The following is a 69,806-nucleotide window of genomic DNA, read 5'->3' on the forward strand; positions in this document are numbered from 1 at the left end:
GGAAAAGGTCTGCTCCACTGACCTGGCTCTGGGGTGGAGGAACTCACGTGGAGAGGAGCCTGGGAGTTGAGAGGGCAGGCTGGGCTGGAAGGGCAGGTGGAAGGGGTGGGGGTTGAGAGAAACAGTCCATTGGTTGGGAGAGGAAGGGGTATATTAGCATGCTCTTGGGGGAATCTTGGCTCTGAATGAAGTGGGTTTCTAGATGCCAGCACCCCAATAGGAAGAAAGATCTCCTTACTCATCCACCTTCCTCCTCTTCAGCCTTGGCTGCGCCCAGACAAAGAATCTGCCCCATGCCCCTCCCTGCAGCTGTGCCTTTTTCCTGCCAGGGGCTGGGGCTGAGGATGAGGCAGTGGGGTTCTTTCTGATCTCCACATGCCCCTTGTGGCCAACCCTTGGCACCCGGCACCCAGTGCTAGAATAGTGAACACAGTTGAGGGAGTGTGAGGCTCAAGGCGGCTGACCTGTCTGCAGGGCTTGGCTGGAAGACACCTAGAGATGGGGACTCTAAGGAGGAGGGATGAGGAAGTTTGAGCCTGAAGGAGAGGAAAAGGGAAGGGGAAAGTGACTGAGCTGGTAGAACAACCAGCCTGAGTCCACATCCTGAAATACAAATTCGGTCATTGGCACAGAGACATCACTGTCACTCAGCCTTCTTGTGTCCACTCCAGCCTCTGTTCCAGCTGTTTCAAGCTTGCTCCAGGCTTCACCTTGGCGATCAGGCAGCTTGCCTGGGCCCCCATAGTGTGGGCCATTGGCTTGGGGGGATGGATTTGCAGAGTGGACAGTCCCCCACCCCAGCCACAGCACCTAAGGAGAGTCTCCATTAGAATCTTCATTCCCCAAAATAAAGAGTTGAAGGCTCAGGGACCCAGGGGGCAAAGGGGTCTATTACTTCTCTGTTCAGAGTCCTAGACAGAAATCTGTTTACGCCAATAAGATTCTGGTTAAATAATCCCAAATTCCAGAGATACAAGTCTTCTGACTCAGCCAGGAGAGGGGGGAAAGGGGAGGGGAGGGGATCTTCTTGTCTTAAAAACCAGACCCCCAAAGACTGAAATATTTTTGAGGCCAGATTTCTCTTCCCCCACATCTCTAGGTCTATTTCTGTCTCTCTTTCTCTCTCTCTCTCTCTCTCTCTCTCTCTCTCTCTCTCTCTCTCTCTGTTGGTCAGTGATTTTCCCAGACCTAGGCCCAGGCCAACTCTTGTTTTATGTAATTTCATGGGGGTCCCAGTCTCTGACTCCCAGGCAAAGTGGTCCCGAGTGCAGGATTGGGTCAGGCTTCATTCATAGGGGACTCCTGCTGCCCGAGAAAGGCTGCGGGTTGGAAGCACTGGCTTCGGCTGCGGCTGCGGGCAGCTGGGGACAGCTTTGAGCAGGAGCTCAGGGTAAATCTACCCGAACTTGGGGTCCCCGCTGTGAGCTGCGACGCCAGGCAGGTAACCTCATTTGCTGTGGGAGACACCGGCTACCCGCCAGGGAGGCCTGAAAAGAGAACATTTCGCTCCAACCTCGGGCCTTCCCACCGGCGTGTCCTTAATACTCCGAGGGACCGCCGAGAACCGTTTCATTTTTAAATGTGGAATTATTATTGCTATTAATAAAAATATCTGGCCTCGTAGCCAAGCGGGATGAACCCAACATTAAGTGGCTCCGAAGGGCCTTCGCTGCTTTTCCCCCACACCAAATGTCCCATTCATCCCTGGACCCGTTCAGCAATGTCCGTGGCCCCAAGCCCGGCGCGTCGGAGGGCAGGGTGCGTCTGGCACCCGGCTTCGCTAGAGATGCCATGTATGGAGGGGGCCAGACCAAGGGAGCCCCAGCCGCCCCCTCATGCAGTACCCACTCTTCCGAGTCTCCTGCCCACCGCCTCTGTTTTCTCGTTTGGAAAGAAAAGGAGGTAAAAAACAATTTTATGGGAGAACGTAATTGCGAGCGGGATTCTCTCTCTTTAGAAACGCGTCCTCCCAAATGCTCCCGCCGTCCCATTACCGGAATGGGGGCCATTCCGCTGCTGCAGATAGGACTTTCTCCCATTCTTTACTTTTTTATTAGCCAATCAAAGTGGCTTCCGAAAGCTATTTGTGATTTGTGAAAAATAGTATCTTTCAAAATGCTGAGTTGAAGCATCTCGCTCATTGCGCCTTGAATTTATTATTCTAATCTCAACCATGGAGACGGGATATGCAGCTATTAAGTTGGGGGGCGAATTCGTTTCCCTGGATTTTTTTTTTTAATTCTCAGCTTTTTCTATCCCTCCCCACTCCCTCATTACTGAGGCTAAGCGAGATGCGGGCCTGTAAGAGATCTGAGTGGGGGGCGGGGGGGAGTGATTAGAGATGTTCTGAGCTCCTGAAGGGCTCCTTGGGGGACCCTTGGATGGGAGAATGGGTTGGTCTCCCCAGCCTCATCTTCCCCAGATGAGATGTCCTGCCAACTCCTTGCCGCCTGCTGCTGGGAAAGTTACCCCCGCCCCAATTAGAGAGAACTCAGGACAGGTTGTGCCACAGACTAGAAGTAAAATTTCCGGTGAGCTGCCCGCAGCGCTGTCCCATTCTCCCCGCTGCCCGTTGTGAAAAGCTGGGCCAGCGCTTCCTCGTCGTAATTTTTAACTACCTGTTATAAAATTTATGGGTGGGTTTGTAAAAGAAACGAGGTCCCTGCATCCGGCTGGGAGAACTGCTTTGCTTACTGTGCAGGAAGTTTGATGAGGGATCCCCTATGGGTTGGGTTGAGGGCACCCAGCTATTGAGGTTCCTATGCCAGCTGCATGCAGGACGAAGGGGAGAGCTGCCGGCCTTCAAATCTCAAGCCAGTGGGGAGAGTGACCAGGCTACAACACTGCCCCCACCCTCACCCCTGCAAATAATCTCTGTAGGAGAATTTATTCTGGGCTCCCTACATCTCCATAATTTGGAGTCTGGAGAAACAGGGTGCTCAGAATTGTAGCGCAGAAGGCGGAATTCAGGACAGTAAAAGGTTCTTTTTTCAGGGCCTAGGCAGCAAGTCTCAGCTACTCAGACACTGAACTAGGAAATTTTTCTGAAAAAGGTGGGTGTGGGTAACCTGACAAGATCCATCGAAAAGACTTCAAACTGCTTTGCACTGCAAATAAAAAGAAAGTGGGAACCAAGACCTTGGCCCTTAATTTCATATTTAATTCTAAAAAGATTTTGAGTAAGCCGCCATTTGAATCTAGGAAATTAGAGCTGATGCTAGGGTTAGTCTTGGGGGAAAATGTCATTCTGTCTGAGAAAGGGACCTGGGGGTGAGGGTCGCTTTGGGCGTCCTGGAGGCTGCCTGCCCCAATTTCTCATCCCTCCTGCTGCCGGCAGGATTGCTCCCGCCGGTCTAGCCCTTTAGGATCTTCAGACCACGGTCAGGTCATGCTTGGTTGGGAGGTTGCCAGCAGCCTGTGACTCCTGTTCCTGTCTGGGGTGCAGTGGGTGTTTTGGGGGGCACCCCAGTAGAGAGGATATTGTTCTTCTCCTAGAAAAAAAATGGTAGGGATAGGAAGGACATCCCTTTTCGGTCCCTTCACCTCGCCAGCCATCACTGCCCCCAAGGCCACAAATCTTTGCAAAGCTTTGATTCCCCCAGATCCAACCTTAATACCCCCATTTATTAAAGAAAATATTTAAAATTCGGCACAGCAAGGAGAAGCAGTCGCCTGAACCTTCCTTCTTTCCTCCCTGCGTCTGCCCTCTGCTTTTTCCACGCTCGCCTGGAGCAGCCCGGCCGTGGGGAGTGGGCGGTGGGTGGGGGTGGGGTGGGGGTCGGGGGATGCTCCCTCTCTGAGAGAATTGGGTAAACATGGCGACCGCGGCGCCCATTTGCACACGCTACACAAATGCATCGCATTCCCGGTTGTTTGCAGAAAATTTACAGCTGAGTAATAAAAGTTTACGATCGACTCACAAGTTGGATTGGCCACAAGAAGTCATGTGGATTCCATCCATGAACGTGAACTTTTTATTGTGGTTTGTCCGTTCGGAGCGCTCCGCAGAACAGTCCTCCCTGTAAGAGCCTAACCATTGCCAGGGAAACCTGCGCTGGGCGCTCCCTTCATTACCAGTATATATATATTTTTTTTTATTAATCTGATTAATAATTATTTTCCCCCCATTTAATTTTTTTCCTCTCAGGTGGAGTTGCCGAAGCTGGGGGCACTTGGGAAGGGTGGGGATGGGAGGGGAGAGGCAGGAGTTGAGGGCATCTCTCTCCCTTCCCGACCCTCTGGCCCCCAAGGGGCAGGAGGAATGCGGGAGCAGGAGTCGAGATAGGGAGCTGCAGATGCCTCCGCCCCTCCCCTCTCCCAGGCTCTCCCTCCTGCCCTCTTCTTGCAACTCTCCTTAATTTTGTTTTTTTATTATTAGGATTGTTCTTTTTTATTTTTGAATTTATATAAAGTATATATGTGTGTGGAGCTGAGACAGGCTCGGCAGCGGCACAGAATGAGGGAAGACGAGAAAGACAGAGAGTGGGAGAGAGAGAGGCAGAGAGAGAGGGAGAGAGGGAGAGTGACAGCAGCGCCCGGTAAGTGTTTCCTTATTGGTTCAAATATGTAACTAATGGTCCGTAGCTGGGTGGCGGTTTCGAGATAAGGACAGCAGCGGCTTGTCTTGGTTAGAGAGGAAAGGGGGCTGGCGAGAGGGTGGGCGCGTGGGTAATTATGGGGAGGAAAAGGGGAGGGAGAAAGGGGGTTAAACTGGAATACTGGTAACCGGTAGTGGGCGAGTGTGTTGTCCTGATGTCCCTGTGCGCCAAAGTTGGGAGTTGGCGGGGGAGGGGGAAGTCGGGGGGCAAGGGGACTATGCCTGTGGGCTGCAAGCCTGGGGTCTAGGACGCGGGCCCTCTGTCGGGTGCCCACTGTGTCAGTACCCGTTTATTACAGATCTCCGGCCTCTTGGCTAATGAGACTGGGACGGAGGGGGCCTGGAAGCTCAAAGTCCAGGGCAGGAGGGAGAACCTGTAGGCTGTGCCCATTGCTCCCTGGGCAAAGTCAGCCCCCCAAACCCCAGACAAACTTTCCAGCGCCCCCTCCCTGTCTGGCAGCCCCCTCCCTCCCAGAGAGCGCGACAGCCAGAGCTCAGACATGCGCAGTGTGGGCCCAGGGCCGGGCCGCCGAGCAGGAAGCCAGCGCAGCTAGGCCAACGGCTGGACCGTTAATTGGCAATTAGGGGGGAGGCTGGCGGCTGGTGCGCGTCAGTGGAGGGGAGAGCTTCTGCCCACCCCCTGCTCCCGCCCCCACCCGCGCGGATGGAAGGGTGGGAGGTGCCCTGCATTGGATGGAGGGTGGGGGTGGGGGATGTGGTGCTCAAAAGCCATCTTGGGCTCAGAGAAAAGACACCTATCCGCTTTCCCTTCCTGGGTCCAGCGGCCCCCACCCGCAACCGCGCCCATCCCACCCGGGATGTACACTGGACGGCTTCATCCGCCTCGCATGGCTGCTCTAGGCTAGGACCTGCCTTGTCTGGGGCGGAGGTGGGAAAGGGGGAGGCCCCAGGCTGGGCGGGGACAGGCCCAGGCCTGGCTGGCAGGGCCTTCTGGGTGCTGTGGAGGCAGTGAGGACTCAAGGGGCAGCTGGCTTATGGGGTAGGGGCTTCAGAAAGGGGCGGCCAGGAGGGTCCTGCGCGCTCGGGATCTTCCTAAAAATTGGTGCTAATGGTGTGTTGTATAGTCTTAACCCGACACATATGGTTTCATAACACAGTGGCTTAATTTCTTCCAAATGTACGTGGCCCTGAATGTGTTGCAGTTTGATGTATGACCCCGCCCTACTCCCCGGCCTGGGTCCCAGGCGTCACCTATATGTGTGAATTTCATAAAGGGCGACACACATTTAAACGCTCTGACACACAGGCAGACACACCCCACAGCTGGGGGGTGGTGCATATTGCTGGGGAGTTCCGAGAGTCTGGGGGCCAGACTCACCTTCAATCCAGCCAAGACGCCCCCCGCCCATCCTCTCCCAGAGGCGCGACCGGGATTCTGCGCCAAGCTTCAGTGGGGGAGGGGATCGCTCCAGGATTTCCTGTTTAAACCCTGACCCGTCGCCTGGAGGGGAGAGTATGAGGTGGGGGGAACTCGTCTTTTTATCACATTCTTAAAAATGCAGTTTGATTGTATTCAAATCAAACCCCCTGGGCCGGAGCTGATGGTGAATCTTCTCTCCCCTCCCCCTACAATCCTCTTCCCTTCCTCTCTTGCCCCCCCCAAAATTTCCCTTTCGCCGCGGACATAAAGGCCTGTGAGGTATTCTCCCGGGGGAAGAAATGGCATTTTCTCTCCCCCTCCCCCCCATAGGACTAGCGTGTCGGCAGAGGCGTCTGGCGAGGGGCTAATTTCGCGTTCCTTGTTTACGATCGAGAAAAGCGCTTGGCTCTCCCCAAATGGGCCCAGCCCGCCGCCTGCTCCGGCTGCCGCGCGCTCTCCTGCCGCTCAGGCAGGGCCCATAGGCTGACGCCCGGGTTATCCAGGTTGCGGCAGGCCGAGACCTGGAGTCTGTGGGACCTGAAAAGGGCAAGGGGAGTACGGTGGGACAGTGGAGGGGCCCGAGAGGCCCGAAAATAGGAGCCTTTTTCCTGGCGTAATGTGGGAACCGCCGACTGGTGAGGCCTCTATTTCTTTTCTTTCGCCTGTATTTTGTCCGCCTCCTCCTCCCCTTTGGATGGATACACTGATGGGGGTGAGGGAGCATAAGTCTCCTTTGTTTGCCCCCAAAGAAAACCTTTTCCAGAGAAGGCCATCCAGGCCGGTGGAGATTCACCTGGAATATTGGAGGGGTCCCCTCCCATCAGAGGGGCGGGCCCGGGCGAGGCTGGGGTATATCTCTAGGCCTACAGGGATCTAATTGGATGTGCTGACAGCGAGATTTTGGGGTGCTAGTGCTCGAGGTTGACCGCTTAACAGCACCAATCCTCAAGTGTCCCTCTATAAGATTTTTATCAATTTTTTGTCCCTTCCTAGCTAGAATCCTGAAGGCCCCCACCTTACCCTATGTCCTTCACCCCTAGACCGGTCCTCCTGAGTCAGAGGTAAGCAGAGAAAGCATAGCAGCGGTGACTGTCCCTGGTATTCCAGTCTGGCCAGGGGATAAACCAAACCCTAACCGATTGTCACCAGTCCTCAGCCTCCCAGTTACTTTCGCTTTTCTTTCCGTTCTTTCTCTGTCTCTCTGGCATTCAAACAGAAGCGTAAGAAGGGACACCAGCGGCAACCCTCAGCCTCCTTGCAGGCCAAATTCCCTGCAGACATGGTCCTTACTGCAGGAGAGCTCTTCTGTGATTATCTAATAATAGCCAGTGTGGCTGAGAATAGAATCTGGCTCAAAAACTATGCACACCCCAGGCTGAGGCTGGGCAGAGACATTGAATCTGTGGGTCAGGGCCTGGCAGCATTCCCTGGGCTCAGGGCCCCAGTCTTCCCCTCTGAGCCCATTCTTTGGGAACTCTCAGGCCTGCCCCTTAAGAGGGGTGCTTTGTCAGCCCTGCCATCCACTGTATTTCATGCGCCGATTCCTAGCTAAGGAGAAATGGGCAGAGCAAACCCTTTCTCTCCCTGGTCTGACAGTTGTGATCCCCACGGAAAATGCGACCTTGTTTGGATAAAGCAACCTTGTTGGGCTGGCTATTGTGTTCTGCAACCAGACTTGGTAGTGTTATGCATTTATTATATACAGGCTCAAATGTATAGACTCAGACTTATGCATGAATATATACAGACTCATATTTCTTTGGTGGTTCATTGTATATTACCATGCCTATATTCACTCAAACACCGTTTTATGTGCGTGCAAAATTTTGTTAGCCTTCACTAGATGAGAGTGGGCTCATAGAGGCACCGGGTGCACAGCAGAGGTCCTCTGTGCATGCTTTGCTGGAAATATGTGTGCGCTGGAATCGGAGTATGCGGGTTCCAGTAACCAACAGATGCCACAAAGGCTTTCTCAGACCTTATTGCTTTTGCTGTTCAAGCAGCTGGGCTGGGGAAATATTAAATCCCTTCTGCTTTCTCTCCATATCTCCCCACAAACTTTCCCAGCTTAAAGACTATTTTACAAGGGGAACCCAGTTGTCTTCAAAGTGAGTTCTGTGGGACTCGTTGCTTGGGTGTGGTGGGCCTGCGAGCAGTTCCAAGTAGTCAGCCCTGGTGCTGGAAGCCTCACTGGGGTGATGAAGGGATTGGAGTGGTTAATAAGGTGGCCTCTGGGCAGTGGTCTGGAGTGGCTGTTGGCCAGGGTGCTTGGAGAGGCTGGTGGAGAAGGCAAGCCAGAAGGATTTAGGTGTGTGGTGAATATCGGTCCCTATCCCTGCCTGCCCTGGCTGCTCACCCCCGCCTGCATCTGCGGAGGCAGATTAGGAGCTCTCTACGGTCAGCCCCCCAAATACCCAGATCTGGTTACTGGTAGAACAGCATTTTATTCCTGTCTGCTACCTGATCCAGGGCAAGGCTGGGCCAGGGAGAAGGCTGGCCTGGGTGATGCGGGAGAGGAAGCTGGGCCTGGAGCACGGAGTATGGGCTGCCGAGGCTGGGAATTAATGGGCCTCCTTTCCCAGGTTTTCTCCCTTCCAGAGCCACGAAAAGACAGAGTGGAGGGGAAATATAAATGTCAGCGGAAAACCCCATAAAAGAAAGTAAGAGCAGGAACTGGGCTGGAGGGGTTTTCTGCTGCTCCCTAGACTATCAGGTTCCTCCCAAGACTGTCCTGTCCAGACATGCTGTGCCCCAAGGTGTGCAGCTTTCTTCTACCTTCCTTCCGCCCTTCACCGAGCCTGGCCTCAGGCTTTTTGGGCCTCGGCCACCCTGAGTGCTGGGGTGACATTACCCCAGGACTGTGCCTCTCACCCAGCCTACGTCCTCTGCCACCGCGCCACAGCCGCTCCTGTTTATTGTGTCTGTGAGTTGTTTACTTGTTTTGTCTGCTGCCACCCTGCGTCAGAAACCCGCCAAACCAGCAAACTCGCCCAGGAGAACAAAGTGCAGCGATATCCCCAACTCCCTCCCCTTTCCAGCAACCCCCTCCCACCCTAACATGCTCCTTCATTCTCCCTTTCCGAAAGGAGGAAGCAGAAATCCTCTTAAAATAGGGCAGCTGTTTATAGGGTCAGGGGAATTATGGGGACACCATAAACCTCCAGGTGTCCCTGTGGTGGAGAGACTTACGAGCAGCCCTCCCCTTGCCTCCAGCTTTTCTTCCTTCCCTCTGGTAACCACTTGGTTAAGGGGGCCACAGTCACTGAGAAAGTTGAGCCCACCCCCCCCTCACCCCCTCCTCTACTCCCTTGTGCAGGAGTTTCCCTGAGACACAGGTTGTTGGGTTTTAAATCAGGGTAATGTTGGTGGATTCGTAAAACTAGATAAAGCATGTTGCTCTGCCCCCATCCTTCCCTCTCCTCAGCTCCCCAAAATAGCAGTGAATTTAAGCAAATCCTACAAAATTAAATTAGTTCTTTGCTAAAGATCCTATAAATCTCCAATCCCACCAGGTGTAGAGTCAGAGAGGCCACTGTTAGCCTTTAATTTTGCTTCTGGCTATCAAATTTAAAAGACTATCATTGAAGTAAGTAATATTCTCATTTCTGAAATTAATTTCCCCCTCCCCATCTCTCTGCCTCTTTTTGCCAACACAAATTAAATGGTTCTTTCAGAACTGCAAACAATAAAGGATAAAATTATTTATAGGGAAATGAAGAGGATGTTTTATTGTTGGCTTATTGTTCCAGAACATAATAACATTATATTTTCAAGCGGGAGAAGTTAGACCAGGGGAAAAATAAGGGGGAAAGGAAAAAAGAGTGAGGGAAGGCCAGGCACCCACACACAAAACTCCTGCCTTATATAACTTCTGTGATAATCCACTGTGATGTCATAAATGCCGAGTTCTTGAATTTTACAGTTCTCATGAACCTCCAAAATGGGTCCAAGCAATGCTTGATGTAGAGGAGCATAAGCGAAGCCAGCAAGTTAGGGATCCTTTGGCCTAATGCAAAGTAGCATATTTTGCTATTGCCGCTTCTCCCTCATCTGACACCATTTTGAAGCCCTCTCCTGGGGGCTGAAATTATTCTGGATTTTAATTTTCTCTCCTGGGCCAAGCAGGGCCACTTGCCTTACACCCCCCCCCAAATGTCCCTGTGCATCTGAGCTACCTCCCCATTCCCAGTGGAGATGAGATGCGGTGTCCCCAGCGCCCTCCTCAGCCGATACTCAGCTGCTTCCGATAGAGTGGGAGGGTTGGGGGCCAGGCCCCAAAAAGCCAGAAATGATTTTTTCCAGATGGAGCCAGAAGGGGCTCAGGTCTGAGTGTGATGGGACAGAGATGCTTGCGACCTATTTTATTTATTAACCTTAAGCCAGAGAAGTAATTGAGAAGCCAAACAAATGCCAAATGGCAATACCATAAGAGAGTTTGTATCTGCTGATGGTGGCAGCGGTAGGTGGAGTGCCAGTAAGGAAAGGTCAGGAAGAAATCTGGAAAGAAAAAGGAGGCGAGGAAATATGACATGAGTTAGCAGAGCCCCTCTGTATACCTTTCTTCTCTGTTTAATTGCAATAAAGCAAAAGCAGCTCCGGCAGCCTCTCAACCTCTTCTTAGCTCAAAAGAGCCACTAGTGCAGGCCTCCGAGGTGTTTGGGGCAGTTCTCAGCAGCTTGACATGCCCCATCTGGCCTCTTTCTCCTTCCCTCCTCCCTGCTGACCCCCAACTCCCTTCAGCTGGCCAGCCTGGGCCCTGTCCCCAGAATATCAGAACCCCCAAATGGGATCCATTTCCGGGTTGGGTGTGTCAAATTTCACTTTTCTCCATGCCTGAACTTTGAAAGGAGAAGGCAGGCATGCTCCTTTTTGGAATGCAGTGTGTATATGGAGGGGGGGAACATGTGCTCAGACAACTTGCCCCACCCTATCTATGAGAAAGTGGGAGCCCCTTAGGTGAGCCTTGCTTTGGTGTTCCCAAGCAGACCCAGTTCCCTGCGTTCAGGTTCTCTGGCAGAGCTGGAGGCTCTCCTTGCAATCCTTTTTACTAGGAGTTCCACGGAGATCAAAGGAGCTTATACACACAACAGGCATTTGGAGTAGGATTTATTTTATAATTTTTAAATTAAAAAATCTAATCATAAGCCAGTCGGGCCATCTGAGCAGTTACTCTAGAGCAGCAAAGCCTTAACCAAATAGTGCGATTGTGAGGTGAGCTGAGCAATTATTGAAAGGCGGCTTTCTCTGTAAGAGGGATTTTAGTCCTCGCCCAGTGGCACAAAAGGGGCCGGCGGGGCAACCTCTTCTCCCGCTCCGGAAAGTGAGAATTGGGGGTGGGGGGGCACGGTTGGGCAGCTGCAGTCGCTTCCAGGCAGCCAAGCGCCCAGGCCGAGCGCTGAGTGCTGACTCCTGCAGCTCCAGTGTTCGGGTCCCTGAACGGCCTCCTCCGGAGGCTTGGAGCTGTAGTTGGCGGCGAGGCAGCCAGGAATGGAGTGTGTGTTTGTGTGCAAGGGTGGGTGAGTCACAAACATCTGCGCAGTTTGGAGGTTCTGGGCAAAAAGAGGAGACCGGCAGAACACAAACTAAGCATGACCTCTGGAAAAGACTGTCTTCAAATAAAAATTCCAGATCTTATCCCATTCACTTCAAATATCCCCTCCCTCCAAAATTAATATATTTCCAAGAGCAGGGTGGAAAGCAAAGGACAGCAAGGTGAGGCCTGCTCATGAACCTCTGAACCTCTTCAGGGCCGGGGTCCAGTCCCACCCGCTCTCTCCAGTTCAGTGCCACACAGGCCCCCAGCCTTTCCCTGGCCTGGAGCAGGGGAAGGCCGGAGTTGAGTGCTTAACTCGCCCTGGGAATCCATCAAGTACCCAGCCTCCAATAGGACCCTTAGCCTTGGGGACTCCAGGCCAGTGACTGCACCCCACCCAGGGGTCCTAGGCACAGGCAGTGAATTTCTCTCCTATAATTAGAGCTCTCTAAAATCATGTGTTTTGAATTGTGAGGACTGGAGCAGCAAATGGTAACTTTCCCCCTTTATTCCTTTTTGGTGTTTTTCCGAATCCTGTTTTTGAATTCACTTATTAAAGCTTTGGAAACCAAAATCTGCTCTTGACACCAAGCCCCATCCAAATGCCTGATTCGGGAGACCAGGGAGCCAGGGCAGCAGCACAGAGACCTGCGGGCCTGATGGGGAAGGTTTTCTGATTTCTCTAGGCTTGTTTTATAGAAACAAAGAATAAGTTCTCTCCTTTCCTTCCCAAGACTTGTGCATATTTACAGAGCTCAACTGCAGTTTTAATAAAACATCTGTTCTTGCTTCTGCTGATGAGTTTCCATAATTGTTTTCAGACAAATTTAACAGGAAAATATAAATATATTTAGAAAAATCCAAGTCCCAATTTTCCCCCAAAGCCCTTCTTTTGCCAAAAAAATAAAATTAACATGAAACGGGAAAAGGAAAATATAATCCAAAGGAGGAAAGATCGGGCTCATCTGACCAGCTCTTCCCCCTTGGATCGAATCCTTCCAGCAAATTTCAGCTGCATAATTAAAGATCTAACTGAAAGAAGAAGGCTTCTTTCCTCAGGAATGAAGGAAGGTGATGGGAGAGAGTGTGGTGGAAATTAATTTTGCTGCAATTCTTTAAGCAGTGAGGGAATTTATTTGTATTTCTGCTTCCCCTTCTCTCCCCCTTCCAACATTTCTGCCTTTTTCACCCAGCAGCTGGTTTCTGTTCATTATAAATCGGCGAGACCTTTCAGTCTCTGCCCTCTGTTTAGGGACGTAATAAAACACTTAACTTTCCGGGCCTGAGACTTACATTCTGCTCCTTAGGTCGCCCACCCCCCTAAGCCCACCGCCTTTAGGCCCCGAAAGAGAATCTCCCTAACTTTGGGGCCCCTTTCCTCTCCAGACTTGGTTGAAGAGGGTTAAGGAAACCCTGCCATCCTTGCTGGGGGACCGTAGCACATGCTTCCCCAGAAGCACCTTCTTTCTTCCAAGGTCCCTCCCTCCCCTACCCACCCATAAAAGAGATTTTAAGATACATAGAAAATCAACACTCATTGAAAGTGAAACCTCATTAAGACATCCTATCTTCCATCATTCAATTTGTTGTACATTGCAACAATTTAATATCTTGAAGGAAATATCACTGACGTGATTTATCCCTCTAGCAATCTCTCTCTGAAGTGGGGGGGAAATTTACTGTCTCTTTTCTGGCCCCTTCTACTTGTTACGCCACTACCCTCAGGGCAGAAAGGAGGCTGGGAACTTTGAGAGAGGTTACTTCTGTCCAGGGGTGCACTGACTTGTTCCCTAGCTCAGCCCCCAAGGAACTCTCCCCTTGTTCTCTCTCCCCCCTACCTCTTGCCCTCCAGGGGGCCTGGAGCGCAAACCAGCTGTTGGAAAGCTCTGCCCAGGCATGCCATGAAACTGAAGACAGCTGGATTCTAGAGCGAAAAGCAACTCATGTTGGCTTCTATGTTTGTGTACCTGCCATGTCACCCCAAAATAAGATAACTCATCTCAAATTTCTTTCTTAATTTAAAAACCCTCCTCTACCCTTTCACCTTCATCTCCTTGGGGAGAAGAAAGTGTGGTTCAAGAGGAGGAACTTTTACAATTATAGGGGTCTTTCCCCTACTTTTCCAAATACCAACAAATTTCACTCCTTTCTGAAGGATTAGGGCTGTATTTTTAAAAGCCAACACAAATTGTCTGGCAGGAAGACTCTTCAACCCCTTAACGAGGTTCATGTATTAACTAACATGTTGTCTCTACACACTGTCTGCTTTTGGGTTCGAAAACTTTATTTTTCCCCCCTAGCGACACTCCAGGGAAACCTTAACGTTACAGAAGATGAATAAACGAGTTTTTTCCCAGCGTAGTCCCGTTTATGGCTTTATTGCTACCCATTGATTACTCTGCTTTGTTACACAGAAGGAAAAGATCATAAAATCCGGCGACATCCGGGTTCTTGTTATAGCCAGTCCCCCCCCCCCAAATGGTGAGAGGAAAATATGAGCTTTCACTGCTCCCTGCGCACTCCCCACTGCCCCCTCTTTGTCAACTCAAAGCATTTTCAGCCTATGTCACGATATCAAATTAAGTTTGGATTAATCAGGAGAAAAAAACCCATCTGTACACCTTCCCCTGTTTCAGTTCGCCCACTGCGGCTCCCTCGGAAGCCTCGGACTCAGCTCCCTTTTCCTAACCATCTCTTCCTTTTGCTCAGTCTCAACGTGGAAAAAATTGGGGGTAGAGGCGCGGAGAGGCCCAGCCCCACCAGGGATGACTGGCACTTGGGAAGAGCTCCCCAGGAGCTCTTTACTGAAGTCTCCAAGCCCCAGAGCTCAGGTCCAGGGACGCCTCTCCTGGCAGGGCTGTGAGTCCGGAGGGGGCAGGGGGCTCTGACCTGTGCAGACGCTTGAGCCTGCAAGAAGCCAACTGTCCATCAGAGCCCCACTAGCCTTCTCTTTCTGGCTGGATCCAATGTGAATTGCCCCACCGGTCCTCGCTGGCTCCAAATCATAAATTCTCACCAACATAAACAGGAGTTGATGTCCCTAGAAAGACTCTCAGAGTTTTCTTTCGTCTTCCTTTCTTCTCTTCTTTCTCTTTCTCATCTTTTACTTCTTCTTCTCTTTATTCTTTGCATTTTTATGCATTTTCCCTTTTAGGCAAAAATGCTGCGAGAGTCTTCCCCAAAAGGGGGTCCCGAGCAGGCAGATGGGGGCAAGCAGGCAAAGGAAAGCAAATGCATGGCCCCTTTGCCCACTTCAGCTCTGCCAGTGTTTCCCAAAGTCTCACCCTTGACCCTTTAGACCTAGTTGCTCCCCACATCCCTCCTATACCCAAGACTCTCAGCCACACTCTCCTTCTTCTGGGCACCATGTTTTATGAAATTTCTTTCTACTGATTTTTTTTAATTATTGGGAAAAAATACCGGTTTAGTGATGGGGACTTACTCCATGGAGTGTCAAAACCAGGATTTCCTGTAAGATTTCTGGGGACTCCCCTGAGCTGGGAGGGAGCTCCTCCCATGAAGAAATCAGGATGTAATTTTAGAAGGGGGCAGATATAAAAGATGAAATCAGATTGAAAATACAGGGATTCCTTCAGCCCTGGCTCTGGCCACAGAACAGCAAAGTTAGCTGGGGCTGAGAGATTTCCTGGGAGTGTAGCTCTCCTTCTCTGGGCCCCAAGGCCCTGCTCACGAAGGTGCACCCCTCTTTCACCCCCAGACCAGTTCTCTTACATATATATTTTTAAAGGAAACCCAAGTCTTACTTTCAAAGCACACAGTCTCAACTAGGGAATCAACAGAAGCAGAAGCGATTTTTTTCCCCCTTCTTGACATCTGGCTTACGATTGGCTGGAAGGGGGTCAGCTGACTTTGTCATTTTGTCTGTCCTGGATTGGAGCCGTCCCTATAACCATCTAGTTCCGAGTACAAACTGGAGACAGAAATAAATATTAAAGAAATCATAGCCCGACCAGGTAAAGGCAAAGGGATGAATTCCTACTTCACTAACCCTTCCTTATCCTGCCACCTCGCCGGGGGCCAGGACGTCCTCCCCAACGTCGCCCTCAATTCCACCGCCTATGATCCAGTGAGGCATTTCTCGACCTATGGAGCGGCCGTTGCCCAGAACCGGATCTACTCGACTCCCTTTTATTCGCCACAGGAGAATGTCGTGTTCAGTTCCAGCCGGGGGCCGTATGACTATGGATCTAATTCCTTTTACCAGGAGAAAGACATGCTCTCAAACTGCAGACAAAACACCTTAGGACATAACACACAGACCTCAATCGCTCAGGATTTTAGTTCTGAGCAGGGCAGGACTGCGCCCCAGGACCAGAAAGCCAGTATCCAGATTTACCCCTGGATGCAGCGAATGAATTCGCACAGTGGTGAGTTTTACAGCTCCGAGATATAAATTAAATAAACTGAACTGGCTTTATGACCGGCTTCCCTAGAAGAACGGGCGGAGAGAGTTTTTTATGGCCCCATAAAAACAATCACGCTCGTCTCCTCGCCGAGACAGGGCCCCCTCTTCTGCCCCTTCAGCTCGCCTCCCGCTCGCTCACAGGGGCCTGGCCCCCTTGGCCCCTGACGGATTGGAGGGCTTCAAGGCGAGCTGAGGGGGCAGGAACAGGGCAGGGGATGAGGGGAGGGAGCAGAGGATGAGGGAGCCCCCCAAAGTCGAGTCAGGCTGAGGAGAAGGGAGGGGGAGAGGGGAGGGCAGAGAAGTGGGGATAAGTTTCCAAGGAGCTAGAGTGCTTGGGGAGATGGGGAAGCCCAGTCCTTGAGAAATGGGGCCCTCATCCCCAGCATTTGGGATTTTTAAAAAATCAGCTTTTAGACTTGCAGCTTTCTGCTTGATTTTGCCCCGCCCCCCAACACCTTTCTTGGGGACACACACCTCCCACCCTATGGGAGGTCTGAATGAAGTTGGGTTCTGGCTGTACCCCCAGTGGGGGGGGCAGGGCAAAAGGGAGAAGACTGGAGCCCAAGGGGGCTGTGAGCTACTGGCCAAGTTGGGAGCGTCAGGACTTTGCTAGGCGAAATCATCTGCGGAGGACGTCTTGCTGATTGTTTTTAGTGTGTTTTGTGCCCGGATCTCTAGGGGTCGGCTACGGAGCGGACCGCAGGCGCGGCCGCCAGATCTACTCGCGGTACCAGACCCTGGAACTGGAGAAGGAATTTCACTTCAACCGCTACCTAACGCGGCGCCGGCGCATCGAGATCGCCAACGCTCTCTGCCTGACCGAGCGACAGATCAAAATCTGGTTCCAGAACCGCCGAATGAAGTGGAAAAAAGAGTCTAATCTCACGTCCACGCTCTCGGGGGGCGGCGGAGGGGCCAATGCCGACAGCCTGGGCGGAAAAGAGGAAAAGCGGGAAGAGACAGAAGAGGAGAAGCAGAAAGAGTGACCAGGACTGTCCCTGCCACCCCTCTCTCCCTATCTCCCTCGCTGCCCCAGCTCTCCTTCAATCACACACTCTGTATTTATCACTGGCACAATTGATGTGTTTTGGCTCCCTAAAACGAAATTAGGGAGTTAAGTGTGGACCTGAAAGTCAGCTCCGGACCCCTCCCTCACCGCACAACTCTCTTTCACCATGCGCCTCTTCCTCCTTGCTCCCTCACTAGCTCCTCGGCTTGTCAGCAGGCCTCTTCCCCCGCCCAGGCCTTGGGGGCTCCGGTCCCTGAACTCAGATTCCATAGATTTCCCTTCAAATGAGGACTTGGCTCCCCCGACTCCCTCGGTGCCCCCGCCCCTGCCAGCCGGCTCCGGGCCCTGGGGCCTCTGCTTCGGGCCTCAGGGCCGGCCTGGCAGCAGGGGAGGGCTGAAGGCCCAAGGAGGGTGTGCCTTGGCCCCACACTAACCCCCAGGACTTCCCCGAAGTCCCTGCCCGGCCCCTCTGCCCCAGCAAATGCCCAACCCTGGCAAATTGTATTTAAAGAATCCTGGGGAGGGGGGTCATTATGGCATTTTACAAACTGTGACTGTTTCTGTGTGAATATTTTTAGCTGTATTTGTGGTCTCTGTATTTATATTTATGTTTAGCACCGTCAGTGTTCCTATCCCATTTTAAAAAGGAAAAAAAAAAGAGGGAAAATCACAAAAAGAGAGAAAAAAAGTGAATGACGTTTGTTTAGCCAGTAGGAGAAGATAAATGAATAAATAAATAAATAAATCTCCTCGTGTTACCCTCCTGTATAAATCCGACCTCTGGACCCATTCTCGAATATTTAATAAAACTGATATTATTTTTAAAAGTTTATATCGGGATTTCTGTTAATTCGCTCGCCCGTCGGCCCTTGAGGTCAAAGTTGGAGCAGGCTCCAAGCGCTCCTGCGTCTGGCCGCCGCTTGCAAGCCCTCTGCACTCGTCTTTCCCGGAGCCAGGCGCGGAGCCCTGGCCTTCCGCTTCTCCTCGTGATCGCGCTGGGGGGCTGGGAGGCCTCTCTGGGCTCCCTGTGCGGAGCAACTCATACCCTGCTACAGAGGTCGCATAGGATTTTGTTGGGGTGGGGGCTGGGTTAGTCGGATGGAGCACCATCCCCACGCAGGCCTTTCTTCCTGCCTGTGGTACCCTCGGGTCCTCGCTTCTGAGCCCAAAGCCCCGAAAGGGCAGAAAAGAAGCACTACTCAGGCACTAGGGTCGCCTCCTCCCACTTCCCGGAATTGGAGGCGGGGGACGCCGCGTGAGCAAGACCCTGGCCCGCGCCAGGCCGGCTGTTGCGAACCGTGCCGGAGGCAGAAAAACGGAGGGGAGAGAGAAGACCGCGCGGGATCGGAGCCCTTCAGCAGGGATTGAGCGATTCAAGGACATCTCGAAAGAGAAAGCCTGGAAACTGAGCCCTTGCCTGCTCTAGGACTCTTGACGTGGCCGGGACAAAATTCCTTCATTGCAGTCCCAGTCCGTCTGGTTCCTTATTCTTTTCTCCTCAAACCCGGCGGGTGAGGAGCGAAGCCGGACCCTAACCATTTATCAGGTCTGGCCTTCTCTCGCCAAGCCCAGCCAGAGAAACCTGAGTGGGCCCAGGAGGAGAGGTGGTAAGGGGGGTCTCCCGGAGGGAAAAAATCTGCCAGAGTTTTCCAGATCCTCCAGATCCCCGCCAGCTTCCCCTCCAGTACCTCCTTCAGCGGGAGGGGGGGGGCGGCGGGGAGGGGGCTTCTCCTGGCGGGGGCGGAGATTTCCTGGGAAGAAGCAGGCAGGAAAGAATAACACTTGGGGCTAGGGGATGTGGGAAGGGCCTAATGGCTGCAGAGACCCTGCGAAGCTTGCCCAGGCGCCTGCCTTGCCCACCCTCTACCCAGGTCCTCTCCATGTCTCCAAATAGCTCAGGAATTACTCTCCCGCGGACCTTCTGAATTCAGGTCTCTGGAAAGCCTAGTCCAGACACCTTTTCCCCAAAGGGCACAAGACAGGCCTTTCCCTCTGCCTTATTCATATAATATTGTGGAGGCTTGAATCTTGCTTCTCCATGTGCTCGATTAACATCTATTTTCTATCTAAAATATCTAGCATAGGTACCACAAGAATGCAGGAATGCAGGGAAGCAGTCCTCCAGCCCATTGTGTCAGGTTCTTTACACACACACACACACACACACACACACACACTTGAAAAAATTGCCTTGCTGCCATTCTGGGGTAGCTGGTATGGTGAGCTCTACCCAACTCCACCTGGCTCCTCAGCTCCAGGCCCATCCTAGAGAGTACCCAGGACTCAGCCACAGGATGACCCCCCCATCTTGTTCAGCCCACCTAGGACCCCTCCTCTTGAGCATCCTGTCTTCTTCTCCAGAGGCCAAGTCCACTTTCCCATGCGGATAGGCACCCTCTCAGCAGTAGCTAGGGTGCCTTGGGGGCTTTTCAGGCCAGGGAACTTGACCTTTGGTTTAGGGTACCTGAGATAACCTCCCTTGGTTCTCCAACCTGGGCAGGAGAACTTAACTAAATCCCCTTTCCTCAGCCATTTTTGAATATTGGAAGGCCCTTGAGATTGAGAGAACAGGATTATCCATTACAAAAAAACACTGTGCGCATCCTAAGTGGGGCCTAGTCTTCTCTCAAATTTAAATAGAATTTAAAAGGCTAGCTCAAGGGTTTGTTGCAGTAACAACCAGCTTCTCCACAGGGTAGAAAATCCCACTGCCTGAAGGCGTGTTGGAGCTCGAGGATGCAATTTCTCCAAGTAGGCACCAGGTGTCGCTGTGGGCTCGTTGTCCCGGCTACCCCCCAATTCCAAGAACCATTTTTTTCCTCCCCCTTCCCTCTCTTTCTCTCTCCCCCTTGGTTGGGCTTTGCCAACATATCAAGATGCGTTTCGCCGGCTTCCATCACTAACCTCCCGGAGGTCATCAAGCCAAATTTATGAGTGGCCGCTGGAGTCACGTGACTCTATTTAAGGCTCCCTTATTTGGGAAGAGCGCATAGGATAAAGAAAGAGATATCTCCACCTATAAATTGTGCACTTTGGAGAACAAAAAACCCCTCAACTTCAAAGAGTCACAAATCACCCTTAATCAAAAAGGGTGCAGAAATTTTTTTGGGCCCTCCCCGCCATGAGCTCCTACGTAGCCAATTCATTCTATAAGCAGAGCCCCAATATCCCTGCCTATAACATGCAAACTTGTGGGAACTATGGATCGGCCTCAGAGGTGCAGGCATCCAGGTACTGCTACGGCGGATTGGACTTAAGCATCACTTTCCCACCGCCTGCGCCTTCCAACTCTCTCCACGGGGTAGACATGGCTGCCAACCCCCGGGCTCACCCCGACCGCCCTGCCTGCAGCGCCGCGGCCGCTCCGGGACACGCTCTGGGCAGAGACGAAGCGGCTCCTCTGAACCCCGGGATGTACAGTCAGAAGGCAGCTCGCCCGGCGCTGGAGGAGCGAGCTAAGAGCAGTGGGGAGATCAAAGAGGAGCAGGCACAGACAGGGCAGCCCGCCGGACTGAGCCAACCACCGGCCCCGCCACAGATTTACCCGTGGATGACCAAACTGCACATGAGCCACGGTAAACTTTAGGGCTTCATTTTGCGCGCTCGGGTCCGCCTGGGTTTTATAGGCCATGCGGGGCAAATAAAGAAAAAAAACCTGCGGCCATAAATTTTACGATCCAGGCATCAATGGCTCGTAAAACTGTCCACTAAAAGGCTTAGAGGCTGTGTGCGCCCAAATTTACGACGACATAATTGGATCATAGGAACAAAACGTGTATAAAAGGCAATATTCAATTTTTGGGGGAGAGGGAGGGAGTTAAAAAAATAGAGGGATCTGAAGGGTGAGGAGCGCGGGGCTCCAGAGCGGGGATCCCCCCGCGACTCCCTCCCTCCCTCCCTGCGGAGCCGGCTCGGCCGGCGCTCGCAGCTCCGGAGGATTCCAGCGACTCGGGAGGGGCGGGAGGGGGGTCCCCGGTGCTCGGATCTCGAGGGTGCTTATTGTTCGGTCCGAGCCTGGGTCTCCCTCTTCCCCCCACCCCCCCTCAGCCCCTCCGGCTGCTGAGCGAAGGCTGCGGTGGAAAGTTTCCTGCCTGGGCGGAGGAGCTTCTCCCGGGGCTGGGCTGGGCTGGCCCGCCTGAGGCCCGCGGGGCCTGTCCTGCAGTGCTCGCCTCCTCTCCCTCCGGCCGCGGGTGGGGGCCTGGGGCTGGGGCGGGGGCGCTGGGCGCTGCACGCTATTCACCCCTTCCTGGCTTGGCTGGGGGGTTTATGTTCCAGAGTCGGACGGCAAGCGGTCCCGAACCAGTTACACGCGCTACCAGACTCTGGAACTCGAGAAAGAATTCCACTTTAACCGCTACCTCACTCGCCGCAGGCGCATAGAGATCGCCAACAACTTGTGTCTCAATGAGAGACAGATCAAGATCTGGTTCCAGAACCGCAGGATGAAGTGGAAGAAGGATTCCAAAATGAAAAGCAAAGAGGCTCTTTAGAGGCAGCGAGGAGGCCCGCAGACCGCATCCCCGAGCCGGCTTCGGTCCCTGCCTTTCCTTTTCGGGTTTCCTCTCTGTGTGTTTTGGGGCGGGGGCAGGTGCTGGAGCACTGGCTCCCGGGCCTCACAGACAAAAGAAGCTTTCCTTTGGCATTCCGCATCCCCACCGACCCAGGGTTCCCGCGAGGCTGCCTGCGCTGCCCCGTCTCCCCTCAGCTCAGTACCCGCGGCCCAGGGCAAGCTCCACAGGGCCTCCCCTGAGGGCTGCGGCGTAGAGGGGCTGGTGCTGGACGAACCTCGGCCTGGTTCGCTTCTCTGGCTCAGAGCCCCAGCTGGGCCCGTCCAAGTTAAGATGGGCCCGGCGGGCGCCACAGGCTCTCCAGCCTCGCTCTCTCCTTTGTTCCTCGCTAGTCGGGCCAAGCGGCCGCAGGCTGGCGAGGGAGTGGTTGTAGCTGGTGGAGTTCGTCTCCAGATTTGGGGTGCTTCCTTATAGCGACTAAACCCGATCTTCACTTATTAACGATTTGCATATGAAAGGGGAAGATGACTGAACATCTGCCTAGGGCCCGCTCCATTGCTCTGTGCTCTACAAACCTTTCTCCCCAAGAAAAATCCGAGAACCTCCCCAGTCCTTGCTCGCTGCATGCCCTCTCAGGCCCGCAGCCCCAGCCTGCTAACTAGCTCAAATATTGGGGTTTCCTGCCACTGGATCCCAGCAAATTTTCCTAGAGGCTCCTTGCTGTCCCATAGTCCCTGACGCGACTTACTGTGCCCTCCTGCCCCATTGCTGTTGTCCAACTATTTATTGACTCTGGGTCCCTCCTGAAACTATATTTTGTCATATCAAATAAAGATGAAGAGAGAACAGGACTAAAGATGCAGTGGCTCCTGTCTGTTTGGGGCATGTATTGGGTAAAATGTCTAAATGGGCTGTGAGGATAGGGGGAGGCTCACAACATTTAAGCCTCCTCTTAAAAAAAAAATGTTAGCTTCTAGGGGCATCAAGTAGAGGGAAGTGAAATTTAGTTCTTTCCCTGATCCTTAACTCCAAGAAAGGCCTGTGGGGGCAGAGGAGGGCACTCCTGAACTGGCTTTCCTCCTGCTGTGGCTGTCCAAGGCATTCAGGCCTCTGCACCCGATTCCTACCTTGGCTGGGTGCATCCGAGGCCTCTGGACTGACAGCGGCCCCTGCTCCATGCCAAAGCTAAAGTGCAGGGACCAGTGGCTCCGCCGTGCTCAGACTCAGGCCCTTCTGGGTCTTCGAAGGTCTCTCCTGAGCCTAGGTGGTACCTGAGGGCCCTTGCTGGACAGGGAGGGAGGGCTGAGCCCTCACTCCAGAGACCCATTTGGTCCAGAAAGACACCAGAGAGAGTTGGTGCTGCTTGGGAAAGGGGCGCTGGGGGAGTTGGAGGAGGTGTGCTTCGCTTTCTAAGATGCTGGAGGAGAGGGAGCAGGGAGGGCCATCTGCAGGGTGTACCTGCCTGACAGGAAATGTTCAGACTGTTTCCCCCACCTTCTAGGGCCTAGGGCTATTCAGGACAATTAACTGGGAAAGGAGCCGCATGGACCAGCGCTGGAGTCACGTCTGTTTGCCATCATTTATCTCAGTCTCTGGGATTTTGTGTGGAGGGGAGGGTGGGCTAAAGAGAGGGAGTTAAGAGAGGGAGGCAGATAATTCAGGTGGTGTCTGAGGCTGGCTAAGGCCCACTCCAAGCCTCTGGGATGGGGTGGAGGAGGAAACACTTTACAGGAGAAACAAATGTGGGAAGGGTCCATAAAACTTTACTGCATTTCCTCTCCCGCCTCCCACAACAGCATGATTTCGTGCAGGCAAGCCTAGGCCCCCCACGCTGGTGGGGTGGGGGTCTGGAGCTGGGTTAGGGGGCTGCTCCAGCAGCCAAGAAGGAAGGGGAGCAGAGAGACTCCGGGGGGGGGGGGCGGAATATTTATGATTATTAATGCTGATGCTCCTTGGATTTATCATAAAGACTAACTTCGATGCATCCCACTGCCTAAGCTACCTGTCAGCCATTTTTTAAAAAGACCCAAGAGCCTTTCCTCACCCCATGTCTAGCACGTAGGAGGTCTCAACAAATGTTTATTGAACTGCACCCATGACTTACCACCCTTCCCTTCACACTGCACTCAGACCAGGTTAGGGTGCCCTTGTGTCTCCTCAACTTGCACTCAGCAGTCAGCCCAGCCAGCACTCCTTCTCTTCCCCTATCTCTCTCTCTCTCTCTCTCCACCCCCCCTCTCTCCCTGCCCCCTCCCCGAAATAAAATGTGTAATTTTCTTCAGGGAGTTATTTTAATTTTTTCTCCATGCTGAGTAAAACTATTGGGCGAGCAGTGAAGCATGGAGAAGCACTGGCATCTACAATGGGTAACAGTTAACTAAGAAAGAGTCTCTGGCGCCCGCGCTCACCCGCTCCTGCCTCCCAGGCTGCGAAGGCCCTTGTGCTTCCTCCCCAGGGGCCAGATGCACCACCCCAGGGGGAGAACCTGGCTTTGCCAGGGATGGAGGCAATGTTGGTCAGAGCTGCCAGGCAGGCGGCACCCATCCCACCTTGCACTGACTGCTTCCTCCGGCAGGGTTTGAGCCTCTTCTTCCCTGGAGAAGTTGAAGGACTGACTCCTTTTGGCTGTGCCTGCCTGCTCACCCCCTTCCTGTTACAGTCTGCAGGTCGGCCCCCAGGCCCCACTTCAGCTTCTGCAGCGTCAGCGGCAGTGGCAACCAAGCCAGAGGCCTCCGACCTACTCCCCTGCACTGGGGGTGGATAATGCCCACATCCCTGCTTTCTCCCTGAGCAGAGGCTTCTGCTTCAGGGTCTGGGTCTGGTAGTTCCCCCACCAGCCAGCCTCCTGGAACAATCTCCAAGTACCAGGGTCTGACATTGCTCTTGGGGGGTTAGTGGAGGGGGCTTCTGGGTCACAGAGACCATGGAGCCTGCCTTCCACTTTGCCCTGGAACCCACCCACTCTGGCAGTGAAAAAGAAGGGGAAGAAGCATGACTTACCTTCCCGGGGGAGTGGGAAGAGGGGGACACGGCCCACTCTGAGCAATTAGAGGAGAGAGGAGGAAAAATACAGGAGGAAAAAAATATCAACATGACCCTGAAGGCGACAGGTCCTTATGGAAATAAGTAAGTAAATAAATAAATTAGTATCCACCCTCTCTCCCCTCCCCACCCTGCAAGGGGTGTGTGGGGGTGGGGCAAAGGAGAAGCATGAGGGTTTTTTAGTGTAACTGAGTATTAGAGAAATAGGCATGGCTTCTACGTGAATTTAGGAGTTTGAAACTTTTGGAGGTTATTTATGTGAATGGCCCGAAGGCAAGCCCGTGAGTGGCTCTTGGGGGACCACGTGATGTCATTAAACCAAGTTTTATGGTGTAGGGAGAGCTGACAAACCCACAATATATTTACATCATATATAATCTTAACTGTCCAGCCACGCAGCTGCTGGTGAGGTTTAATGCTGGGACAGAGGGCCTGGCAGTTAGAGGGGATTACGGCGCTGGGGATGATGGTGAGAGAGGTTACATCTTCGAAAATGAATCCCAGGCGAACGCTGTAAGTTAATATTCTCTCTCTCTCTCTCTCAGACCCATTCTCCCATTTACTTAATCCCTCCCCCACTTGATACAAGACAGTTCCCACTCTTTAGGGGGAGGGGGAAAAGGCCTCCCCAGGCCTCCCCAGGCTGGGGTGGGAGAAGAAAAACAGCCGCTGCTGGGAAGTCAGATGACGGGAGAGCTTGTCTCCCCAGGCCAGCTCTCCCCTTCCCAACCCCGATTCCCTCCGACTGCAAGTCAGCTGGGGTAGGGAGAGGCCTTATTTCTTTAGAGTTTCGCCAGGTCTTCCTGACCCTCTCTCAGCTGAGAAGAAAGCCTGCGCAGGATACAGGGGTGTTTGGTGTTTTGTAGGCGTGTGTAAACTCTAGACACAAGGGCAAAATGCCGCTGGGGCCTCCTGTTCCAGGGAGGGGTGAGTTCAGCCCTTGGCCAGTGGCCCAGAATCTAGGCAGAGTGGGAAGCTGGGGAGAAAGGCAGGGATGGGGGGCTTTGTGGCTTCTGAGCCCACAGACTGCTGCTGACTGAATTGGCAGAAGCATTTTAAAGGTGGTCGGCTGAACCCAGGAGTCCCAGAGTATGGTCTTCCCCACTCGCCCCCAGGCTTGGGCTGGCAGCTATCGCAGCCTCCGTACTCTGTACTCCGGGGTCTTAGTCTGTCTGGAGCCAGTGCAATTTCATGTTTTCCCCCTCCCTCTAGCTGCTGAGGTCTTCCTGGCATCCCTGGCCCTAGCCTCAGGTAAAATCAGGCCCTAGGAGGCCTGGAGCTTCCTGCTGTGAGTGGAATGTAAATGTGTATTGGATGGGTAAAGAGAGTAGAAGCAATGTCTTTGCTAAGCTGGGAAAAACCCCTAACCCTGAGGAGAGAGTAGCCCCCAGGGAATGGAGCTAGCCCATCTGAGCATTGTATCCTGGGGTCAGTCCTCAGGCCGGGGCACCCTTCAGGTTTCCAGGGAGGAGCAGCAGAGGCACTGGGCATAGGAGGCATGTGTCCTCCACACCTGTGAGTGTATAACCCCTCCTCAAGTGCTACCGTCACCAGGAGCTAAGCCAGGAAAGTGACAACATGTGAACTCAGGTTGTTCTACTAGCCGGCCATGAATTGGCATGGGTTCCATTCCAGAGCAGGGCTGAAGGCCCGCGGGCCCATGGTGGGGGCAACTTGTCCGGGCTTCAGGAAAGGAAAGGGGAGCAGAGGGATCCAGAGAGCCAGGTCTGCACCTTTGTGAAGGGAGGAGTGCCTTGGGGCACAAGGGTGTCCTGGTACCTGCTTTGTGGCGAGGTGCGGTTGGAGGATGGGGAAGGAAGGCTATTAGCATAGCCCCCGCTGCCCGAAGGACTGAGGAAAAAGCGGAATCAAGCAGGGAGGGATAGCCCAGACAGACTCCAAAGGCAGAGGGGGACAGAGGCCCAAGGACACGGAGAGTCTGAGCTGAGCCCCATGCTTCAGTCTAGTGGTCTCTCGCTGTCGTGAGGAGCTCGGGCGGGTGGGTGGAGGACTCCCCTGAGGCCACTGTCTGGGCCTCAGTCTCATGCCAAGATTCAGCCTCCCCCACCCTCCTCATTGACACCTTTATTTCCCTGGGAAGCCTTGAGATCCCAGAGAATTCTCTCCAGTAGCCCGTTCAAAAAATTAACTCTCAGGTTCTCCTTCCTCATTATCTGACCTCGAGTTTCTCCTCCCCATTAGTCTGTGATTTTGAGGGTTTCGGTAAACTTTCCAATCCAAGCAACAGGGAGATGGGAGTTTCCCTGACTCTTCCCCTCCCTTCAGCTTCTCCAGAGCCCTAGGGAGCGAGTCCAGTGGTCTTTAACCAGGAATTTAGCCAGGGCCAAACTCCTACACCCCAGGAAGACTCCACCACTCTCCCTGACTCCTGGCCAGATCTCAGTCCCAGTCCTTTCTCTTTCCGTGTAGAGGGGCGTATGAGTGTGTTTCTATGTTTATAGATTTACACAGCATCTCTTGGGGCATTCAATGACTTCCTTGCCCCCTTTCTTTGGGCTCCAAAATTTCTTTTAAAAACCACCCCGTCTTCTTGTGATAATAGATCCTCCTTCCCCTCAAATAATTTGCCTCAGTTTTTTATGGTTTTGTCAGTCCCACCTGGAAACAGGACAAAAACATAAAAGAGATTCTTGGTTTTCCCGAAGCCTTCCCTGAACCCAGTCTCTGGGGTAAAGGAGCAGGCAGTCAGGTGCCAACGTGCCCCAGCCAACCCAGAAAGCTTTCAGTTTTGTTCCTAGGTCTTTAACCCTAGAAGAGGTCAAGCAACCAATCAGGAACATGCTAAGCAGGGTCACATGGCCCCCAGCAACCAATCAGCAAAACAGTACTTGGGTCTCTGTTTAGCTCTTTCTTCCACTTCTATTTCACCCCTTCCTTACTGACCCCCTCCCCCAGGGCCTGGGTCTGTCCTATCTCAGATTTGGAGGGCAGGAGTGATACAAAGCATATTCTGACCCCCTCTGTCCCTGAACCAGCTCTGAGGAGTCTTGGGCTTGTGTCCACAGTTCCTAACAAAGTTGTATCTGGAAGTCAGTCTCAATTGTACAAGGATCTGGAGTTGTGGGGGCATCCTCTGTATTACTCCCATGTTTGCCAGCAAGATCCTATCCAATTCTCTGGGCTTTATAGATGTAAACTCTAAATTAGGCTATAGAGCAAATGTGGACATGAGCTCCAGCTCTGAATTCAAATTCGGGCTGTCATTACTCCCTATACACTTACCTTTTACAGGTTTTCATTCTCTTCTGAGCCTCATGAGGGCAGGTGGGGCAATTAGAGGAGCCCTTTTGATTTATCTTTCTGGAAATGCTCCAGGAGCCATTAGCTTTATCATTCTGCCACAGGCATGGTTGGGGAAGGGAGCAAAATTTTTTTGAAAATTGGGTGTTTGGTACCTCTAGTTTGTCAAATAACTTTGAGCCAGTGAAGTGAAGGGTTCTGGGAAAGGGTAAGCACAGAGAATTAGGACCCTCCTCATCCTTCATATTAAACAGGCAATAGATTTAAGTCCCTTTCCCTTCCATTCTTTTAACAAGATATAACAAGAGTAATAATAGACTAAGCGATGATCCTGTGGCATGGCCAATAACTATCAAAGGACACAGCCACTGAATGTGTGGATTTCAATGTCTGTGTTTCCATGGGTTGTGTCAGAACAAGTAATGGGTGAGAAACTATTTCTGAACAAGAGCATCTGATGGCACAGAGAGTATGTATGTATGACACAAATGCTTGTGTTTCCTGAACAGTTGGGCTAGGCCCTCGGCCAATCCACTGGTAAGTCCAGACCCAGGCATTCTCCCCCAGCCCTATCTCAGGGGCTTTGTTTCAGGTTAATTTTCTGGTTGGGTTCTCTTCCCTTCCCCTTCTCCTGCTCTCTTGCCTTATTTGAGTTAAGGGGCAGGAGTTCTGAGGGCCTGTGCTACCTGAACCGCTAAGCCTTCCTCTGGGGGCATTATGAGAGCAAGAGTGGGATGGATAACCCAGTCTGAGCTGGGCTTTGTCAACAACCCCCCTGCTTGTTTGTTCTCTGGGTAGGGCTGGTTTGCGGACAATGCCACAGGCCAGGTGGGAGGATTAGGATGAAAAGCCAGGAATAGGGCAACTCTTCTCAGAAGCCATACTTCCCAAGTTACCTTTAAGCATACTGCTCCATTTCTCTCTTTTTTGAGTTAGAGTTAAAACACACACTAATTTTTCCCTAGTGTATGGTGTGGTAGCCTTGTCTGAGACCAACTCTCAATGTGGACTTCTCACACTGGGCTTACCAAATCCCATGAAGGATAAGGAAAGAAAGATAGGGGAAGATTCGCTCCGTCCATGCAGGCACTAGAAAGAGAGATTTTATCAGAGTGCCTTAACCCGTTCTAATATCCTAGTAAACTTTCTCTGTGTCTTTGACTATCCCTGTCTATAACTGCTCTGGGCTGAGTTTTTGAGAGGGGATAATGCTGAAACATCCTATTTGGGGATTTAATTATGCCTCTTTTTTTGCTGGGAAGACAAACACCACCACTCTCAGCCCCCTCCTTGGTGGGACTAGAGCCTCTGAATCCCTTTGAGGTGGAGAAGAAAGAAAATCTGGAATGAGGACTCAGGACACCAAGCCAGGGCTTTTTGGGTTAGGGATTCCATTTAAGGAGAAGACTAGGCCATTAGAGGGCCAAGAAAGCCATATCGCTTCCCACTCCTCCCCTCCTTTTACTGGGACCTTGTAACCCTACAGTGGTGTGTCTGTTCTGATAATATCTCCTCTGGCTGCTTTGATGGGACCACAGGAGGCCAAGGAGTCACCAGCCAGGGTCTGGGCTGAGGAAGTGGGGTAATAGAGATCTGTTTATCTTTGAGCCCTATAGAACCCTTGAATTTATCTCCCTTTCCCATTCCTAAGGCTCACTGAGGGGCAAAAGGGAAACAGAGATACCCAGGATGAAGCAGGGAGTGTATGAGTGTGTGTGAGTGTGTGTGAGTGTGTGTGTGTGTGTATGTGTGCACTTGCACAATGTGGGACTTGAGAAGCCCTATGTGGGCTAAGTGGAATGTGTGGGCTGAGTTACCTGGGATCATTTCAGCACTGCACAACAGGTCTCAGGGAGGTAGAACGGGCTTGCTTTTGCTCTCTAAACATCCTCATTTCCTCCACTCCCTGGCCCTGAACACCAGAATACCTGAACACACAGAAATATCTGTACATGCCCAAGTGTGGTATGGTAGAGGTCAGAAGCCTGGGCTGGACACAGTAAACCAGCCTGGAACCAACTCCCACACTTCCCCACCCGCCCCATTCTTCCTATCAGCCAAGCTTGGAAACCATTCGTCTTCCCCTCCCCACCACACCTCCACCTCTGCAGCCATGGGCAATCATTGAATTTCCTTCCCTTTGCCTTGCTGGAAAACCCAAACCCTGGAGCAGCCTTCATGGATGGTGGCAGCAAGGCTCTTGGTGACCTTTAGTGTCCTGTTGGCCCAGATTGAGTTGTGGCAGTTTGGAGGACCATGGGGGGACTAGGAGACCAGAAACTTATCTGATCTAATTCCCCTTCCTTGCTGTTCCAAGCTCAAACTACAAACCCATCAGGATTGCTTATTTACTCAGACATTTGAAAAAAATCTTGTCTAGTAAATACTTCCTTAAAACATCAACTTCTCTGGCTGGAAAACCCAGGGTGTGTGTGTGTATGTGTGTGTGTACACAAAGGGAGTAAGGGTCAGGTCCCTCTTTTACATTGTGTCTCTCTCCTTCCCCTGGGTGGAGGATAGCAGCCTGGGCTGAGGTTTTATTGAGGATGTTTTCCTGTTGGGAGTAGAGATGGGTCATAAACACCTAGAGGAGGCTGTTTTGATCTGGTGACTCCTCAGGAAGTAGCATCTGAGGTTTTGCTTTGTAAATTGCTCTCCCCCCAAGCCAGCCAGCTACACTGGATTGCACTTCCCCAAGCCCACCTGAGGCCCCCTCCTTGCATCCCTTCCTCGGTAAACTAAAGGAGAAAAATAAAAGGATTTCTAGAGCCTCCTAAATTCTCTGCCTCCAGTTTTAAAAGAGGGGGGGGCTAGTTGATGATTTTCCCTCCTCAATGTTTTCCCCTAAAAAAAATCATACAACCTTTCATTTCCTTTTGCCCATGCAGACCCTGGTCACCCAACCGTTCAGTCACGAAGGAACTAACATTGAAGGCAAATAGTTTCTGAGCCTGGCTGTAGATACCATGACTCCTAGGGCTTCTCCTTTCTTCTGGGGCTCATGTCTCCCTGTCATCCTTTCCTAAGCTCCAAACCCCTTTTAGACAAGGTGGGACTTCAGGGAGCCACAAAAGAGAGGAGATGGGAGTGAGGCATATAAAGACTCCATCTAGGACCTTATGAATGGAGGAAACTCTCTGCACTCTGTGACTGGGTTTTATGTAATTTAAGATGGTTGCAGGGGCATGTGAATGAAAGCCTGCAGCCTTCTCACATCTCTCTCTACCAAGGTGTCTTCAAACAAAATAATATTTTACATAAATACCTCCATTTTCTAATGATAATGGCCTTCCTCACCTAAAGACCCCACCCCCACCACAGGTCCCTCCCTTAGGGACCTTAGCTTTAGGCTACGGTGCTGAAGGAAAAAGAATTGAGGAGGCTTCTACCTCAGCCTGAGTTCAGGCTGGGACAGGAGAGAACACTTTCAGGTCCAGGCTTCAGGACTCAAAGACATTGCTGGTGAAATGCCCTTATCTGTAGAAATGAGGCCGTAGATTATATCAGTTCCTGGGCCCTCTTACTATACTTACAAAGGTTCTAGTTTGCCCTTATCCATTTCCCAGGGAAATCTGGTCTGGGACACTCCAAACTCACAAGCACGAGAGAATCCTCCCCATTCCTAAGACTCTATACAAATACTTTTTACAGAGTGTTGAGCACTCCTATAGTTGTATATGTGAACATGTATTTATAGATCATTCTATGTCTATATCAGGATGTATGATTTACACCCCTCTCTGCTCCACATATAAATGCAGATTTATAGATCTTTAGATTTATAGATCCATAGTGAACATAACAGTCCTCTGTCAAATTCCTGTGTGAACATTACCAATCTTTGTATAGTGGTTGGATATATATGCTAGGATGCATTAGTTCAGTTCTCTCTAAATACCTAAGTGAATATTTGGGAATTTTTTTCGTTGGTTGGAAAGAACTATGTGTGTTGCTCCATCTCTATTTTGAAATTTTTATCTAGATTTATTTAAGGATCCTAACCCATAAAATAGCTGCATATTGAAGCTACATATTTGGAGATCTTTATAGTCTATGCAGTTTTGCTACAAACTTAAATATTTGAACATATATTTAGAGATGGTTCCATAACACATGTATCTATGTAGGGGCATAGATCTCCCTCTAGAAGGACTTAAACTTACTGCATCTCTCTGTCTCCCTCTCTATGTCTGTCTCTGCGATCTATAAAGATATCAGATGAGTGGGGCTGGGGGACAAATATCTTTCAGATGTTGGGCTTATTAAAGCAAGTAATTCTGTCGCTCTCTCCAGGGTTATCTCCAAGTCTACTCCAACTGAGTTATCTGCTTCCTGAAAGCCCACTCTAGGGATCACAGCCTCCCTCTAGGCTGTCTCTATGACCCGAGGTCCCAGGCCAGGCTCCCCTACCTGTAGGACCTTCTAAGACAGCCACTAAACAGAAGGGGTAGAGAAGAAAGGAGAGGGTCCTCCAGCCCAGTTCCTCTTGGCTTCTGGGGTGAGAAGCTGACAGAAGCTTGTAGGTGTCCCTGCCATCCCCAACCTGGTCTTCAAAATGTGGAAAAAACCATGGTCAAGTCTCCAGCTATTTTTGTAGGAGACCCAAATGATGCCAGGGTCACTGCACAACCCTTAAGTTCCCCGTCTCCAGTTGCTCTCCATGCCCAGGGCCCAATTAAGCGGACGCCTCGCTCCCAGCAGACCCGCTCTTATCGGCTGGGATTGATGCCTTGGCGGCTCCTGTATATCATTTCCAAGATTTTTTCTGTCCAACTCCTCGGCTCCTTTGGCTTCCGCGGCGTTGACTAATGATTGCTACAGATGCCAACGTCTCCAGAATCCTAATAGCCAGGCAGGCGGACTCTTATTTACCCGGCAACATTGCTGTGGGGGAAAGGGGTTGGGGGGGCAAGAATTGGGGTGTTGTAGGTCCGGGGATAGGGAGAAGGTTGTGACCAATTCAAGTTTCGCTGAACTTCTTCTCCAGTGACAATGACATTCCCAATCCCCTCCTCTCTCTGAAAGAAAAAAATATATAATAATAAAATACTGCTAATAGTAACTCATTGCTGCCTCTTTAGAAAGGATTAAAGAATGGACAAGACGTGGGAGAATAACCAGAGCAGTGTTTATTTGTTGTAAATAAATGAAAATGTAAGCGGAAAACCAGCGGTTTGGGGAGGAAAAAGAGAAAGAGGCCAGCCACAGTGGGAGAAGGGACTCCCTTCCCTTGTTTCTTGTCTTTCTCTTTTCTCTCCACCCTAAATCTACTCTTCTCAGAAACTTCCTCCGCTCTTTCCCCTCACCTTCAATCCCTCAGGTGGAGAGGGTTGACCAGCGTGTTCCTGGACGTAGGTGCCCGAAGCCACCCCAAGGCTGCTGCCCGTTGGCGCTGCCAGGGTGAGGGGGTCTCTGTCTGGGGTTGCGGAGCGAAAATCAGCTCCAACAGCCTACTGCGGGGTAGGGGTCGTGGCAGGGACCTCCAGCCCTGCGGTCCCACTCGCGCTTGGTAGCGTAAAGTTGTGGCCGAATTCGCTTCTCCTGGCGCTTTTCACCAGCCGGCGCAGGGCCCAGGTGTTTGGGGGAAGGGGCTCCAGCTCTCCGCAAGCCCGAAGCCAGGCGTCGTGCTTCCTCCGTCTCAATCCAGATCTTCTAATACACATGTCATTCGGGTGAAGAGAAAAACACAGGAACGCGGAGAGCCCAGCACCGAGGCCAGGCAGGAAGTGATAACCCAAACAGGGAATATTTTTCTATCAGAGAATAATGGAGCACAAAATAATTCAGAAAAGCGAATGGGCAGGACCAAGTAAAGAGAGTCCGTGCCGAGGGGCTGCTGCAGACCTGGCCGCGCCGAGCACCGCGGGAGGACCATTTCGTTGGAGTGTAGGGCGAGGCAGCAGCTCGGGACCCGGACCAAGGCCGCGCGGTGCGCATCGGCCGCCGGAGGGGCAGTCTCTAAATTACAGCCCGTCAGGAGGACTCGGAAATACAAAAAGGGAGCCGAAAGATTTAAACAGTCGGAGGCAGAGGCGTCCTGAGGCGGCCAAAGCGAAAATCAATCACGTAATTAAAACAGGGAGCGGGCGAGGTCCCAGGTTCGGAGGAGGTGGCCAAGGTGCGGGCCAAGGCGGGAGAGGGTTTGGGGATGTGGCTCGCCCACCGCGACTGGGGCGCGCGAAGGGGCCGCGGGGAAGTTTATAACAGAATGCTATTGATTCCCGCTTGGCTCGGAAGAGCAGACTATGTGCCCTCTCCCAGGCCGTATTCTGAAGCCGATGATGGCCCCTTCTCCGGCTTCCCCTTTTTTATGGGGCTGAGGACGCGCAGTTGCAGTTGAAGGCTGTTCCCCAGATCCCAGCGGTGCCACGAATTTGCTGAGGCAAGTTTGTCTGAGAACCCAGGTGGCATCAAGATGCTGCCTCCAGGTTTGAGGGGATGGCGGGAGGTGGCACCCCAGTTTCAGGCACTTACATATTTCCCTTGGCCTTGATTCCCCCAACTCAGGATTCAAAGCTTGCCTTTGGAATGACTCCAATCTATGGGCCGAGGCTTGGAAGGGATGTGTGAGGCGGGTGAGCTTATTAAAGGGGGATTTGGGGCTGAGCAAACTGGACCCCTTTGGGCAGGAAAGGAGAAGGAACAGTTCCTGGAAAAAGAGAAAATAAGGCACATGGGGAGCTGGGTTTTGTGAGGGGAAGATGTTCTTGTTATTAGTAAGGTTAATAATGGTAATGATCTGGTATGGCTGGGTCAGCCCGAGCAGACGGGCGCTCTACAAAGTCCTTTCTCACAGAGGCTTCTCTGGAGGAGTTAAGGGTTCCCCAATTTGGCTGTGATTGGGGAGAATAAAATAAAGACCTTCACTCCCTTCCTCTGTCCTTTCCTCTCCTACTCCTTGAGAACTCAAGTAAAAGGGAATCCTTATAAAATCCCCATCACCTGCTATGGTTTTCCTTTGCTCTCTCCAGTTCACTAAATGCGTGGTCTTCAGGCATTGAGCTTTCGCAGAGCACCTTCCTTGTGCAGAATTCCACAAGCAGTTACTCGTCAAGTCCCCATGAATTCTGAATCTGACTCTGGAGAGGACCCAGGATTCCCTTGCCTGCTCCATGGAATTCTCTCTCTATCTTTAGCTTTTTCCAGTCTCTGCCTTCCTTAGTCTTGGGTGCCTAGTCCCACGGGTCTCTGGCAGCTCAGAGGCCAAGAACAGATTAGGGCACCTTGAGATGCCCTCATCAACTCTCAAAAGGGTTTCCAGCTTCCTATGGACTCCTTAATTCTGAGAGTACCAAGCCAGGGAGTCCTCCATAAACTAACCTAGGGCCAGCATAATTTCTAGATCTTTTCAAACCACATTTAGTCTCCTTTAACAGTAAAAGTCCTTCTCCCTCAACAAGAAAGTTCAGGTTACAAACCTCCAGCAGTGCAAGCTTCCTGCATCCACATGTCAGAATGTTCAACAATGATAATATTCACAATAAAAAGAGTTAAAGCTTGCATCAAAGGGAGAAAGGGACACCCTAACCCAAGTTTTAAAGGGGATATAATCCAGCAGCCTTGAATGGGGGTGGGGGTCAGTGAGGCCAGGATGAGCAAGGAAGGGGGTGGGAACTCAACCTCCAACTAACAATTTTTCCAGCATAAAAATGAAACATCAAATTCGTTAGCCCAGGGCCTTCATTTTTCCCCTTCCACATTATAACTAGTTATTGAACTCGCTGGAAGATCTAAAGGCCATTTGCGAAGAGACAAATTTCAATGGAGTTTCCCCATCAATAACCCCATGGCAGTGACCTATTGGAACAAGTCAAACACCCGAGGTGAAATGCAGGTCACTCTGTCTAACCAATATTAAAATGCGGCCACTTTTTAAAAAGCCACTTTAAACGAGATTTGAGGAAAATTGAATTCCAAGGAAGGCAAGGCAAGGCGGGGGAAATCCACAAGAGGACCTTGCCTATGGTCCCCGAACAAACAAGAGAAATTCATCTTTAATATTTTAAAGGGGGCAAATTAACATTCCATGATTGCTTTTTTTTTTTTTTGAGACTATAAGCGATTCCAGGAGGGAAAAAAAAGGTTGAGTATTTTCTTGTGACACATCCGGGTTATTAAAATCATTTTAGACTAATTCATTACTTTTACTGACAAGAGATTTAAGAAAAAAATCAATTAAGCATTTGCATATTCTTTTGCATACATTAGCCCTGCCTGCTGGCATCAGAAAGGAACAAAAACACACATATATCCACACACACACACAAAAGAAAAAAATGGGGTAAGAGTCTTGATTTAGTCTGGGGTTTTCAAGTTGCCGAGAGAAAAAAAATCAAAATGAAATGAATTGCCTGATTGCATACCATCTAAAAGTCAACTTATTTGAGGAAAAGGAAAGAGACATGTTACAATTTTAATTGTAAAACAACAACACACACAGGCACAAAAAAAAAAACCTGCACTTCAAAGAGTGGGAAAGGGAATGACAGTCGTTTTCCTTTCCTTTGCCCTCCAAATCTTGAATTGGTTCTCCCATTTATTTTTCTCCCTTGGAAAATCCAAGGAAAGGTGAGATTTTAATGCAGCACAGAATCTGTGGAGCCGCTGAGCTCTCTCAGCCAGCAGCTTGTTACTGGGGAGGGGAGGAATATGGGTTATCCAACGGTCAGTATGGTAATCCAGGCACAATAAGGCCTCACACACAATGGACACATATTTTTCTTCAGCAGTGTCAGAAGGGAAGCGCTTTGTACTGAAACATGTTTCCGAAAGAGAAACCAGATCGAAATTTAGAAAGGAGATGGGGTGGAGGGACCGTGTGCAGAGAGCATTTGGATGCTGGCAAAAGGTGGTCAGAAAAAATAAAAAATAAAATTGGGGCAAAGGTGGAGGGCAGAACGGAGGTGGAGGTCCTTGGGCTGGCAAGGCAGGAGGCAGGAGGGCGAAGCACAAAAGAAGCCAGGACCAGATACAAGGATTTATCACAGGCCAGAGCTGCTTAGTACCCTCCTCTCCATCCCAATTAAGCCATTGCTAAGTGCAGAAGCCCTCTGAAAGGATTTTATTTCTGTGCTTGTTATAATATCCAAGTGAAAATGTTTGTATGTATGTGTATGGTATTTTACCCATGTGATAGGCGACTTCCTTGCTATTTAAGTTATAGGAGCCCAAAGGGAGTTGTTTTTGTTTTTGTTTTTTGTAAATGATGTTGATGAGTGTGGGCACACTTAGGGGAATCCCAGAGATTTCACTTTGTGCATGTGCACGTTGAATTAGCTGTACAAACCCAGAATGACAATGTCACATATTTATGGCTGCATAAGGAGGCATTTAATATACTAATAAATATTAATAGTATGTATGCATATATATTTAACCATAATAACCAAAGACAGACCTGACATTCAGTTGGAGGTATCTGAACCCTCTGTGGTCTATTCACTCATACTGGCTCAAGTGGGTCTACTCAACCCACCTGCAGGAGCTCAGAAACCTGGGGGGGGGTGTGATGGGGAGGACTCCCTAACAAGTTCAGCAAGGTGAAGATTGAAGAAAAGAGGGTTGAGGTGGAGACAGGGCTGGTAGAAGGTGACTGTGAAGACTGGGAGGTGGGGGGGGCCACCGACAGTTCACCTTTCCAGGTGGAGAGAGAGAATATTCACAGCTGGGATGGGGTGGGGCAGCCGCATCCAGGTGCAGGCCTAGAAGTGAGACTGGGGGTGGGGCCAGAAGGCTTTCTCCCCCATAATCAACCCTCCCCCAACCCTACCAGAGCCCTCCCCCTGGACCTGTCTGGGGCTATAGTTCAGACATCAGGATTCAGCATTGGTTTCCCTTTGCCCTCTTCCAGCAATTTGTAATGAACCCACTCCCACCACCAGTAATTACAAAAAAAGAAAACACGCAACTCCAAACCACTACCAAGAAAGCAGCAGCTTCCCCTCACCCCTTCACTCAGGGTCTAAAGTTCCTCTTCCAATCAAACGAGCCGGTCTCACACACAGAGGGTCTGGGACAGGAGTGAGCGAGGGTTCTCAACCAACTCTGGGAATTTGAGGATCTCCTAAGGGAGATGGTCGACCTCCAGGGAACTCCTGTTCCTTCAAGCAGCCCCGTGAAGTGGGGGCGGGGCACTGTCCTCTTGAGGAGAGGGTATCCAGGGACCCCCAAGCACCAGCTCCTGAGGGGCTAAGCACTAGCCCTGGTAAGCCTGGGGTGGGGTGGGGGCCCAAAGCATTGGAAGAGGGAAGGGGGCGGGGCTCAGGCTGAGAATCGGCCCCCTTTGGGCAGGCCTGTGGCCCAGTTTCCCTCTCATTCCAGCCCTCAGGGAGAGCCCTAATTTGGAAGTGGGGACCCTCTCTCACATCCCAAAGTTGGCGAGAGGATTGGGAATCTCTCGCCTTCAGTCTCCCTCTCACAAGGGCTTTACTTTTTTTTCCCCTTTCCCTTCCTCATTCCCTTAATTGCAGATGTTCTAATTAAACCCTCAAATAGTTGTTATGCCGTTTTAAAAGGTACTTATTCAAGTGTCAACCAGGCTGGGCTGGGAGGAGGCAGCGTAGGGCGGCGAATTAAAGGTAGATTGACTAATCACGGCGGCGATCATAATAATAAAATCAGAGGGAAAAAAATCACATTACGACTTTTCGTGGGAAGGAGGGAGCAGGCAGCCAGCGGCCGCCAGCCCCGCGCCGCCGCCGACACAAAGAGTGCGGGCGATTCCGCGAGACTGATTTATGACGTTTTACAGCCCTATAAAAGCTGTAGCGACGAGGCAAGCGCTCCTACCACCGCTGGCAGATTTAGTCTAATAAATAAAACATAAACAGTTAACTTTATGTGTCACTTTTATTGTTATCAAGTAAAATATAGCTGAGCCCCGGCAAGCTATGATTTTAAACTATAATTGTTATCAAGTACAACAAGGGGACTCGGCTCCCTCCCTGTGCTCTCCCCTCTGCTACCCCCCCCAACTCTGAGTTACGGGCGATCAGTTAATTGGAATTGGTGGCATGACACGACCACCCCTAGCTGAGGGGGGGTTGGTAAAACAGCCCTTCCTTGCCCCCTCCCTCCTCAATGGCCCTGCCCCCCTCCCCCTCCCTTCAGGGTATTACTGTGAGTGGGTAGCAGAAAGAGGCAAGGATGGGGAGGGGCTGGAGCTCCCCAAGGCCTGCTCTGCCTCCCCAGCTTGGTGGGCTCACCCCTCCGTTTTTGGAAGCCAGCCTGGAGCGGCCCCCTTGGGAATACGTGTTTACATGTAAACACACGTGTTACACAGATACAGTCCCTGGCCGGAAGCAAGCAGGCTCTACCCACATAGGCCTCCCTCTTAGCTAGGTCTGTTCTCTGTGGGGATGGAGAAAGAACTCTCAGGGCTTTGGCTGGGCACCATCACAGGACACTGACTCCTGGCAAAAAGCTTTTCTTGCTTCAGCTCCTTAGGAGTGAGCCTTAGAGGTGGGTGTCAGAAAACAGCAGGCCAGGCAGAATGGGGAGTGGAAATAGGAGCCAGCAGTAGAAGGGATCCTCTGTGCTGGGGCTGGGGCAGGGAGGATCAGTGGGTAGCAGGGGAGGGCAAGGCTTCTGAACTCTGCTTTTGCCAACCACTTCCTGTCTCTCTTCAGCGGGGGCTCAACCCCCAGACCTCCAGAAATGACGTCAGAATCATTTGCATCCCGCTGCCTCTACCTGCCTGGTCCAGCTGGGACCCTGCCTCGCCGGCCCCATGGCCAGAGGGTTGGGTGAGTGTATATGGGGAAGGGGGGCTGGACTCTGGTATCCTTGGATGGGGGGGCACCCCAGGCTCTCCAGCCTCCTCGGCTCAGCCTGGGCCCCTCCCCATCCAACCTCCACTCCAGTCCTCATTCAACTTCCTCTTCCTGCGAAAGAGGGGCGCTGCCCAGTGACCTACACAGACTGAGACACAATCGCCATGAACGGAGACCTCTGGAATAACTCAGGAGCCAAGACCCACGGGGCCCACTAGAGGCCTGAGGGAAGACCCTGGGCGGGGGCTGAATCACACAGCCTCACAACAGCCCCCCAATGCCCAGTCTTTGGAGGGGAGCCGGGAGCTTCCCATCTCCTTTTGCAGGGAGGGTTGTCAGTCTGGCGGGATGTGCACAGGGGCATCCCAGCCCCTGCCAGCTAACCCCACATCACCACCACCCCCAGCACCACCACCACCACACACACAAAAAAATTGGATACATTTTGAATAAAGCGATTCGGTTCCTTATCCGGGGACTGGGTTGCTCCGTGTGATTGGCCGGCGGAGTCACATGGTGAAAGTAACTTTACAGGGTCGCTAGCTAGTAGGAGGGCTTTATGGAGCAGAAAAACGACAAAGCGAGAAAAATTATTTTCCACTCCAGAAATTAATGATCATGAGCTCGTATTTGATGGACTCTAACTACATCGATCCGAAATTTCCTCCATGCGAAGAATATTCGCAAAATAGCTACATCCCTGAACACAGTCCGGAATATTACGGCCGGACCAGGGAATCGGGATTCCAGCATCACCACCAGGAGCTGTACCCACCACCGCCTCCGCGCCCTAGCTACCCTGAGCGCCAGTATAGCTGCACCAGTCTCCAGGGGCCGGGCAATTCGCGAGGCCACGGGCCGGCCCAGGCGGGCCACCACCACCCTGAGAAATCACAGCCGCTCTGCGAGCCGGCGCCTCTCTCAGGCGCCTCCGCCTCCCCGTCCCCAGCCCCGCCAGCCTGCAGCCAGCCAGCCCCCGACCATCCCTCCAGCGCCGCCAGCAAGCAACCCATAGTCTACCCATGGATGAAAAAAATTCACGTTAGCACGGGTAGGCAACTTTGCTTTTTGCTCCCCCCTCCCTCCCTTCTTCCCCAGCGCTCCCCACCCTCCTCGGCCCCCTCTGGCCTCCGTCCTCCTTTCTCTCCTTCCCCCTCTCTCTCCAGGAGCGACTCTGGGTTAGCACAATTGAACTGGATTTACGAGCGAGAATGGGTAATTACATCCCCCATAAATTTTATGGCTTAGCTACTCTGGGCAGTCCGAGCCATGTGCTACGATCTGTTATGTATGTGTGAAAACTATGCTCGCTTTCTAAGGGCGCATAAATAATTCAGTGTCGTTACAATGAGGATTCCCCTCTTATTACACTACAAAGTCTCCAGCTTCCTTCAACTTCTTTATAACCCATTTAGCTTGATGACTTTATTTCCACCTCTCCCGCCTCCTGTTCCTCAGAGCTGAGGATGGGATGAGGGTGGGGGGCGGGGAGACTGCTGCCTCTGAACCCCACTATTTGCTTCTACCCTCCCCCTCCCCCAGTGAACCCCAATTATAATGGAGGGGAACCCAAGCGCTCGAGGACAGCCTACACCCGGCAGCAAGTCCTGGAATTAGAGAAAGAGTTTCATTACAACCGCTACCTGACCCGAAGGAGAAGGATCGAGATCGCCCACTCGCTGTGCCTCTCTGAGAGGCAGATCAAAATCTGGTTCCAAAACCGTCGCATGAAATGGAAGAAGGACCACCGACTCCCCAACACCAAAGTCAGGTCAGCGCCCCCGGCCGGCGCTGCACCCAGCACCCTCTCGGCAGCCACCCCGGGCACTTCTGAAGACCACTCCCAGAGCGCCACGCCGCCGGAGCAGCAACGGGCAGAGGACATTACCAGGTTATAAAACATAACTCACACCCCTGCCCCCACCCCATGCCTCCACCCTCCCCTCACACACAAATTGACTCTTATTTATAGAATTTAATATATATATATATTTTGGTTCTTTTTCTCTTCCTACCACCTTGTCCCTTGTCAATTCCAAACAGACAAAACAGATAAACAAACAAGCCCCCTGCCCTCCTCTCCCTTCCACTGTTAAGGACCCTTTTAAGCATGTGATGTTGTCTTAGCATGGTACCTGCTGGGGTTTTTTTTAAGGCCATTTGGGGGGGTTATTTATTTTTTAAGAAAAAAAGCTGCAAAAATTATATATTGCAAGGTGCGATGGTCTGGTTTGGGTGGATTTCAGGGGAAATGAGGAAAAGAAAAAAGGAAAAAGATTTTTAAGCCAATTCTCATCCTTCTTCTCCTCCTCCTTCCCCCCCTCTTTCCGTAGGCCTTTTGCATTGAAAATGCACCAGGGGAGGTTAGTGAGGGGGAAGTCATTTTAAGGAGAACAAAGCTATGAAGTTCTTTTGTATTATTGTGGGGGGGGTGGGAGGAGAGGGGGCAAAGACAGCAGACAAAGCTAAATGCATCTGGAGAGCCTCTCAGAGCTGTTCAGTTTGAGGAGCCAAAAGAAAATCAAAATGAACTTTCAGTTCAGAGAGGCAGTCTATAGGTAGAATATCCCCCCACCCCCATCGTGGTTATTGTGTTTTTGGACTGAATTTACTTGATTATTGTAAAACTTGCAATAAAGAATTTTAGTGTTGATGTGAAATGCCCCGTGATCAATAATAAACCAGTGGATGTGAATTAGTTTTACGTCAATGTCTGATGGTTTCTTTTTATCCCCCTCCTACTCTGGCCTGGTAACATCCCATCTTCTCTATTAGTTGCCTAAGTTTACTCTAAGCAAGCACACAAATCTTAGCTCTCAACTGGTTTTCCAGTGTCCTTAGAAGAACCAGCAAGGGGTTTGGGGTAAGGAATCTTCAAAATAGGGGATGTGAACAATTACAGCTGATTTCTCCTGTCCCCTTCCCTCAGAGTCTGCAGAGATGCCAGACTCCCCTGGGGGTACTTATAATGGAACTGGGGGGGCTCACTTTTCTGTAGTTAGGCATGGTTCCTTCTTTTTGTACATTTTTCTCTCCTCCCTTCTCCCTTCTCTCTGCCAAGTAGGCCTGCCTAATTTGTAGACAAGAAGGCAAGTTTGGGGAGTACAAAGGAGGAGAGTTTTCATCTTTTAGGGCTCTGTTGGGATGAGGGATTAAGGAAGATATCCCCTCAACACTGGAGTTCTCCTTAAAAGAAGAAAGGTTTTGAGCTGGTCATTCCGAAGCAGCAGTGACCTGTCAGGATGGTTTCTCTGTTTGTTCAGACTTGGAAAAAAAAAGGGTAAAGTGGAGGCCAGAGGCCTGGGAGGTCCCTTTGCATGGATAGGCCTCAAAGGCTGGTGCCTGGAGATAATGAAAGACTTTTACCTTTTTCCCCTAACTTTTATCATGGACCTACCAGGTGTTTCAAAGAAACTCAGAGAGAGGCAAGAAACACCCACTCTTCCTACAACCTCCCAGGTCCTGGCAGGGACTGGGGATAGCCTGAACAAGGCAAATAAAAATAAATAAATTAATTAATTTTAAAAATTGTTTCCTTGGGACTAAGAAAAGAAACAAAAAACTGGCCCTGGGTTACCTGAATAATTAATTCAAGCCAAACGTTCCCAAATAATTCTGGTCCTGAAGACCAGGGCCTAAGCAAGGCCTGCTCAATTTTTTGTTTGTCTATCAGGAGAAGGTAGGAGGAGGGCAGTTGGTGAGCTTCTTCTCAGGCAAATTACCCAGATTTTAGGAAGAAGGGCAACTGGAAATAGAAGAGGGAGGAAGAAGAGATCTGGGGTGTGCAGGGGAGTCAGGGATGCCCCTTCCCTCTATCCCCAAATTTTGGAGTAAAAGGCAGCAGTGAGACCAAGTTGTAAAAATCTGTTTGGTGTGCTTTGGATTTATTTCCTCTTGAACCACTTGCTCGCTGGCACCTGGAGTGGAGTATTACGTGTGTGTGCATGTGCTTGCGTGTCTGCGTGTTGGGGGGGAATATGTGAGTCCTTCAGGTTTACTTTCTCCTCCTTCAATGGTACCCTGAAGACAGAAAAACATGCTGCATACAGCATGAGGAAGCAGGCCAACAATTATCTGGAGTTATTTTATGTAATCAAGTGAATTAGGGACCAAATCTGACTGTAGCCCCTATCATCTGAGGCAGTCACCTTTAGAGCAGGAAAAGGGGGAGTCTAGCTGTGCTTGGGAAAAGGGAAGGAAGGTCTGAAGGATGGATCAGGGTTTCTTTTCAAGCCTGTAAAGAAGCTAATATGGAAACTGGGGAGGAAGTAAATTAAGATCCAGAGTTCTTTCCTAAGTTTGCTAATTTGGCTGTGGGGGAGTTTATCCCTCTCCTTCCAAAAGTGGAAGAGATGAGAGTGAGGAGGAGGAAAATCACTACATTTTATTTCTTAAGTTTCTCCCTGAACTTGCTGAGGGGACACTCTTTAGCTCAGGAAAACCAGCATAAATAGGTTGGGACATTATTTTATTTCCCCTTCTTTATGGGCTTCTGTTTCTCCTTCCTCTTCTCTCACACACATAGTTATTGTATGTATGTGTCTTTCTGTCCTTGGTCTGAAAAAGGGAAACATCAAATATTCATAATTCTTGGCAAATGAAACAAAACTAAAATCCCTTACATGTGAGTTTTTGAAGATTTTGGCCTCTGGCCTTCCCTCCAGTGGGCTCCATTTCCCTCAATTCCCAAAACTTTGCCTTGGACCTGACCACCCAGAATGGGATTAAGCCGCCTGGGCAGGGGTGGAGTGTAAGAGGGCTAACCTGGACTGGGGCCCCAAGCTCCAGAAGTCTTGGTCCCTGCTGCTCTGCCTCATGCTGCCACAGCCTCACTGGGAAGCTGAGGGCCCTGCTTTTATTGAAGTTGAGTTGAGCAGTGGAGAAAGGCTGGGGGGAGGACGCAGCCCAGGTTCACGGGGAGGACACAGCATTTTCTCTCCCATAGCCTTTATGTCGAGCAACGCCTCTGACCTCCCCCACCCCCATCTCTGACCCTCCCAAGCCAGCCCTTGCTCAGCCCCTGGTCTCCAGATAGGATGCCATTGCTTTTGTAGGACTGGGGATTTCTTGCCCAGAGTAATGGAAGAGGCAAGGCGCATGAATGCCTGTTAGCGCATTGTATCTCTCTCTCTTCAATGGCTAAGTAAAAAGAAGACCGGTAAACTGCGACACCAATCTTCCAAGGTCCTTCTCTCCAAGCACCAGGAGATCCCCACAGGCCAAAAATCCCCCTGACATGTAAGTAGTTAGTACTCGATCTGCTCTGGGGGTGAGGAGCACAAAAGTTTAAACTCTATCTCTGCCACTCAATTTTTGTCTCAACTCCCGGTCTTGGGAGGGAAGGCGGGAAATCCAATTGTGAACAGAGGGTTTCTGCTTGGGGAAAACGAAGTTTCTGTAGTTTCTGTGTCAAGTCGGTGTATCTGAGGAGTGAAGAAACTTGGCCCAAAAAGGAGAGAGAAAGAGCCTGAGAAATAGAGACTGGGGGAAAAGAACGGGGGCACTTGGGGGCACTTTGTTTCTCTGAGAGCCTCTTGCTGCTGTTTGTATGAAGTTTCCTACAAAGTTTTTTCTGCAATCTGTGCGTCAGTTTTCCTCCTGTGTGGACTTGGCAGATTGAAATCCAGGGATGTCTTCCCACTGTCGGGTGTATGTGTGAGTGTGAGTATTGGGGCAGTGGTAGGAAAGGTAAAACAATACAGGGGTTTGCCGGGAGGTTGGGGCCAGGATGCCCTTCTCTGCTTTTCTAGGATTAGGGGAGACTGATTCCAAAAGGGGTCCTTGAGCTCGAGGATGATATGATGGGGAGGAGCAGTGTGCTGGGGCAATTCTACTATCTTTTTCTCTGCTTTTTGCCCAGTTTTGGGGGAGCACGATATTGCACTCACAAAGCCACTTCTCCGGGTTTTCCATAGCTTCTATCTGGCATCCCGCCTTTGGAGAGCTAATTCTAATTAAAATGTCCCCCTTCCAAGAGACCCCTCTCAGGCTGGGAAAAAGAGATGGAAGATCCCCCAACTCCAGCAGCCACCAGAGCAGAGAGAATATTTATTACCTTTCTGGATGTCATTACCTAAGAATACAATTTTATGAACTTCCTAATCTGTTAGCTTGATTTATCTAGATGGGCAGGGGCCCAGAATAAACATTTGGGAGATTTGGTGGGACAAAAAAAAGTCTTTGCCTCTGACCAGTCTTTTTGCTAGAACTTACCACCCCTTTCAGCTTGCTTTTTCTGCACCCCAAATCCCTAGCCCCATTTTTATTTTTCCCCTGCAGCATGTGTGGCTGCTCTGGGTATCCGAGTTTTAGCTGCCTCCTGAGGATTAAGAATGGTAGGGTGGGCTCTTTGAGCCAGGGACCTGAAGGGATCCCTCAGACATTTAAAAACCTGTGCAGCTCAAGGAACTCGGATCCCTTTTGGACTAGGGGAGCGGAAACTAAAGCTGGGTTTGCTCATCTGCCCGCCAAAGCCAGGAGCCCTTCTCAGATCTCGCTTTCGCTCCACTCCTCAAGGTTTTTCTTCTTTCTGGTGTCAGCTCTCTGGCTTCTTTCAACACAGGGCCCAGGTAGCACCTCCATGCCAGCAGGAACAAGGGCCCCTGCGGTTCCGTTTACCTGCTTGCCCATTCCTGCCAGGCCCGGCAGAGATAAATCAGGAGGAAGGGAAAACAAGATGGCTAAGGAAGATCTCAGAGTAGGTTTGAGGGTGAATAGGGTTACAGAGCCTAATAGTGGGGGAAGGGACTGTTTTAAATTTCCAATCCCCATCAACAATTACCAGATACCCTAATCTGCTCTGCCTGCTGTTATGGGGGTCAAAAGAAGTGTCACCTCTACTCACTCCTCCTTTCCGACTCCCTCTCTTCCCAGCGTCAGAGACTGGGAGAAGAAAGTATACAGTATTTGAATTTCCAGGCAGAGAAATCCTGAAACTGAGCGTGCAGGAGGCACTGCCAAATAGCCAAACCCTAGGTTCCGCTCCCGGCGGCCTCTGGCTTCCCATGAAGCCGGGCACCAGAGAATGGGGCAAAATGCGACTGACTTCATGGGGTAAGGGATGTCTTGGCTCCCCTTCTCGAAGAAACTAGGATCTCAATGATCGCGAAATGGGGCCATCCCCGGCAAAAGCGAGGTTTGAGGGGCCGGCGGCAGATCGCTCCTCCTCCGGTTCCGGGTTCCACCGCGCTCCGCTCTGGGCGCGGTGTCGCCTTCAGCTGGGTCACGACCCCAGGCTTGGACGGCGGACAATAGGGTGCGGGCCGGGGGACGTGGGCTGCGTGGCCGGCTGAGAGGGTTCACTGCGCGGTGAACTCCCCTCGGCCTCGGGGGTCCAGCCTCTTAGATCCCAGCCTCCTTTTCTTCCCCCTATTCCATCTTCCATTTTTCATGGAAAATTGAGCGGACTCTCAGTTGCTCCTCGACCAATACCCCACCACTACCACCACCAAAAAAGGAGATTTCATTTTCTTTAGAAAGGAGAGCATAGTTTTCTCCAGTTACAAGAGCAGGAAATGGGACCCTCTCAAGATCTTTGCGGGGATGTAGAGGGGAGATCTAGTTATCAATAGAACACATCCGGACCTGGGACTCAGGACAGCCCTGAGGGGTCCCACGCCATCAAACCAACAATCCCCTCCATCAGAGGAATTCCAGGCCAAGAATGCTCCCCTCCTGCCCCCCAATCCTGGGAAGAATTTCCTTCTTCTGTCCACTGGCTTTTGTCTCTGGGTGCCAGGTTAGCAGTAGGGCTTTTATAAAAGGGGAAACAGTATTCTCAAATCAGATGGGCTATTGATGGGGGGTGGGTGTCACTTGGGAGAAAATCCTCCAAACTGGTTTGTTCTTGTTGGGATTATCTCTCCCTGCCACAGTTAAGGCCTAGTTCTTATTTGTGACTCTGCCCCTTTGGGTGATAGTCCTGTTTTTGTAACTTTGTACATGTGGAATCTTTCCACTTGGCTGGAACAGATTTTGGAAAATAAGGTTACAGAATGGGGCTGGAGTTCTAGCTGGAGGAACAAAAAGGCAGTGGGTCCGGGAAGAAGAGAAAATTGGGGAGGTAAGTATATATGGAATATTTCCAAGGTACACTTGCTTTGGCCTTTAGCTGACTTCCTCCACTCCCCACCTCATCCCTATCCTGCCTGATAGCTGGCTGAGGTGTGCAGGGAGATGTGGGCCTCCCAACTGGAAACCTCCCCTCAGGGAATTTCAAACCATTTTGGAATTTGATTGCCTCCAGCTCTGTCTGTCTTTCCTTGGCTGTTTCACAGTCCCTGCCTAGCAAGTCTCTGCTTTCCCTGTTCCACATGCCTTCATATGCTTGCTCCTCTTCCTCTCTCATCCTGCAATAATCCTCTGGGACAATCTCCAGCCCTAGTGCCCCTCCTTGGACTTCCCTCCAACTGTAAAAGCAGGGAGGAAGAACCAAAAGGTGGAGGGTGGCAATCTGGGAGGAACAGCTGAGGTGCAAAGGTTCCTGGCTGAACCTCCAGTCCTGGCCACCGTGGGGGGCCCATCTGACCACTCCTGGGCCAGCAGCAAATAGAACAAGGTTTTATAGGGGGCAGATGTTGGCTCAGCCATCTCACCCAGATTCCCCTTTATCTCTCCTCCATGGAAGAGGCTCCAATCTCCGCTATACCTTTGTTCTCTTTCCTTTCCCCTCTCCTCCTCCTCTTCATCCTCTGTTTGATCTTGCGCTCCCCCCAAATTGTTTCTTTAGATCTGAAAGCATCTGTTCCTGTCTGCCCCTCCCCCATACCCGCCTTCCCTCCCCTTTCTCCCTTCCTCCACCTCAAGCAGTCAAAAAAAGCCCCCAAATGGAGGCCTCTGGCCTCTGACCTATTCTGATATACCAAGGTCCAGATACCTTTGAGGCCAAACCTTAAGACCCCTCTTCCAACTTCCAGTTACTTTTATTACATTTTACCAACTGGAGAGGGTCCTGGAATTGTATAATTCGAGTCTTGGCCATCAGGGACAAGTTTTTTTTCTGACTGGGATGATTATCCATTAAATTCAGGTAAAAGCAAGGAATCCGGGGTTGAGGGGTTTGTTGCTGAATTATTTAGATAACTGCCCTAGTTCTCTTCTGGGCTTTTTTGTGCTCTAGAATTTGAACATATCTTCATATTCTGACCATAGAGAGGAGATGGCCTTTTCTAAAGTCTCTACCTGGCCATTTCTTTTATCACCCCCTCCTGTCCCTTCTTTTAATTGCAAAGTCATTTTCTGAGCAATAAGAAAGCCCCCCAATCTCTCCCAGAATTCCCTAAACTAAAGAGACGAGGCAGTATTCACACTGTGCACATTGAAGGGCCTCTTTTCTCTGTCTTCCAAAAAATAAAAAGAAACCAAAACATGACTTCCTCACATCCTCTTTTTCTCTACTCATACCCAGGGAATATATGGTCTCCAAAGTTTGAAGGAGAAGGTGATAAACCCAATCAGGGTGGACAACAGCCTGTCTTTTCCTCTTACAGTCAATTCAGTTGGATCTGAATCCAGGTAATTCGGGCCCAAGGCTTTAGAACTCTGCTTATAGATTTGTCTCTAGCAAAAACCCACTTTATATCTCCAGAGCACCAGACTAGAATAATCCCAAGGTCCTTGTCCTAGTGGCCACATTTGAAAACTGGTGGAAAAGAATAAACCTTCCTTACTCCTTTCCCTCTGGCTACATCCTGAGATCCAGCCCCTGTCTGGGATGCTGCCTCCTCCTCTATCCTAGAAGAGCATCCGTTGGCCAAGAGCCCCAGATTCACTCTCCCAGTAGCTTTGCCATTCAGTTTCCATGGTGATAAGAGGCAACTGAACTACCTACCACCCCCTAGTGCCCTCCTCCCACACACACTGCTTGTTGGGCAGAACTGGACCAGCCCAGGATGTTTTGTTGTTTGGGGGAATCTTACCCAAAAAAGACATTAAGAGGTAGGAGTCTGTATTTTGTGATAGTATCTTTGCTGATTAGTCAGGGTAAAAGAAGTAAGACTATGGAGCGAGTCCTTCCTTCTGGTCTATAATTTCACATAGTCTTTTCTCTCTGCACAGGTTTACCTAGAAGCATATCCTCAAAACATACAGGACACATACATTCAAAGACCTCAACACATTTATTTTTTCTGTTCACGTATGCATGGGTAGGTGACTTTGCTGAAGGCGGTGTGTGTGTGTGTGTGTGTGTGTGTGTGTGTGTGTGTGTGTGTGTGTTAGAGGAAATGAGTGACAGAGCTATGAAGTAGGTTCTTTGACGAGACAGAGTCTCACTCTTTTGCCCGGGCTAGAGTGAGTGCCGTGGCGTAGCCTAGCTCACAGCAACCTCAAACTCCTGGGCTCAAGCGATCCTTCTGCCTCAGCCTCCCGAGTAGCTGGGACTACAGGCATGCGCCACCAGGCCCGGCTAATTTTTTCTATATATTTTTAGTTGTCCGATTAATTCCTTTCTATTTTTAGTAGAGACGGGGTCTGGCTCTTGCTCAGGCTGGTTTTGAACTCCTGAGCTCAAACAATCCGCCCGCCTCGGCCTCCCAGAGTGCTGGGATTACAGGCGTGAGCCACCACGCCCGGCCCAAGGTTCTTTGACTTATCACTGATGTCACTGGTGACAGAGGCTTTTGCTATCCTTCTTCCCCACAAACTGTTCTAAAAGGCCTACCTCTTTGGTGAAGACCATGTGGCCTGAGGACTCACCCTTGATCCCTTGACTTGGCTCCTTAGGCCTGGGATGGCTAAAGGGGAAGGAGGCAGGAGTCAGAGAACTCTCTAGAAGATCAGATCCCTCAATAATCTTACTTCTATGTCAAAGTTTAATCAAAACCACGAACATTTATTTAATACTCTAATCTATACTATTCCGCCCATGGATAGGACCTAGGAAACAATCACTACCACAAAAATACCAGCAGCAACTGCAGAATAACTATTTTCGAGTGTTGTTAAGTGCCTTACAGTGGTATTGGAGGAATCAATGGATTAATGCACGAAGAGCACTTAAATTGGTGCTGGGTGTAGAATAAACTTTCAGTGAGTACTATCTGTTATTATTACTAACAATAACAGGCTTTTTCTTAAGTGCTTGCTTTATACCAGGCACTGGACTAGATTCAATATCTCATTCAAGCTTTATAATAACACTGTAAAGAAGTCAATATATTCCCATTTGACATAAGAGGAAGCTGAGTGAGGCTTGGGAGGCTAAGGATGCACTCTATTGGCAGATCCCAGACTCCAGTCACACTTTCCTGACCCCAGAGTGGGTGCTCTGAACCATTCCAATTCCTTGCTCATGATGGACATGGGCATTGGCTATTAAGATGGGACTGAGTTTGGCAGGGAGCACTGGTGAGAATGTGAGGGCAGCACCAGACCAAGGGCAGGAGGGACATAGAGTAGCCTGGGCTTTGCTACCTGACTTGATCTTGCCTTGGCAGGTTCTTGTCCTCATCAACACCAGATTCTAACCCAGAGATTCTCAAACTGTCTGGTCTCAAACCCCTTTACACTCTTAAAAATTATTAGAATTTTAAAGAGCTTTTGTTTATATGGGTTATACTTATCAATATTTACCTTATTAGAAATTAAAATTGAAACCATTTTTAAATCTTTAGAAATAATAATATTACATGTTAACACAACTAATTTTTTATGAAAAATAACTATATTTTCCAAAACAAAAACAATTAGTGTGAAGAAAGTCATTATTTTACATTTTTGCAAGTTTCTTTAATATCTAGCTTATCAGAAGACAGTTAAATTCTCATACCTGTTTCTGCATCCAATTTGTTTTGATATGTTGTTTTGACTGAAGTGTTTGAAGTCATAGCCTCCTGCAGATATGTGACTAGGAGAAGAAGGACCTACAGAGCTCCTTAAAATGTCCCTAGGACCCTCAGGGATCCTTGGACTACACTTTAAGAACCACTGATCTAACCAACTGAGATGACCAGCAGAAGCCACTATAATAGTGACATTGGACACCATTTTAGTTCTTCGGTGGTGCCTCTGACCTCAAAACCCATTATCATTTCAGTATTCCATGCTGTGCTTGAATTGTGTTATCTTAGGCAAGTTATTTAATTTTTGAATCCCATGGATAGACAGATTAGACATATGGCTAGATAAACATGCTATGTGTGTTATAGGTGCATTCTTCATTATTTTTTAGTGTGAGTATATAGAGTAAAATACAAATTTATAGATAAAATAGCTTTCACATGTTTAGCATTGTTTGAGATGGGCAGCTTGGCTATTAATATAGATCTTGTTTTTCAGAAGGGGAAACTGAGCAAAAGAGGGGTGATGTGACTTGCTGACAATGACACAACCATCAGGTGGTGAACACTAGATTAGAACTCCTGTCCTCTGACTCTTAGACCTAGGCTCACCATCTCAGAAGCCCACTCTGTACAGACATAGCTGCATAACATGCACGTAGAAGGTGGATGTGTGCCAGGCACAAACCATTTATGGACGTACAGATGATGTTTGCATATATCTGAATATATTTATATATGAGAGAAAAAAATGTCTTGTACCCCTGCATGCAAAGTTACAGCTTTGCTCGGTACAAAGCATCAGCCTGCCAATGTCTCTCCTTCCTCACCAAATTCATGTGCTGTCTGTAGTTCTGGGCTTGATATATGAATTGTTAGGGGGACCTCTACTTTCCAGCTTCCCTGTTGGTCCACCCTCACTGAGTGCACGTAGATAGCCCAGCTCTTCACATGAGCACACAGAACAGGCACACCTAAGGGATAGTCTCAGTCTGATGCACTCTTTCTTTTTCCCCTTTCCTCATGTCTAACATAGCTTTTCAAAATAAGTGTTCTATAAGTGTACAACCGAGGAAAGCATAGCTGTATGAGCTAAGGTCTTTTGTGTGTCTCTGAAGATACAAATGTAGAACCCTTGGGTGTCCATATACCTGCCTATGTAAGCCCCATGCAATTGTATGAGCAACTGGAGTCTCAATTCCTTCATTAATCTGATAGGCATTTGTTCCCAAATTCTATATTTTGTGGCTGTATGAGGCTCATGTTTATGCAGGACTCAATGAGAAGAACCCTCAGTGGGAAGTCAGTCTGCCTGAATTCTAGCCAAGCTTTCTGCTCCCAATTGCCTTAAGCAAATCACTTACCCAGTGAGAGCCTCCACTTTCTCATCCACATAATGGAAGGAAATAATGATAGTCACAGCCACATCTCAGAGTGGGGAGTATGGTGGGGAATAGTAGGAGATGTCTGAGTGAAAGTGATTCTCTTCTCCTTCTTCTTCTTCTTCTTCTTCTTTTTTTTAAAGAGACAAGATCTTGCTAGTCTTGAGCTAGTCTTGAACTCCTGGGCTCAAGCAATCCTCCTGCCTCAGCCTCCTGCGTAGCTGGGATTACAGGGACAAGACACCACACCTGGCTTTATGATTCTTTTCTTTCATGAAAAAATTCAAACAAAATAGTAGAGAGAATAATATAATCATACACTCACATAACTATTGCCTCACTTCAACGATGATAGACCCACAGTCAGTCTAGTTTCATCTATTTCCTACCTAACTCTCTTATATTTTGAAGCAAATTCCAGACATCACATCATTTCTTCTGTAAACAATTCAATGAATATCTCTAAAAGTTAAAGACATTTTTACAACATAACCATAATATGATAACACCAATTTAAAATTGTTTAGCAAAATTCTTTCATTTTTAAAGAGTAAAAATGACCTAAAAAATGTAGAGCAGCCGAGTCCCCTGTGTCTCATACTCAGGGTTGATGAATGTCAATAAGAGAAAATGAGAATGGGGAAAAAGGATGAATTTTCCTTTTTTATTTCCATCTTAAAATCCCAGGCTACCCCCAAGCCTTGCCTTCTACTCATTAGGTCCATTAAAAAAGAGATAAGAGGGGACCATGGAGGTCTAGATGTCATAGAGGAAGCCAGAAGGGGCCCTTGGAAGATACTGCAGACTTCATCCTGGAAGAAAATAGGAGTTGAGCCAAAAGGAGTCCGAGCTGACAGCCTGCCCAACCATTCTCCAGCATCGGATTTCTTCCTTGGTTTGCCAGGCATTTGGGAGATGTCTGAAGTCTCTTTGCACTTACTGATCTCCAAAGACGTGAAGATACATGTAATAGCATCCTCATACAGAAACCCAAAAGGAGATTGCACAGAGGCACAAGTAAACCCACCTGCCCATACACTCGTCATGAACAAACACATGCAAACACTCAGAGTCAGATGTAAATACACGTGTACATATCAGCAAACTCAGGCAGGTGGAAAAACACAGAGGTACAAATGCACACACTCAAACACATGTGAATAATATGCAAGGATACAAACATGCAAGTCCTGGAATCAAATACAAAAGCCCAGAGGCATGTAAATACACTTGGACCATTTTTACTCATGACCGGTTAACATGGCCAAGCTTGAAGTCTGGCTGGCTCCTTCCCTCACATACCATCAAATATTGGCTAAATATTGACCAAAGCTACAATCTGAGTCACATTCATGCAAATGGGCACCTGAGATAAGTGATCCCAAGGCCTTCCCACTGCCCTTGTCAGCATAGGTTCTCATCCCCAAGTCCTCTTTCTCCCCAAAAGGCAGGAATAAGAGTGGTGCAGGGTGCATGTGTGCATGTATTCCTATGAGCACACATTTCTTCATTCTGACCAGTCAGCTTGGTGAAAAGGGGGAAGGACACTAGCCATGTACAGACTTCAAGTCACTGCAGGCTGACAAAAGGACATTGCTTTGCCTACACTGTGCTATGGCTGTAGATTAGACTGATTTTTCATTGAGTTGATTGACTCAAGTGGGTGTTTTGGCATCTTATAGACATGACATGAGGGTACTTTCTTGGGGCCTGAGTGAGGCTGTGTCAATTGGCTGGGGTTGAGTCTTCTGGGTGAATTTACCAATCAATGAAAAGAATAGAGGTGATAGAACCGGCTGGATCAGGTTGTTGACTAGGCCTTGCATGGCCACAAAGTGATTCTGAGTCAAAGGATGGACAGAATCTGACAGTTTAAAAACAAGATCCATCAATTAAATAGAGACAAACCAGTGGGGCCATTTGGCCCTGTGTTCGGCAAAACGTCAACTGACTAAAATGCTCTCATTTCAACAAATTTTTGTGAGATGTAGCAAGCGGCAACAGCATCTGAGAGTCAGGGGACCCACATGTGTTCACATTGAAAGCTAGATATACACTGGCATTTAGAGTAAGGAATAAATAACTGTGCATTTGGAAGGTTAAAGCAGTACACCAGGTTACATATATGATAGCATGAGTACGTGTCTCAGGAACTTTGACATCATTGGCAAAGTTGTGTAGTGAATTAGGGCTTTCTCTCTATATGGAATCATGAAGAGACTTTAGAGTTCATGTGGAAACTGAGGCTTGGACAGTTTTAAATGACTTGTCCAAGGTCACATAGCAAGTAAATGATTGAGACACATTTAGATGTATTAATTTTACACTGTATTAATTTTCTTGGGGTGCCATAACAAAATACCACAGACTGGGTGACTTAAACAAGAGAAATTTATTTTCTCACAGTTCTAGAGGCTAGAACTCCAAGATCAAGTTGTCAGCAGGGTTGGTTCCTTCTGAGGCCTCTCTCCTTGGCTTGTGGATGGCTGTCGTCTCCCTCTGTCTTCACATGGTCTTCCCTCTGTCTGTGTCCTAATCTCTTCCTGTAAGGAAACCAATCTTATTAGATTAGGGACCACCCATATGATCTTTAACTTAATCACCTCTTTACAGGCCCTGTCTCCAAATACAGTCACATTCTGAGATACTGGGGGTTAGGACTTCAGCATATGAATTTGAAGAGACACAATTCAGCCCATCACAGACACGATGCCTGGATCCCCCATCCAGTGCCATTGTGCCCACGTCAGATTAAATGATCTGGTAGATATTATTCTGGAGTCAGTTCAATTTTGTTTTGTTTCTTAGGGATGGAGAAGTTGTTTAGAGCCCACATGAGATTGAAAAATGTTCCCTAGAGGCAAGGCCCCGTGGGAAACTGAGTGAGCACTGGCTGAGGAATCCAGGATTAGGCCAATCACCAAACACTGAGCAAAGGAAGTTTCTAACCACAATCCTTGGACTGGAAGGAACCCAGTGAGGTTAACTTGACCATCTCAGAAGGATGAGAATTTTCCCGGCATATGCAGAGAACACAGGTGTCTGACAGCTCTCATGGCTGACAAGTTCTTCTTGTGTATAATCAGCATTCCTCGTGCTACACTCAACTGCTGTCGCTTGCTCCAGTCCTCAGAGTTGGGTAGTAAGATAAACCTCATCCAATAAGAGAGGTTTTCTTCCTTGAAGCTTGAAGGCTCAACAAATCTTGAGGAAAACTTCTTATTCAAGACAGCCTCTTTCTCCCCTCATCTGAGGCTGGAGGTGGGGAAGTTAGAGGTGAAGAGCTGCCTTTACCCTTTTGTCCTTGCCCTGAGACCTGCAGCCCCCGCTCCAGGCCCTGGCTAGCTCTAGGAAATGAATCAAGGTGAGCGGATATGTGATGTGGTACAGAAACAGGGAGAAATCACAGATGGACTCCAGTGGGATTATGGAGCACAGTGTATGTGCCAAAAAGTGGCCACGACCAGGAAGGAGGGCCCATCTTATTATGATGGTTGGTGCCCGTGTTCTCTGCCATGGAAAGTAAGCTTAGATTCTGGGGTTTGGAGGGAGAAATTCCAAAAATATCCAGCTGAAACACAAAGAGAGCCAGATTTAGCATGGTGCTATGAAGGGTCCTGGTTGGGGGATCAGAACACCTGGGCTTTGGCCTCTATCTGGCCTCAGTTTCCCTTACTTCACAATGAAGTGGTTTGATTACGTTATCACTAAGATCCTTCCAGCTCTGAGACTCTAAGCAAAAACTGGAGGATGCTGGGGGGCAGGGAGAAGGAATACTCTTTGTAGCAAATCAAATGATGGACTATGTGTCTCTGTGAACCAAACCAGGCACAGAAAACTCTCCATCTTCATTCCAGAGTTGGTGGGGGTCGGGGAGTAGGGTGTTAGCTGTGGTGTCTCCTCATTTGACAACTCAACCTTTTCCACAGGGCCCCTGCAGACACACCATGGGGAGCTGTGTCCGTTAAGGACCTTGTCCCTGAGGGAAGAGAGGCAGAGACAAGATGGGGCAGGAAGTTGGGGAGGGTGTCTGTGTGATGCCAGTAGGCAGGTGAAAACAGAGAAATCAGCCCACTATCTGCTTAATTTCAAATATCATAATAAAGGGATCCAATTTTGTAGCTTTCATTTGATGTTAATGGATGGATAATGAGATGCAGAATCACCCTTATGCAGCAATGCAGTTTAAAGCCCCTGGGAAGGCTCTGTTTCCCCCTCCCCAATTATCCTGCCACTGAAATGCCTTAAGTTCCACCATTAGAGCTCATGGTGTTAAGTACAGTCCTCTGCAGATCGCATCCTTTAAAATACAAAAGCACCACTGGGATACTTTATCAAACAAGGATAGAACCAGAAAAGTAGTGCTTAGAGGGGGATGCTCAGGGAGATGAGGGGCTCGAAGATAAATCTCTAGATACTTCTCAGTTTCACATTGCCTGACCCTTGTGGGAAAGCTAGGCTCTGCCTGAGGAAGAGGGAACTCACGGGCTCCCCCAGAAATCAGATGCCTGCAATTATGGGTATATTTTTAGTCTTGAGAAAAGAGTGGACTCTAACTGGTGAGGGTAGTCGTCGTGCTGAAAAATCGCAGGGGCTGCCAGTAAAATTGAATTCAAGGAGATGAAAACTCTGATAATATGCATGCACCTGGGTCAGCCACTATAGAAACCACTGCAGCAATGCCTTGTGGAGCCCCCTCTGTATGTCCAGAGGATATAAAACAATTCCATAGGGGAAAAAATCCGTTCATTTTTATGATTTCTATAATTCTCTTGCCCCATAAGGCATGATCTGCAAGTGTTAAAACCTAGCAGATAGAGAAACACACAGCCAGGCTATGTGACCTTGGACAGCTGATTTAACTTCTCTGAGATTACACTTCCTAGTCCGGCAGCGATGGCTCATGCCTGTAATCCCAGCACTCTGGGATTCTGCAGGTGGGACAATCGCTTGAAACCAGGAGTTCAAGACCAGCCTGGGCAACATAACTAGACCCCATCTCCAAAAATATTAGCTGGGCATGGTGGCACGTGACTGTAGTCCCAGTTAGTTAGGAGGCTGACGTGGGAGGACTGCTTGAGCCTAGGAGTTCAAGGCTGCAGTGAGCTATGATCACACTCCAGCCTGGATGACAGAGTGAGACCCTGTCTCTTAAAAGAAAAAAGAGATTACATTTCCTTGTCAAATTCACTATAAAGCACCTGGCATATAGTCACCTTCTATAAATAGAAACTATTATAGTTATGAGTATTGAAGGGACTTCAGGACACTATTCATGAATTGGAACTAAGTCATGGGATGAATGACCACCATGGTCAGAACAAATCAGAAGCCCAGACCCTGTTAAATTCATGTATAATCTTCTTACCTGGATGAATCTAGTCTGTTTCCAACTTCATTTTACCTTTCAAGATCTGGCAATAAAAGAAGCAGAAAGAGTTCTGTACTCCTCCAAGCAGCCTGGAAACCTTAGCTTAGGGGCAAAGTTGGCCTTATCCCCACAGACAGGATGGGTGGCTGCCTCCATGATAGGATTTAAGAAAAACCATAAAGCACTCTTGCCCAAATTTGTATCATGCCACCTGCCATATGGGTCTGAAATTCCACTATTATAGCTATTTCCCTTCATCCAGGCAATGGCTCCTGAAAACCCCTACCAAAAAGCACAAAGTTGCCAGGGAGAACCTACATGTCAACACATTGGTGAAGGTTTCCCAATCTGGCAATCTGGCTGTTACCCAGTAGAGAAGAATGGTCTGGGACTCAGGACAAGTACGTTTTGATAGGACTGTGGTTATTAAAGGGCCAGAGCACAGGCCTCTTCCCAACAGGAGGCATACAGGGGAACATATGGGCAGCAGAAAGACATGAGGACTATAGAAAGAGGGAAAGACACCACATGGGCATGGCATCCACCAAGAATGTCAGCTACGCCACCTGTGGTTTAGGGAGCTAAGATGTGGATTCAGTTCTGACTTTTCTGGTTCACCTTGATATTGATTCTCCCAGCTCTTGTACCTTCTAGCCCAAACTTCCTTCCTCCCAGGAGCAATTATGTACTTGGGCAAAGAGGCGGAGAGCAGATTCTAGTGTCTGAGTAGGGCGAATGGCAACACCCAGGATCTCAATGACTGAGGCCAAGTAGCTCTATCTCTCACTGAGACCATCATGACAGCAGCTACCACTCTACACTCCGGGTTGGGGTCAAGAAAATGAGTAACTAGGCGCATGCTCGAAAATTACTGGGACTCCAGAAGGTCTTTCAGTTGGTCCAAAAGTCTACCCAGAATCCATCATCCAAACACATGTCTGGTTTGTGCTTTAATTATAATATCTGAGAAGATATGAATTTATATTTAAAAGTGCAAAGAAATGAATATTTAAAAAAGTATAACCATTGTCATGGTTATTTACTCAGGAAAAATATATCTGTGAGTGTGTACGTATGTATATATGTACACATATATACATACATACACACACACACATACATATATTCCTTCCTTCCTCCTTCCCTCTCTCCCTCCCTTCCTCTCTTCCTTCCTTTCTTTCCATTGCTGAAAGAGGCCAAGGAGATATGTGGGACCTGGCATTTCTGAGGTCTGACCTGAACGGTTTGAAGGTCACCAGAATGGATATCATGTTTGCAGGACTAGCCACACTCCTACACTTGACTCAGATGTTTTGGCATCATGGAGCACAAATCCTCTCGCTAATCCAGTCTGCCCCAAACCCTGTACAGGCACTTACTGCCCTAAAAAGAGCAGCCAGAGAACTAAGAATTTTGATAGGACTGGGGTTATTAAAGGGCCTCCTACATTATCCTAAATATTGCCGTGGTATCAGGGAAACAATATTAATACCTACAGCAACCACAACAAAGTGGATCTCTCTGGCCTAAACGACTCCCCTCTCCAACATTTCCTCCTCTGAATTATAGGGAAACTTCCTTAACAGGAAGTTAAGAAAAACTGGGAAGGGGAGAAGAGAATTGGGAATGGGAGAGAATGTGTTAAGCAGGTGTAAAACACAGGAAGGGGTTCTGTAAATGCTCCGTCTCTGAGAGGGTGACTTTGTGGATGGGAGGAGGAAAAGGAGCTGAAGGGTGGTAATTAGCTTATTATTGTTTCCCCTGGGTGTTGTGAGAATTCCTTAGGAGCCACTAGTAAAAAAGCGGAGGGAAGACAGTAAATACACATCTAATGATATGCTAAATAAATTATCATTGTTATTATTATGACTATTATTATAGCAATTGCAACTTGTTCCTTGCATCCAAGTTTCCACTAGAGATGGGAATTGGTCCCCTTACAGCCAGACATCCAATGATGCCAATATGCCCCAGCACCTCCCACCCCAGGAATTAGTTGAGTAATTGGGCGGTATAGTCCAGGCTTCAGTTAACAGCTACTCTCCCGGTTTCTGCAGAAGGAGGGCTGAACAGGAGCTCAGCATAAATACGTAAAGCCTCTGCCAGGTGCTTGCTCTAGCAAAGAAAAGAAAAAAAGGGGCTTTGCCAAGAATGTCAGGGGTTATACTTGGGGAAGAATTTCCTGACTCTCAAGCAAGGGAACTCAGGGACAGCAAGAGCAAAGACAGACAACTAGGGGAGGGATGGGTCACAGAAAGAAAGGGAACATATACAAATTAGGGACACTCAACCTAGAGATCATGGGCTTCTAGGACTCCAGCAACTATTGAGGACACTGTGTGTGTGTATGTGTGTGTGTGTGTGTGTGCATTTTGCTGGGAAGAAAGCTCACTGCTTTTGTCAGCTTGTCAAAGGGATCTGAGACCCAGAAACAGCTAAGAGCCATTCCAGCCCAGGTAAAGGGGCCCAGAACTCTCCGAGCTCAATAATAGTGGCCTTCTGGCCTCAGCCCAGACACCTGCCCTGACTCCTCCTTAGGCAAACATATGTAAATGCAGGACCCTCAGTTCTCCCTCCCTGCATTTCTTTAGGAAAAGCAACAATTGCCCACTTGGGCGTTAGGCTTTGGTGGGGAAGGGAGGGGAAGCTGGATGTTTGGGGGGGAAACTGTCAAAGGCTGAGGGACTAGGAAATGGGATCCCAGGTTTAAGTTAGCCCCAAGCCCTGCACAGGCAGTTTCAAAAAGAGCAGCCAGAGAAGTAAGGATCCTTAGGGGAAAAAAGGAACCAAATTTGGGAGGGTCCTCCTCTTTCCAAGTCTTGATGTGAGAGGGGAGGGCTGACCCTTTCTTATAGACCTGGATCCTCACTAGATGAGGGACCCACAAACCTGCCCATCTCATCCAGTTCACTGACAGTGACTGGCCTGGCTGACCCCAAACTCCCAGAAAGAACTATTTCACAGAGACCAAAGAGGGGGAAATGGTGACAATAAAAAAATAAATATATAAAACAATCTGATTAGGACATCGGTGGATGGGAAAATTTGTGAGCTTTTTAAAGTTAGATTTTTTAACTATTAAATTAAAATTTTAAAGTATTAAGCTTGATCTATTTGGTATCCCTGGAGCAGGACTGAGACATATAGACAGACCTTTCCTACAGCCAGGCTGTCTCGCACTGATTTATTTTTGTTTTGTGTATTTTTTAATGGACCTAGTGGTGGTTCCCTTTGGGCCCCTCAGGACAACAAGCAATTCCTTCCTAGCCCAGGTCTCCACTTTGGTTTTGGTTTTCACACATTTGGGGGTCCAGGGATCCAGGAGACTAGGAATGGGGGCAGAGGTACAGTGGGGAGGCAGGCTCGGTCTTGCCCCCCGCCCCCCCTTAGACAACTCAGGCTGCTCTCCCACACCACTGGCTCTGCCAGAGCCCAGAGCCGGAGCCGATGCCAGCCACCAAGTTATCCCCCTGCCTGGCTAGGTGCCTCCAGCCCGTATGGGGTGCCTGCTAGCCGGCAGTGGCTACAGTGGTGTACACAGTGAGGATAAGTTTTTGGATCAATTGCCATTCCTTTTACCTCGACAAGTATGCACTGGGCAACCAAGCCTTGCCAGGCAGCAGAAAGGGTCCCTGCTCTGGACGTATTCCCAGTCCTGTGGGCAGGGGTGTGTGGAGGGTGGCACATGGCATTTAACCCCAGCCCAGGGGTCTCCACTCCCTTCCTGGCATCCTAGAGAGCTTGGAGGCCAGGCTGGCTGCTGAGACTGAGTTCGGGGGAAAAACTCCTTCATGAAAACCATTCAGCAAAGATATCTGTGACTCTGGTAAAACAAACAAACAACCAAAAAAACTGGGGAGGGGGCAAGGTGGGGAGGTGTCCTTTTCCCCTGGAATGGTTGGTGGCAGGGGAAGAATTTTGGAGCCTTGGCCCAGTGGCATCTGGAAGGGGGCTGGCGGGAAAGATGCACGGATGTGAGTGGGAGAAGAGAGGTCTAGGGATTAGGTCCATGTTCCCTGCTCCTTAAAGTCAAATTATCCCTGAAAAGGCCCAGGGTAGTGCTGTCAGGGAGCTGGAGGGGTCCCTCTGTACCCTGAGGAGAGGGAACCCCAATTTGGGGATCAACAAAGGAGCAGCCTAGCAGAGCAGATTCAGGCCACTGAGTCCAGGCTTCGGAGAAGGAGCGAGTGGTGAGGATGGCCTCCCCAACCCCCCAACAGAACAGACCCAAAACTTGTAAATTCAACCGGTTGATTCACTGGGCTCCAGTCTCAACCATACATCCCCCTGGGGCACGGGAGGCCCAGATGAAAGCGAGCTTTATTTGGTCGAATTACCTCACTTTTCTGGATTACCTCACTCAAGAGAAAGCAGCAGGCAGCCGGCAGTGAAAGTGCACCCCATGCTCCCTGCCCTGTCCCTCCCCAAACCCCTTCACCTCTGAAGCTCACTCTTTGAGACCTAAAAATTAGAGTTCAAGAGAAAAAAAAATGATCTAGGAATTCAGGAGGCACAAGAAAGCCGCTAGCCTTCAGTGAACTAAAAGCCGAGCTAAAGGCCCGATCCCTGGGTTGAGAGTATCTCAGGGTGGGGTGGTAGTACTGTTCACTGTCCCCCCTTCTATAAGCCCCTTGTCCAAACTCATCTGTGCCAGCTCCTCACAAAACTGGCTCTCGCCTTCTGGTGTGTGCCAGGTGTTTACCCCTTTCCACGTCTATCTGTTCCTGTTGAGCCCGAATGGCCCTGCATTTGCCTCCCCTCCAGAGACTTCCTATGCTCTGTTTACCCTTTTGTAACTCCATCCCTTCGGAATTAAAGAACTCTGCTAGATGGTTTCCTAGATGGCCAGATACAGATTTTCAGTTGGCCTCTGTGAACAAGTCTCTTCCAGCTGCCGCATATAAATATGTCTGTTCAGAAATAGACTGGCCTAAGTCCCAATGCACACACATCACGAGATAATTACACCTTATATACATATAGATATCTCTTTAGAGTTATATTCGAAAGTGTCTATAACTCTAGAGAGAGATAGCAACATGTACATATAGGACTATAATTACTTATGTCTATTTTTATAACTATGTAGTTATAAATAGATATGCCTATATATAGTGATAATAATATAGAAATATCTCTATGGCCATATATGGCTCTAAGTGAATGCTCTAACTACTCTATATCACAATCAATAAGTATATATCTCCTGATACATAATTCTAACAATATACATTTATCTATATAGCTGTTCAGAGATATAAATCTGTCAGGATCTCAAATGTCCATAAAGCTGGATGACTATAAGAGAGTCGTATATTTTCCCATATATAAATCTGCTCCTATAACTATTGTATATGCACAAATACAATGGAAATAATTATATTTTCCCCAAACATAAATCTGCAAATACAACCACAGCACATTTAGGTATGGTTAGAAACAGAGCAATATTTTCTAGACATCAGTCTGTCAATAGAGCCACCAGTGCCTCCAAACAGAGAGAGTTACAGAGGGAGTTATAAATAAACTCTCCACATGTGAATGGATCAGTAGAACTAGATGTAAACACGGCTCGAAGCAGTTCTTTCTTCTTCTTTGTAAGATGTTCCTGCAGTGTACCCGGTCAGGTCACATAGCAGGGAGCTGAGGTGTCTGGGTACTGCTATTTCCCCCCCAAGAAGGGCTGGAGGTCGCTGGACTTCGGGAAAGAAATCAAGTAGGAGTGGGCTGGGGGCAGTGTCCGCGCACAAGGCAGCCCTAGAAGCCGCGTCCCTCCGTCTCCGGGTGGCTGAGAGCTCCGGCAAGTGGAGAGGCCTAAGGGAGAAAAATGAAGAAGCAGAGTCTGGCTTGAGTCATTTTGCTCCCTCTCAGGCCAAAACCCTCTCGCGAGGGAAGCCCCGACCAGACAGCGGCTAGAGAGAGCCTGAGAGGGGGCTGGGGAGAAAGGGAGCTGCAGGCCGAGCGGAGTCGCCAAGCAGTGCCCGGTCGCCCTGCGCCACCGCCCGGGGCAGCTGCCTCTCCGGCGGCCGCTGCAACACACGAAACCTGGGCCCTCTTCCGCGCCCTGCGCTCAGCGCTTCCACTGGTTTTATTTTATGGCTATTTTGTCCAATTGGTTATCGCAGTGGCCTCCACCCTGTGTTCTCAAATGTGAGAACGCCCAGGGCTCTCTTTCGAATGTGTGTGTGTGCGTGTGTGTTAGCTTTAAACCAGTGACTCAGTGGATAGTGTATTTCTCCGTCTCTTTTCAGACCAAATGGGTCACCGACGCTGCAAAAGAATCCAAACCTCTGAAAACGTTTGTGAGTTAAATCTTTTAGAAGTTCTCATGTTCATTTTGTTATGGTCTTTTTCTTTTTTCCTCTTTAAAAAAGTTGGCTAATTTGTGTTTTTATATTTCTCTGATTTTTTTTTAATGGTAAAACTGTTTTTAAAGGAGGGATTTCGTTAGATCCGAAACTATGGGGCAGCTTCCTTTCCAGCGAACATCGTCGTATCTCTACACCTCTGACTCCCACCTCCCCCAAATAAATAAATTAGTAAAATGATTAGAAAACTGTACCTGGAGAAAATGAGGTGGATGTCGCAGGATCCAGCACTGTGGTCTTCGCTTCCTTTAAGAAAATCGAAAATCGGCTAGGCTCCAAGCTTGAGAAGGAAAATTCAAGGCGCCTCAACTCCTCCCTTTTGGTTGGGTGTGTTTTTTTAAAGACCCTAGGAAGGGAACTTTCCCTGGGCCTACCGGAGCCCTGGCCTGCCTCTCCCCACTCCCAGGTGGTCATAAATGTTTTTCGGCTTCTGCTCCCAGCCCCCTAGCTCGTCCTCCCGGGCACCTCTGCGGCCCAGGCGGCGGGCTGCTGGGATGGGTTCGGGGCTGTGGTCATCGCCTCATTCGTCTCTGCCCCTCGGCCTGCACGCACGCTTGGCCTCCTCCTTAAAACAGGGGCTCCCAGAGAGTCCCCAAAGCCACTAACCATCCCCCTATGTGGGGTCCCTTCCCGATTGAACAAAGCAAAAGCTGGAGAAGAAGGAGCAGGAAAAGAGTGGCCTCCTGGCGCTCTCCCCCCTCCTCTGATCAGAGGACCTTGTCTGGGGAGAAGGTTAGCAACCCCAGCCCATCAAGGGCATATGAAGAAGCTAACTTTCTTCCATCTCTTCCTGTCTTCCCCTCAGATGCCGTGATCATGATTTCTTCCTCTGTCCCCTTCTCAAAATATCTCCTCTTGCATTTTATTGTTAATCCCGCTAGGGAGAGACTGTTAACTACTGTTTTTATTATTATTTATTGTTATTATGATTGTTGTTAGAGATTTGTTCACCAGGTTCAGGGGACAGCAGCCTGGCACAGAGGGAGGCCTGCCTGTCACATCTATTCGTGGGCAAGTGCACACACACACCCCAACACAGTGCACACATTCACACATATATGCTCACAAATGCCTGCTATGTTCAGGCCCCTGCACAGCAATTCAAAGGAGGCAGGCGCCCTCCTACTCCAGGACATAAACAACACACTGCCCACGCACAGCAGCATTCAGGCACAAACACCACCCCCAGACCAATGCCAAAACCCACACGCACCGAGCTTGCAAGGAAAGGAAAATACATGTAAGAATCCCTTCTCTCCCACAACCTGGAGGGGCAAGTCAGGCCTCTGTCTCTCCCCCAGTCTTGCTCGCTTTCTCTCTTTTTTTTCTCCTTGTTTACAGCTTCAGAGAGCTCCAGGCCCATAAATCTTGAGGGGCCTACAGAGCGCAGAGCACATTTGTATGCATCGTTAGGACTCGCTAATACCTAAGCCCATTAACGAGCATGTATGCGCGTGGTTTCCGGTGTGTATTAACTTATAGTTAAATTCTGGAGGAAAGGGCATTGTGAATTAACATACACCAAATCCATCACGGGGTTTTGTCATATCAGATTAGTCAGCCATGGATTTAGGGGAGCAAGTTGCCAGTGTCGGGGTGTACCCACCATCCAAACTTTCTGGAGCAAGCCCGAGGGTCTGCGGGAAGACGAAGACATCCCGCCCCAGTCATTCGGATCTCCCAGGCTAAGCGCTGCACACCTGCGGAATGGCGAAGGGGCAGGAGACCCAGGTCCGGAGGCCACAGCCGACGGAGGGAGGCGGGCGAGGGGAGGCCCCTCCAGCGCACGCAGGAGTTGTGCTGGGGCGGCTCGGCCTATGGCCGCTGGACTGTCCGGTTTCCGCTTTCGGAGAGAAATGAGAAGAGAGGCTAGTGGAGTCGCTGAACTTTAATTAAACCGAAGAGAAGATAGTGGGGGCAGGGAAAAAAAAAAAAAAACGATTGGAGGAGGAAGGAGGAGGAGGAGGAGAAAAGGGAGGCGGCCGAGGCGGCCGAGAGGCCGAGGACTGGAAGGGAGTCCGGGCTCTGAAGCCTGGAGATCTCTCCAAGGGGCTGAGAGTTGGGTCGTGGTACTCCGCCCCAGTAAGAGGAGACTAATTCCAGCCTTCTTTTTTAAAGAAAAGAAAGGAAAGGGAAAGGGAAAGAAAAAGAAAATATAATTATATTGCGTTTCAGCCAAGTGTTCCTGGTTCCAATGACTCAGACCCTCTTGCAGCCCCAAGGATCTGGATAATTGGGCCTACATAGACAGAGATGAAGGATGCCAGTTCTAGAGGGAGGAAGGGGAGAGGAAGGTCCATCTCTTGGGGTCCTGTAGAAAATGCCAAAGACCAAACAAGCTAAATTATAGCGTCCAGTAGATGTATTTGCCTATTTAAATACGGCAGACTGGGGGGTGGGACAAGGAAGAGAATAAACAGCTGGGAGGGAGCGGGCTGGCAGGAGAGAAGATCCGCCCCCCCTCCTTTGCGGGAACAGCCAAGGGGCCTCCTTGGCGCAGCTCTGCGGCCGCGCGGCGGCCGGGCCGGGCGGGGGCCGGGCTGGGGGAGGGGCGGGTGGGGGCGGGCCCTCCCCGGGCGCTGTGAACTTTAGCTGGGCCGCCGCCTGTCAGCCCCAGAAAGCGTTAAAGGTGCAGCAGCCCGCGCCAGCCTCCGCAGCCGCCTTTGTACGCGTGATTTATGACTTCAATCTTGGTTCACCGAGAGTTCACACGGCTTTCGCTGCTGTTGAAGGTTAAAAGATGGTCTTCGCTTGACAAGTGGGACTATTGAAAATTCCTTCTTCTTCGTTTTTTTTTTTTTTTTTAAAGAAGCGAAGAGCGGAGGCTCAGGAGAGAGAAAATTTGGGGGGAGGGGACAAGGGTTGTAGGTGGGGCAAAATGGTAGGTCAGGAAGGTTTGTCCCCCTACATTTAGGATTTTTTATAGTTCGGGTTTGAGAGAGAGGGGTAGAGAATAGGAGGGAGCTAGTGAAGGAATTTAAAGATCTTTCCTATTTGGAGGCCAAAAGAATGGCATTGAAAAACAAAAAAGCCGACTTGTGCTTCCACAGTTAATTATCTGGATAACTTGTGTTACACCCCCTAACTGGTCCTCCTCTTGACATCCAAGGTGGGCCAGGTAAGGAGAGAGCCTGGGTGAAGGGTGGGATGAGTGTTGCCCGTGGCAGTGGTTGCCTACCACTGGGTGTGCTTGGCTGGCCATCAGGCCCGCATGGGTGGGTACTTTTCAAGTGTGTTCTTGTACCCACAGATTTGGACATGGGTATTTTTGGGTCCCAATCTTCCAACTTTCTTCATCCTGTAGGTTTAGCCTGACATTTGTATTTGATGCAAATGAAGAGGCCAATGGGAAGGAAGGCTGTAAAATTGGGATAGGAAATGCTTTCTAATCCCAAATCCCTTCAGTCCATGAGCCAATTCCTCTTCTTTCTAACATTTTGAGAAGGTAGTATCACAGCAGTGATGATGATCAAGGATCTCCTAATGTCCGGAAGATAAGGCCCCTTTGTGGTCTAAGGCTTTGAGAATTTGGAAGAATAAGAATCTCTCCTCATTTTCGGATTCCCTGAGGGAGAGAGGAGATATCCTGGAGCTGTGAGGGTCTGCATGGCTCTTTGAGCTTCCTTTAAGATACTTTTTAATCCCCTGGGGTGGGAGTTTGGGATTATGAGCATCGGGGAGGGAAGCAGCAGAGAGCTGGGTTTGGTGTTGAGTAGGCCTCCCTAGCCATATTTAGGCCCCACTTTCATTGTTGATGCCATGTATAGATGTCTTCTTAACAGATCAGAGCCAGCTCCTCAAAGCCAGATCCAGGAACCAAAGACATCCACACTAGATGTCTGTTTCTCTTCCTGCATAGAGTTGAAGAGGCATTCCATTGCAATATGAAGACTCCTAGGCAATCCCCATGAAAAGGGAGAAGGGAGAGTAAGAAGAGCCAGGAAGATGGCCACATCTCCCTGGCACACCTAGCACCAGCCCCTCCTGCAGGGGACCCCATACATAACTAGCAGAACAGAGGGCAGAGAACAGACAGACCCCAGGAATCCAGAGTCCAGGTTCTGAGGTCACTTTGGCAGAGATGGCCTTCAGGCCTCAGGAAGAACAGAGAAGCAATATGGCACCGTTTTAGATGTTTGGGGCAGTGGGGAGCTGTCAGGAACAATTGGCCAAGGAAGCTAATGAGTCTCTTCCAGGTTCTGATTGGGAAGCAGAAGAATGAACTCAATGGCTTCTAGAAGTAATGTCTACTAGAGTCCCCTTCCCATTCCCTCTGACTATGTTCCTCCCCGGGAAATAATTTCAGTAGGCTTGTGCTTATCTACAAGCCTGGAATAACTATGAATTATTAATTCATAATTAAGACTGTTGATTGTGACCATTGCTTTCCAGTGAATCCATTTATCTTCTATGAGGTAGAAGGCAGCCTCTGTTAGCCCCTGCCCTTGGTAACAGGCAAACTGAGGGTGGCCCCTCTTGAAGGCAGTCTTTGAACTTGTTGGTATGTGGGATGGTTGCCTCATTGCTGGTCAAGTCATGTTGCACCTCAGAGTATTTGTGCAATATAACTATCTCCCACTAACTTCGGATTTCACAGTGCTTTGTAGGCTTGGCTCCTGGAGAGATAGGGCGGGAACTGAGAGTGAGACTCCAACAGGGGAAGCAGCTTAGTCAAGTTCTGTGTGGAGACAGGAATTAAGGCCAGATAACAGTACTCCCGGGCACACTTCCCAAGCAATCTGGGATCAGAAATGGGCATTCTGCCTTCCCTTCCCTAAGGAGATGCTAGCCTCCCTCAACCTTCTAGGGGCTCTTGAACACACACCTGGCCCCATTTTCTGACCTCCTTTCACCCAACTGGCACAGTTGGGAGGCACAGGCTTTAAGATACACCATGCCCTCAAATGCTTGGGGGTGGGAAAGTAGGATCTGCCAGTTGCTTCACATTTACAAAAGGCCAAGAGAGGGATAAAATTGCTCCTATCCCATGAGATAATTTCCATCTAAATCCCTGCCTTCAGCTCACGTCCCCCAGTTCTCATCATCTCCTTTTCCCTCTTCTCCTGCCCTCTGAAAATGCAGGTAGGGAGGTGGAGGGCAGGGCTGCTGCACCTAGAGAAAGAGACAGGAGGAAATGAGGTGTGGGAGGTGTAAACCTGTTACTTCCCACAAGTTTTATCTCTATTCTTCAAACCCAGGCCAACACCCTGAAACCAGGGCCATGGGAAGCCCTCTCTCTTCAATCTTCCAACTCTCTGCTCTTTCTCATGGACAAAGAGCCCTTCCTCCCTCCCTGAGGCCCAGGTTGCTCTAACAACACTACCGCTTTCCATAGGACATTTGGGGATCCAACCCCTGTGCATCTCTCAGTGCCTATCTG

The 69,806-nt window shown here is 49.7% G+C and overlaps 3 protein-coding genes across 5 annotated transcripts; all 3 read left to right on the forward strand.

Moving 5' to 3' along the window:
• Positions 1 to 3,968: 3,968 nt before the first annotated feature.
• On the forward strand, positions 3,969 to 17,778 carry HOXC6 (homeobox C6). 2 transcript variants are annotated; one of them, XM_012654220.1, is made up of 3 exons: positions 3,969 to 4,538; positions 15,554 to 15,899; positions 16,616 to 17,778. In XM_012654220.1, exons 2-3 carry the CDS (start codon positions 15,746 to 15,748, stop codon positions 16,921 to 16,923), a joined length of 462 nt encoding a protein of 153 aa, XP_012509674.1. In that variant the 5' UTR covers positions 3,969 to 4,538; positions 15,554 to 15,745; the 3' UTR covers positions 16,924 to 17,778. The 2 variants fall into 2 exon arrangements, with proteins under 2 accessions (XP_012509674.1, XP_012509667.1); XM_012654213.1 differs by lacking the exon at positions 3,969 to 4,538 and having other exon boundaries at positions 15,388 to 15,899.
• Positions 3,969 to 42,232, forward strand: HOXC4 (homeobox C4). Of its 2 annotated transcripts, XM_012654196.1 has the most exons (4): positions 3,969 to 4,538; positions 39,385 to 39,501; positions 40,135 to 40,579; positions 41,071 to 42,232. In XM_012654196.1, the coding sequence occupies exons 3-4, from the start codon at positions 40,141 to 40,143 to the stop codon at positions 41,424 to 41,426; spliced, it is 795 nt and encodes a 264-aa protein (XP_012509650.1). In that variant the 5' UTR covers positions 3,969 to 4,538; positions 39,385 to 39,501; positions 40,135 to 40,140; the 3' UTR covers positions 41,427 to 42,232. The 2 variants fall into 2 exon arrangements, with proteins under 2 accessions (XP_012509650.1, XP_012509657.1); XM_012654203.1 differs by lacking the exons at positions 3,969 to 4,538; positions 39,385 to 39,501 and having other exon boundaries at positions 40,101 to 40,579.
• Positions 19,993 to 22,310, forward strand: HOXC5 (homeobox C5). The gene is made up of 2 exons (XM_012654233.1): positions 19,993 to 20,521; positions 21,222 to 22,310. The coding sequence occupies exons 1-2, from the start codon at positions 20,068 to 20,070 to the stop codon at positions 21,434 to 21,436; spliced, it is 669 nt and encodes a 222-aa protein (XP_012509687.1). The 5' UTR covers positions 19,993 to 20,067; the 3' UTR covers positions 21,437 to 22,310.
• Positions 42,233 to 69,806: the final 27,574 nt, after the last annotated feature.

Source organism: Propithecus coquereli, unplaced genomic scaffold (genome assembly GCF_000956105.1).
Source record: "Propithecus coquereli isolate 6110/MARCELLA unplaced genomic scaffold, Pcoq_1.0 Scaffold111, whole genome shotgun sequence".
Classification (NCBI taxonomy): Eukaryota; Metazoa; Chordata; class Mammalia; order Primates; family Indriidae; genus Propithecus; species Propithecus coquereli.

Coding starts and splice junctions, on each gene's coding strand:
- HOXC6 (XM_012654213.1), top strand. CDS start 15,500: ATGAATTCCTACTTCACTAACCCTTCCTTATCCTGCCACCTCGCCGGG. Junction 15,900..16,615: donor GCGAATGAATTCGCACAGTG/GTGAGTTTTACA, acceptor CCGGATCTCTAG/GGGTCGGCTACGGAGCGGAC.
- HOXC5 (XM_012654233.1), top strand. CDS start 20,068: ATGAGCTCCTACGTAGCCAATTCATTCTATAAGCAGAGCCCCAATATC. Junction 20,522..21,221: donor CAAACTGCACATGAGCCACG/GTAAACTTTAGG, acceptor TTTATGTTCCAG/AGTCGGACGGCAAGCGGTCC.
- HOXC4 (XM_012654196.1), top strand. CDS start 40,141: ATGATCATGAGCTCGTATTTGATGGACTCTAACTACATCGATCCGAAA. Junction 40,580..41,070: donor AAAAATTCACGTTAGCACGG/GTAGGCAACTTT, acceptor CCCCTCCCCCAG/TGAACCCCAATTATAATGGA.